At 39.8% G+C, this 72,089-nt stretch overlaps 1 protein-coding gene across 1 annotated transcript; it reads right to left on the reverse strand.

Moving 5' to 3' along the window:
• Window positions 1–33,298: 33,298 nt before the first annotated feature.
• Window positions 33,299–38,573, reverse strand: LOC121892218 (SLIT and NTRK-like protein 5). Its single transcript, XM_042405117.1, has 2 exons — window positions 38,479–38,573; window positions 33,299–36,702 (listed from the first exon to the last, which is right to left on the reverse strand). Exon 2 carries the CDS (start codon window positions 36,642–36,644, stop codon window positions 34,017–34,019), a length of 2,628 nt encoding a protein of 875 aa, XP_042261051.1. The 5' UTR covers window positions 36,645–36,702; window positions 38,479–38,573; the 3' UTR covers window positions 33,299–34,016.
• Window positions 38,574–72,089: the final 33,516 nt, after the last annotated feature.

The raw sequence follows: 72,089 nt of genomic DNA on the forward strand, positions 1-72,089 counted from the left end.
GACACATCAGCAGCGACTACAAATCACGTATTCAAACGCAAAGTGTGTGCGTGCATACCACACTCAGATGCACTCTCTCACACACACACACACACACTAACACACACACACACACATACACACAGACTTGCGTGGAAACACACACGTCGCAGAGTGGGAGCTAATTCTGCCATGCTGAATGACAACGACATGGCAACAGGATTGCGTCACAGGCTGATAGCTGGAAGACGGAGCAAAAGAGACGAGGAGGAGGAGGAGGAGGAGGAGGAGGAGGAGGAGGAGGAGGAGGAGAGGAATGAGAGTGAGAGTGCATGTTGGCAGGAGGGGTAAAAAATGATGGAGGTAAATATGATTGAGGTGAGGTCGAGGCCATAAGTTATGCATTCACGCCTGATGTTTTCTTCTTCTGTATTTATGAGACTCTGTCCACTCTAAAAGTCAAGGATCAAAAGGAGAGAATCAAAGGCCTTCAGTGAACGGGGGGCAGAGATCCAAGGATGTGTAACCCATGTGAGGCTCACTCTTCCTCCTTTCCCCCTCCCCCTCTATCCACTGTGGCTTGCCTTGTTATAATCTGTTTCTCTCTCTCTCTCTCCAACTTCCTGTCTCAGTTTTGTACTCCTCAGAATCCCATTGGTGTTACTGGATTTTATTTATTCTTGGAAAATTGGAAGACCTCATGTAGTTCCTACAGTTCATTAGTTTAATCACTGTAATGGGCAAGGTATATCAACCTAAACTCAGTATTTCTAGGAATTATGTTCATATGGGCATGTCTGACTTTCATACAGTAGCCACAGTTTGTATGCTGTCACAGATGTTTTTGTTGTTGTTTTGTTTTGTTTATGTACTATAAATTTGATGCAGCAAATGTAATTCGAAAGGAAAGTAGCGCCACGTGTGATGCCCCTCCCATTGTCTCAGAGGCTGCCTTCTGGCAATTGACTGAGAGTGGAGGGTCGTCAGTGTAATCTGGTTCACCTGGGTTTACCAGCCTATAAAAGCTGGTCCATGTGGTCACTGTCTCTCTCCCTTCTTCCTGCTGACACAAGTCACAAAATGTTAATGCTGAGTAGACCAGTAGAGTGTTCACTGACAGTGTATTTCTTTTGTTTTCCTACTCTTGCCACGTAATATTGACTTGTTTGTAACTAAAGCATGATAAGCACTCGGTTAAGAAAAGATTGTAGTCTTGGTTAAATATAGAAAAAAATCCCTTTATCACTTGTGATTACTTTATTAATACTAAACACTATGCTCTTCCCCTAACATGAACAATAATTTTAAAAATGCTGGCATTGAACATGAAATTATGTTTTTATATCAGGAAATCCCATCACACAGATGTCTTGATCTTCTCTGTAGTAAAGTACATTCATGCACATAAATTAAATGTTGACTTGCTGCTAATCTAATTCTAATTGAGAAGTTAAGAGTTCTGAGTGAAGATTCTGGTTATAGTGTTCAAGGTAATATTGCTGTTCTTATGTGCAAAAATGCTACTTTTTGTTTTTTTTATCACATCCATTTTTATCACATTTATCACTTCTGGGGAAAACTTTCAGTACTTTGGAAAGCTATTGCATTAAAAATATGATTAACTTAAAAAGGTTCATTCAACCTTGTGCTATGGTTTAGACAGTCAAGCTGTGTGTGTGTGTGTGTGTGTGTGTGTGTGTGTGTATATATGTATGTGTGTGTGTGTGTGTATATAATATATATATATATATATATATATATATATATATATATATATATATATATATACTCACCAATTCAATCAAACACTGCTGATTTATGTTATCAGACAAAATCCACTGTCCATCATGAACACATATATTCCTTTAATGACAAACACAGCCATAATGAAGCCAATTCTTGATGTCAGGCAGCAGACATGTCTTAGCAGTTTTGAACCACAGTGGCAATTGTTACTTCGGTCTCCTGAGGCCAGAAGTAAAAGCACCAACCATCTATTTCAAATGGTTAGAGGAGAATGAAAGAGGGAGGGAGAGAAAAGATCTATAAGACAATTAGAGGCTGGATTTCCACTTCAGTGGCAGCAGTATTTTTACGTGTGTGTGTGTGTGTGTGTGTGTGTGTGTTGTTGCCACTTGAGTATCAATGGTGGAGGAGGGAAAAAGATTCTAGTTAGCAATAGCAGGATAAGATCTGGTACAAGGGTGTATTTTACGTGCAACACCAGATACAGCTACAGTAGAAAAAGTGGATCTCAAAAGTAAAATCTAGCTTTATGGAGAGAACGGTTTGTCCTTGTAGAGGCATTTTACTGCCAATAGTTCAATCAGGAAAGACAAATGAATGAGGCAAAAAGAGTTGTTTATTATACAGATGATATTGATTTTTAAGTCTTGTCAAACGTCTATGGCGCTTAGACTTTACAGGGAGATTTTGTAATCGAGGGACATCAGTCCTGAGCTGCGGCAAGATAAATCCCCCTATGGAGTCCAGACACTGGTGATGGTGGCTGAAGACTTCCCTGACACTGATAAGGGTGATGAGGTTTATGAAGTGAAGTGATGCATTGATGAATCAGTGAAGACTGGGCAGTGACGAGGAGGTAGTGGGTTACATATGATGACAACATGAAAGCACTAAGGCACAGAAGGAGAAAACATATTTATAAAGACAGCCGCGAACTCATAGGCTGACAAAGAAGGTGTGTCACCGTGCTATTGGTTAGATGTGACCAGCTAATGTGACCAATAAATGAATAGACAGACAAAACACAGCCAGCAATGGCTAATGGTTAGAGTTAGACTAAGAGACCACAAGTAAAGCTGAGCACTTACAGTTATAATCATAGCTACGCCCGCCACAGAATGTTCTAGAACACTCTGTGACCCTTAGAATATACAACCTTGCAGTTAAATTGTACGACAGTTGGTTTTGCCGCCCCATCCATCAGCCAGGAACTAAAAGTTGAAGGTTGGATCTCTTCTTCTTCTTCTTCTCCTTCTTCTCCTTCTTCTTCTTCTTCTTCTCCTTCTCCTTCTCCTCATAACACTCCTGCATACACATACAGGGGTTATGCAAGTAAAAAGAAAAAGTTTCCACTGCACATGCCCATCTAAGTATAAACATGTGAATCATAAAGCAGTATATCATCAGAATAAAAGTTTCCCATTACAGCCACTAATAGTTAACGGTCACAATGACCTGAACAGTTAACAATTTGAATTAAGCCAGCATGACCTTATGCAATGTATGGGCCTTAGCCAGGAATGGCTAGTGTTCAGGAATGACTTAGTAGTAATTATTAGGCTTAGGCAGTAATACATATTGATGAATTGAATTCAGCAGTGATTGGACCTGCCAAAAGATCTGCCATGGTGACTTTATCGCATTTTACAGACGAAAGCACAGTCAACGCTGACTAAACAAGCTGCTGCTTGAAAGAGTAAGGAAATTTAAAGCTTGATGATAGACAGTGACGCGACCTATGAAATCAGGTTGTTAAATTCAACACCAGAACACACAGATACTCAATGGTTACACACTCACGTTTTCCAATGAGAGCGAAATGCTCTCACTGAAGACCCTGCTGGTCCCAACAGCAGCAGATGGCAGCAAGCACTGACTGAACAGAGCTTTAACATATAGCCTATGTTTGGATAAACATGCATGTGAGCACAGTAGCAAACTTAGCTCGGTGACAAAACGGTGATCCCTGCCATATCTCCTGAGGAGCTAACACTTTAAAGCCGATCCCGAACCACTATGATATGCAGCGAGTTGCTTTTAAAACACTCTTATGTGAGCAGCAAATGCAGCACGCAAGCATGTGAGCAGTAGGTATGCTGCACATGCATGATGACAGCGTGAAAGCACTAAGGCAGAGAGGGAGAAAACATATATATAAAAACAACAACTGCAAGCTGATAGGCTGACAATGAAGGAGTGTCACTGTGCTATTGGCTAGATGTGACCAGCTGATGTGAACTGCTGACGTCTCAATTGATGGCCCCAGACAGTGACAGCAAGGAAATGATCAGTGAGCATGTGTTAGGTGATGGGGATGACAGATGGTTTGAGAAATAAACATACAGACCAGGGGTCTCATTTATAATTGTTGCATAAGCACAAAACGGGGCCTAAAAGAGGAGTATGCCACTTCCCACGAAAAAGTTGTAATCTATAAAACAAACCTGACGGGAGAATGTGCGCACTTGTATGTAAACTCTGACGCATGCATACTAACATTTTGGAGACGGGGGAAATTGGCGACGCAGATGGTGAGATGTTGAATTGAGGCCAGATTGTATAATGATGCCTCTCGCACTTTTAATTTCACTTCATATCACATTTTAATTATAGATCCATGTTATCATAAACATTTAAGCCAGCAGTGTTATCTGTACTTGCACTTGTAGTTAACTATAACTATTCCATAACACCTTTCAATTTGGAAAGATATATAAGCCAACTCAAATCTTAAACCTGCAGTGCAGAACTTTTAAATATAAATGAATGTCAGTTACATTCAAGCTCTTGCCAAACGAGTTCACACAATGCTGACTAAGCCTATCACCGCCAGATAAATCTCTCTGTATTTCAGAGTATATGGAGTTTTTAAACCTCATGTCAGGGGCAACATTGCCGTGCTGGCTGTTTGGTCATTAATCATACGGCACTTCTAGACTTTCCAAATGTTATCGGACCGATTGGGTCAAATTCTGATAATGAAACGAATCATTTTGCAGGGGTTGTGTGACACTCAAAACAATTTATCCACCGTTTAACAACAGTAGGTTATGGCCAGTGGTGTACTGGCCATCGGGAATACTGTTTTGGGACAAATCCTGGTGGGCCGGTGGACCATCAAAAAATACGTTTTTCGGCTGGTGGACAGTCAAAACATTTTTACTGGCCCGCTCTGTGTGCCTGTGATTCGGGGTACCCATGAGAGTGTGCTGCATGTCTGTGTCAGGCAATCACAGCCGAGCGCCCCTCTTTACTCTCGCTGCCAGAGGGGGGAGACAAAAATCCCGCACTCCACCTTTAAATTAAAGTCTGCTCAACATTTCGTCAGCTCTGTCTCACCCGGAACGCAGAGGAGAGGGTCAGTTGTGGAGCAGCACAGCAGCTGCTGAAATGAATGATGCCAGGATGTGGCAGGTGGCAGGATTCTGGAAAGTCTGGCTTGCTGTTCCCTGATATTAAACATGAATATACTGATTCCTTTTCACCTCAACCACGTTAACTAATCGATGAAATTATCATCATTGGCTGTAGAAATCCAAGATGACATCAAATAACTCAACTTAAACAAGTGTAACAAGTGTAATATTTGCAGAACAGAGAGCTAAGTGATTTTTAATATCTTCTAATACTGTGCAAATGTCACCAAATACGATTTTAGTTTCCATATAGATTTTTTTTTTTGTGTAAAATCTCTGCAGTGAACACAACTGATACAGCAGACACCACAGTGGCTGCCACATGCACTCTGCCTCCTACAGTCATCTTACCGGCACATCTTCACCACCTGTACTGATACATGGACTGTGTAAATTAGAGAAACACCTGTATGCTGGATTTTTGAGTAAATATAAATGAATATGATGTTTATTGTATTTTAGATATTGAGTGTGTGGTGTAAAAATTACTTAAAAACTGGGTTGACTGGGAATTGGCCCACTGTAAGGTGTTCGCCAGGTTCTCCAGAGATGTCTGACTTTATGATCCACAGGAATGTTAACTGAAGTTGTATAAGGTTGTTTTGGGTTACAACAACCGAAAACAGGGAAATCAAACAGGAGAAGTCCGTTTACGCCTGTTGTGCTTCTTCTTCTGCAGCTGCCCATGCACAAATGAGCAAGAGGGCACGATACGCTGACTGCTGACACTGATTGGTCAGGCGCCTCAAGACAGAGAGACTGATTGGCCCAGCAAAAGAAACACATGCACATCAATATTCATGAATACTTTTGCATTGACCATTTATGCGGGCATGTAGAGGGCAGGATATGGTGGACTGTGATTTATAAAGGTAAACATGCTTGCATTCATGCATACGCAGGGTTTTATAAACTTGATTTCTTTGGTGCACTTTGATGGCCGTGCACTTTTAGTGTGGATCCTATGCACTGTTTTATAAATGAGACCCCAGAGCATGCAAAAGATAGTCTTCCTGACTGAACTTTTGCTAAAGCTCCATATATGCACTCATAGCTACACAGAACTGCATTGCAGCAAAATAAACTGGACTTGATTCACATGTTTGTTTGTTCTCTCTGTTCAGCTGTCATTTAAGAAAAAAAAAATGCAGCTCAGCTGTTCCTTCGAGAAATAATTCTTTTTGCTGGTCAAACAGCTCCCATAGCTTGTGTTTAATAAAAGAAAGCAAAACCATTCCTTTTGTTTGTTATTGTTAAATTAGCTTCTGCCTTGTCTCATTTTCTCAATGGGATCCCAAGATCTCAGTGTTGAAATCAAATGTACCTGTGAGGAAATTCTGGTGCAATGAAAGCTCCATCCAGCTTTGTTTCACGGTTAGAAAGAACGAGGTGACTTGCACCGTTGTGACACATGTCAAGCTAGGTTTTACTTGTTTTTTGTCAAAAAACACAGCAGTCTCCAGAACTTTGATTCACGTAGCCAGGACAAATTTCTCCTTTGTTCCACTTTGTTTCATGAATCTGCCAGCACAGATGGGTTTAGCTGGAGTCACTGTCAAGAGGGAATGGTGGATAGTTTAAAAAAAAACAAAAAAAAAAGTGTATTTGTGTGCAGACACTGATTGGCTCTGATGTAGGGAAGAAAAAAGTTGCGGGTACAGGGAAGCGATAGGGGGAAAAAAACCAATTGGAGTTGACAGTCCATCAGCTGTGCAGCGAAAGTATAAATCACTGTTCCCCCATGAAACATCCGTTGAGTCAGACTATCCAAAGTCACACTCTGTGTCATGCAGAGAGGAAGTATTACAGCTGGACGACAAATGTTCATTTCTCCTGCCAAAATGCAACATGGAGCAGTGGACAGTCGACAAGGAGAAGCCATAACTGAGCGCAGTGTTTTTCTTCCTCAAAAGTATGAAACAGCTCCGAAGACACTGCTGAGTAGCATTATTTTCCTTTGCTGGCGCCTTTCAAAATGTCACTTTCCATCTTCGTCACAGTGTGTGAGACAACCGGCAACGGGAATAGCCCACCTGTTTCATTCCAAACAGACAGCAAGATTAAAAGTCAGAGACCCTGCAAATTATTCAAAGTCTCAGGACAAGAAAACACACAAACACACACAAAAAAATGAACAAAAAACCCCCAAACAAATTCAAAAACCAAAAGCACAGCTAGCAAGACAAAGTGCTGCAATCATATTGTCTTTCTCACTTGTCTATTGTCTTCTGTGCACACGGGAGATTCGCTGAACTGCAAAGACAAACACACTTAGTTTGTCTCGCCGTCAGAGCCAAACGTCTAGCTCAGTTTCCCCCAAGGTGCGACATGTCACATGGAGCTTATGCTCATAACAAGGAAAATCAACAAACCAGAGAGCAGAATCAGAAAACACTTTATTCGCCTGGTGCAATAAATGAGCAGGTCTTTTTTTTTTTTTTTCTTTTTTTTTTTCTGGAGACATTGGAGCAGAGACAACCTCCATACTAATACACTACATACTGGCACATGGCGCAGAAACCACCGTACCTGGAGGACAGAGTAAACAGGCAGTACAAGAGAGAAGTTTACAATTGTGGCTTGTAGAAAAATAAATCACAAGACACACAACTTGAAAAATGTCTTATTTTTCTTTGCAATATCTAAAGCTAAACAGCTGGAAACAAGTCATTAAACATCCTATAGAGAAGCTGTGTGTCCATCAAAATCCTACTTTTTAATTGTCTTGAAATGTCCTTTAAAATCAACGTGTTTCAAGTCAATATTCAGCGGCTGGAAGGCAGGTGTTGCCCAGTTAGGTTTGTTGGCAGAGTGCAGTCAGGTTTGCAGATCACGTTGTTCAACTACAGTGCAGATCAATGGAATCAGCTGCTCCAGTGAGCAGATCTTTCCTTCAGACTGAGAGGCTTGTCATCAGAAACTGGGCTCTCATCAACATCCGAGAATCAATGTGTAAGACAAAAGCAGTGTCTTTAAACACTATTAACCTCTGCTTTCAATACAACAGTCAGGGATAGCGGACACAATATCGATCTTTAAAACAACTTAGCATTATAATTTGATATGTGTACCCAACCTTGATGCATTTTAAAAGACTGCATCAGTGTTCCTGGATGTTTTTGACCATTAAAATTGCATCTCTTATACTTTTTACAACCACTTCTGTTCATGCAGAGATGTGAAAAGTTTTCGAGATAGGTGTTACATCATGCTTGCTTTTATATGTCATCACATGGCTGTGCAGTTAAAACTAATTGTGACCCAAGGTGCCTACATGCTAGAATGCCATGGAAGATGGATGAATTCCCTGAAGCACATGCAATATGACGGCAGTGAAACATGTCACAATAACTGTCCATTTGAGCCCATTGTGATTTTTTTTTTTTTTTTTTTTTTCAATGAAAACCAATATGCAAGAAGACACTTTCTATATACCACTCCCGCTGGCACAATACTACTTCTTGCAACAAGAAAAAATAATGTTTTCCCTCTTATCTACTACTTGCAAAATATGTAAAACAGCATTGTGTGCGTATTAAGGAACTTATCATGGCACACAGCAACATGGTGCAGAGGATCAGGCGGCTGGTGCTCTGGCCATGAGAAGTACCACAAGCTGGGATGATAAAGCCTAAGCTGCTGGGAGCCACCAGTGCCTGTTCGTTTTTTGTTGGTTTCTGTTGCCGGAGCAGGATGAGGTTTGAAACCTTTCTTAAAGATAAACAAATAATCTCCTAATGCAAACAGAAAGAAGAGAGTAGTTAGCTGCAGCTACTGATTTTTGTCTGCAAAAATATTAAAGGATTAGTCTGTAGAGTGGAGAAAAATTATTAGAGAGAAACTCAGGTTGAGTTATTTAGTTATTGGTGGGTTTGGTGGGATTAAAATCATGCTTCTGCTTCCATTTTTATACAGGTCTAGTCAGAATCTGCTGCACTAGAAAGACACGCTAGAGGATATTGATATTTTCACTGTAAATAATGTGGCTTCATCTTTTAATTACTTTTTCCCCATGTTATATCCAGCAAACTTTTCTCATCTGAGCTATAAAAGCCGGAATATTTACGATTCTATAAAAACCTGTTACACCGTTTTTGCAGTTTTCTCTCCACAAAATGGAATTCATTAAGCCTCCCTTTAGCTCCTTCAAAGCTAATTCACATGTATGATTCCCTGTATGTCAACCTGAGTCGAGAGTAACACATTGTTTGCTGCTGCGAACTAGATTTTTCAGATTTTTCTTGCCAAGAGGGTGACAAGTCATGCTCTGTCCTGACTGACAACATGCAGGGAGATGAGCTGGAATAAATCAAATGCACACACGTTGTGTCACAGCCTGAGAGTCAAAGAGTGGCTCAGTTTCCCGCTGCCACAGTGCTATACGGTATGTTATCCTGCGCCTGCTCTGACAAGTAGGGACAGTGCGACCAGCAGCATGTCGAAAAGAGTCATATAAGGAACGCTGCTCTCCGGCGCTGAAACACAACATATTGTCATGTGTATCATGCTGCTGTGGCAGATCCTTTTGCTCAGAGTGCGTGAAGACAAAACCGAAGACAGGACAGCGGTCCGTAGATACTGCACATCTGACAGAGTCGAAGCGATTCTTAGAGATTTTTACCATGAGAGGCCCACAGGCAGAGCCACACATCAGTCTCTTTAAAGCGTTAACTGCCCTTACTTGTGTCACCTATATCACACTGAAGTGAGAAGAGATTGTATATCGAGGGGGCTGCCTGGGGGCATAACACAGAGGAGAGGAGGAAAGGCACACACAGAGAACTGTGGTGATACACCGCAGCTACTGTCACCTGGTCGTTGTGTAAATGTGGGAGGACTGTTTCTGTTGTTGTTGTTACTGTTGGGAAAAATCTGACAGTGATGGATGGGTGTGTTGAAACAGCGCTTTCAGACTTTCTGCCTTCAGCTCAAACAATCATTTATTCATGGATAGGTGTCTTTGCTAAATAATAGTTGGGAGTAAAAAAGGGGGTGGGGGGGTCTTTCACGCTCTGGAAACACGCCCCGCTTCCTTAGACCGAAATGAACGCTAGCTTGCAGGGGAACACTTTACGGTGCACAGTTGGGCTAACGTTATCTACTTTAGCTAAATCATCAAAACTCATTGATCTATTACTCAAGCTGGCCTTCCAATTTCTTCGTATTTCATCATATCAGGCACCAGTACCTTAAACAACATGTCCCCACCAATGTAGTGCTGTTTCTGACCTGATCACCAGGTAATTGGATCATTAACATCTATATACATTTTAAAGATTGAGCAACCAGAGGGACAAATCGGTACGTTTTCATTAAAAAAACAGATATATTAGATGTAATGTTATATATTATCCTCATACAGAAAATAAATTGGGATGCGAATTTGACAATAAATATTTGCAGCAATTTGAAAATTATTGTCTGTTTCAATTACTTCAAGGGACTATTTCACATTTTCTCCAATTTTTTCTCCTCACTCATTCAGCATGTAAAAACATTGTTTACTCCTTCCTAACCAGTGTCCTGTTGCAGCAGGAAACGCATCATCATTTGAAACAAATTAAAAAAATCATATTGAAACCAATCTACTCCTTTTTAAATAATCCATGTATTAATGGTAAAAACTGCTCAAAAACCAGAACTAGAAAGCCTGAAGCCAGGCTTTGCATACAACAAGAGGGGAAAAAAAGTCCACATCCACTGCATAACTTTTTATAAAGAGGAGGTTTTACACATGTGAATTTATGTATATAGGAGTTAGCCTGGGAAAAACATGAAAGAAATGGATCATACACGGCCAAAGAGGGATGCTGCATATCTTCTGGCTACTCATAAAACATGTGAGAAGCATATTGTGCACTTTACAGCGTATACTGTACAACATATATAATGTAATATAGAGGGAAGTATGCAAAATACAACGGACAGCAAGCAAGCCTTGCTGCTCTACGTGGGACTGTGGCATCCATCGCATGTGTGTCTATTCACTTTCACAAACATCAAGGGATTCACATGTCATATCTGTAGTTCATGGAAGAGTAAACAAATGCTGTTATGTTAGATTGAGCCTATGCTTGCATGGTCAAAGGAAAAAAAAAACAAAAAACACTGTATGTACAAATGTAAGACTGACTCGAAGAGTGGGTGTTAGCGTGATGAGCAACATGACAGGTACAGAGGTGGATACAAATGGTCAGATACATAGTCCGAAAAAGACACACACAGATACACACATACACACGGCACATGTCTCTTGGCAGCAGATCAAATGTGGGAGGGCTGTTATACCGCACGGAGTCGCAGAGGAAAAGAAAGCAGCAGAATCTCTTGACAGCAGAGGGAAGGCAGAAAACAAAGAGAGGGATGGAGCACTGGCGCAAAACAAGCGCTGCCAGGAACCAGCCGCTTCGAGGTTCGTGCCTTCAGATGGGGAAAAAACAGAAATCCGACTCAATACAGAGGGAATTATTTAAAGGATAATACAGATGGAGAGGGAGAAAGGAAGCTAAGAGGGGCAAGGGATAGCGGGGAAGCGAAAGATAGGAAGACATGAGGCGAAAAAGGGAGGGAGAAGTAGAAGTTTTTAAGACGTGGCAGAAGTAGTAGAAAAATAGGGGCAGGATGCAGAAAACAGGAGAAAGTGTACACGGAGCTCAAACAGAGAAGGGTATGCTTACTCCCCATGCTTGATAATTAGCAAGGTGGTGCCCTTAAGCAAGGCATTGAACCATCACCTGCTACTCTGCAGCTACTGTCTGTCTAGCAGCTCAAGGCTGTGATTGTGCTGGACAGCTCCCAGGTGAGCTGCTGCTTCCCCCTGCAGCAGCCTCTCCCCGAGGCCACGGCTGTAAATAACAATATATTCTTCTGCAGTATGCAACTCCACTTGCAATGGTACTTTATCAGTGTGTGTGTGTGTGTGTTTCTTGGACCCTTGCCTTGGATGAACTTTCCAAAAGGTATTTTGGAGGCATGGTTTTGTTTAGAAACTGTTGTTGCAAACTGGTTTGTCATGGTGAGGTGCTCAGGAGTGCAGGGATAGTTCAGCAAAAACATAAATGCAGGATAATAATACAAAGAACATCAGCAGTGATGCTTAACTAGCCAACTTAAAGCTGAGGTCCAAAGATAAGATTGAAGAAATGGTGGTTACATTTGGTATGTGTGCTCGTCCTTGATATTCAACAACATGTTTAGTTGGTTTTTAATTACAGCTTCGGTCTGATTCATTAATTTGGACTACATAACTCAGTAGAATGACAACATAACAAGATTTTATTGCCACAGTATAATCTGACTCACAGTTGATAAATGACAATACTGAGTAATTCTTCTCAAGGGCAACACACAACATCAAAACACCTGCAGGTATTGTTTTCTTATGAAAGCCCACACACTAACACACTAGTTTGTGATAAAGAAGACGTCATGTATCCTAGATTCTACAAATGTGTTTAAGTTGAATACTGGACTGCGATCGGATCCAAACTAGTTGTGATGTCATAAATCATGTTTATACATACATGCTTTTAACTCAGATTTTTGGTGAGCACAGAGAAACTTTCCCCTTCAGCAGATGAATGTGTAAACAGCTTTATAGTGTTGAACATGAAGCAAAAGACATTTTTGAGTGGAGGGGGACTTTAAAGTATGCTTTGGGGGTGAGTTTTTCCCTCCAAATTGAGTGTCTAAAGATAGATGATGGCTTATGCTACACAGTTAGTAAAGTCCTTTGAGGCAAATTTGTTATTTTGGACTACATAAATAAAATTGACTGTCCGGTTTGTGCTACTGGCACCATATGACTGCAGTCAGTGGAACCCTATTACTACATAAGAACGCTGCGAGTGCACAATTCTACAAGAGCTCAGATTTTCATTAATATCTGTGCATAGCAACTACAGTATGAAGTAAGTTAAGGGAAAGATTGTGGTTACGGTTTAAAAATATTTTAATTCCTCTTGGGTCTCAGTTTGTCATCAGGGAGCATATTATACCTGACATGAAAATTTAATTTGGATAAACAGATTGAATGTGCGGGGTACCATTCTTGGAAAGATTCTCTGCCTCCGCCCCAAATTCTTGGGTTATATTTTTTAAATAATATCTTTGCCAAGTACATCTTCAACAATCTTGTCTGGTAAGAAAAGGGTTAAAGTATGTTTGTGTGTGAGTGGGTGGGGAGGGGATAAAGACAGAAGATAATGGCACTGCAAGGTTGTGTGGGCATTGCATGTGCTTGGCTGTGTGTGGGTAAGGTGTTCTTTTGGATGAGGATGATGGTGTGTGTGTGTGTTTGCACAAAGTGTTGATGTTTGATGTTATTCTTAATTATAATCTGGAAAGTAACACCAAAGATTTTAGTGAGACAGCAAAAAGACAAAAACAATCTTCTTGTCCTTAAATAACTTTTGAGTATATGAACAAAATAGTCATAAAAATAAAATAGATACTATTTTTAGAGTGACACATATCTAAATGCCAGCTGTGTACATGTGTGTAAGTTATTTCAGTTGGACCAGATAGATGTGTTTAAATGATATATGTGACATTTCCCCAAGGAGACCTGTTTTAAAAGAGTAATCCATTTTTTTTGTCACAAACCACTGAGACCAAACACAATGAAAAGCACTCACTCATTGTCTTTCACCTTAATTAAGCCATCCATCACTGGCTGTCTGATGCGAGGGAATAGTCCGGGGCAGAGGCATGAGGAGACAGTGGGAGTAAACTCCCACCGAGCTCTCTAATATCGCCATCATTAAAAGTAAAACAAACCCTTGGAGATGCTGTTTTTCCGGTGAAATTCCTTAGGAGTATTTGTTGTCCTGCGCGCCGGGAGGTGTTCATAAGAATGACAAACCGTCCAGCAGAAATCTGAACCAACAAAGAGACAATCAAATGGATAGTAAGAGAAGAAATGACACTGGATTTGGCTGCCACGGTATTGGATTGTGGCATCATGCGTTTGCTCCAACCTGTTTCTCTCCCTGTCAATCAACTGGAAGGCTGCAGTCGAAGCTGCTTATGTATGTGTAAAGCCTCCTGTTGGGATGGGACGCACTGGGATGTCTCTTTGTGGACACAAATGGTGCCATGTCAAACACACGAGCGCACAAATAATCAAACATACAAAGACAGACGTTTGTAGAGAGGGACGTGTGTGTACACACAGTAACACACACGCAGTGCCTCAGCTTTGGAGTGAAACCTCAGGAGATTTCAGCCTGTTTTCCCAGGAGAGACTGTCTGTCACTGATCTGATCAAAGCAAACCAGAATAGATTTCGCTGAATTTAGGTCTCAAATTTTGTCAAATCACTATTTCCAAAAGCTGTTCATATCTCTCCTGCCCTATTGAAACTTGTCACTCGCTATTACTGAGCGATGAACCCAGACAAAACACAGCAGGTGCAAGCATAAAAGTAGGTTGGCACTAAAGGTGAAAGTGAGTGTGTGTGTGTGTGGGTGGGTGTATGTGTGTCGGTGTTGAGGAACCTTTTTTTAAAAACTTGTTGTGTCAAGGTCTGAGCATCATATCCAGCCATCCATCTCTTCACCTAACGTGTGTCACCTGTCAGGCTCCATCATCACTGCATTTATTATAGATCACTGCTGACTTGAGACAACATACAGTACATTTTGAAACAGACTCTGTATGGAGGTCATAAGTTTTGTGATGTTGAATGCTATTCTCAGTCTCTCTAGAGTATTCTCTGTCACTTTATATATTCTTATTTCACACAATCAGAAAATAACTCAAAATCATGTTAAATATGTCATGGATAATATGAGTCTACAGCCATGCTAGAGGCTCTGTGAGGTTGTGATTTGGCACAGCAGTGCTTTCAGCTAAATGCTAACCTAGCATGCAAACGTTTAACATGTTCACCACCTCGTTTAGCGAGCTAGCATGCTAGTAGTGGACAAATTCAAAATTTTACCTGATTATGGCAATAGGTGAAATGTTAATCATCAAACTTATTCCAATTTATCCTGAGTTGGGACATGAATGCCTGAACCAAATTTTATGGCAATGCATCTCCTGTAATACTTGTTGTGACAGTTCCCTCAAAACCACTAATGTCAACCTCATGGTGTTGCTAGAAGAAAAGTCAGGGGTTCACCGAAGTCAGCTTGATTCATTCTCTGGAGACCATGAATGTAAAAATAAAAAATAAAAAAGTGGTGGAGCAAATTACTGACATTGCCATTCCAAGAGAAAACTTCATATTACTCATTATAAATCTATGCTTTCAATGTGTGACCATCGATTCATGACGCTGTATTGGTACCACTTTTTAATAATTTATAATGGGCTTTGTAACATAAGCTTTATGTTAATAAATGCTTTATTGACTAATAAGCAATGAAACATTTTTTTTTATTGGCTTGAGTGAAAACCCAGCTGTATAACCTTTTATCAACTTTATGACTTACTAACATTTATTATTGGATTTAATTACATATTATAAAGTAAGTCAGCGTGAAGGGTCAAGGGTTTCTTATTTATAATGTCATCAAGTCTGCCATTTTAAATGTCAGTAAATTACTTTATAAAGAGTCTTGGATTTCCTAAATTCAGATAACCCATTGAATCTGCATTTATACATGTTGTTAAGTAACTGGAATATGTTAATAAATGCATTTAAATGTTAATTAACTGATTATATTCTAAATGGTAAATGGTTGGAAGCTATGCAGGATATACACCAACCAATATATATATATATATGTTCACAACCTGGCAACTCAATTTCGCCCTCATTAATGATCTATAAGCATTAGTGAATGAATTATTGACGCCCCTAGTTACAGCCTAGTTAAACCTTGCAGAAACTATGCTGTAATAGACCATAGTACCATGGAGTTTGTTCATTTACTTTTCTTTATCCTAAGAGACCTAAAAATCCATCAAGAATAACAATAACCCTGTTTTGCTGCCATGCTAAATGTTCTATAGTACCCTGGCTTTTTGATTTCCCTACAGAGTTGTGCTTCATTGGAGTGCATCGCTATATGGGTGTTGAGCCATATACACACCTATGACCGTATTAACCTAGCTGAATGTTCACTAGCCACCAGAGTGAGATTATACCACCCTTTCACTTTTCAAGCTCAGCATTTATGGGATGATCTGGAACTGCAAACCCATGTGCGCACTGATCCACGGACAATATGGGAGGAAGAGAGGAGGTAGATTTAAGGGGTAAAGGTCACTCGTTATCAATTTGTTATCCTGTAAGTAACATCACTGGAGTGTGTTCATGCACATAGCAGCATGTCTTTCTCTGTCTTCCTGCCTGTGTCTCCCCCTTATACACTCATACCAGAAGATAGGTAGGTGTTCATAAGTGAGAAAGTTCAGGAAACTCACTGAAATCTTTGTGTATTAAGGGGTTTTGAGAGCTGAATTACATTAATTACATTAAGTGTGATGAGAGATTTGTGTCTTTGCACAAGCCTCTGAGAGGGATTCAGTCAGGGGAGTCACTTTTGGAGCATGTAGGGCTTCAATTTGTTAATGCAAACCACAGTAACTAAGACCAGCTGACTAAAGACTGATATTCCTGTTTCATCTGGTATACTGGGACACATACACGTTCTATCCCTTGACTGTCTTTTTTAAAACTTTTTGTTCTGTGCACTCATTGTAGATGTTGGTACTTCTACTAGTTAATCACTAGCATTACACCACAGAAAGGTAGAAACTCATAGCAATCAGTGCAATTGTATAAAGCAATGCCACCCATGCCCCTGTGGAACTTTTAAAATCAAATTGAATAGTTTAGAGCAAAGCTGAGCTGCAACAAAGAAGCTAACTCATCATGTGTTTGGTGAAATAACACGGCTCAGTGGAGAACTGACCAAGATGGGCTTTGAATTTGAATTTATTTATAAGCAGTTTCTTTAGTGTGATCCTTTTCAAAAAACTGTGTGTGGTCTGTGAAATCACTGCTGGAACTGAAGCCATGATCTTGCAGGTTTTTAGATATTCTAACCGTAAGCCTGAACTGCAGTCGGCATTGTAACACTGGGTGAGTGAGCCTTTAAGAACCAGCATAAAATGCCTTCTAAAGTGAGACTTGACTCCTGATTTAACTCTAAAGACCAACAGGGCTGTCAGGTGATTTGAGATTAGAGATTTCAAAAATGAAGACTGTATTTCAGAAATTCAGACAAAAGATTAGTCTTGAATAGAGTAACACTGCCTATCAGGAGATAATCTTATTCCTATTGTGTTAGTGAATATCATTTCCTCTTGTTTACTATCAAGTGTCCTCGATATTAACGCAAATACTCGAAGCAGGGTCAAGCTATCCTTAAGATATTCCTGGAGCATATACAATTACTATGCATTTACCACTTCACTGGTTCAGTGCTCTGAAGCTACCACTTGTTTTGATCAGTATTCAGCTTGTTTGTTAGCAGATCTGAATATGGGGCCATCGCCTAGTGTTGCCCAAGTAAATTACCTCAACACCATGGATTCAAACAGACTCAATTTAAAGGATTTGCATGAAATTACTCCACTGACGGGTGCAGGATTGTCTCTGACAATAGAAGCTATTCGACCAATGCTTCTAAGAAGATATTTGATAATCTGGCACCGGTTATCTTTGCAGGAGACATCACCAAGGAAATATACGAGTGAGTGGGAATGAGTGAACTGTTCCATTGTCTCCCACTGAGCTGAGGCCAAAGCTTTACTGGAAGCTATATTCAGAGATACAGCAAAGTGAGAAGATGAATTTTTCAAAACACGTGTTAGGATGATTAACCCTTACACTGCTTTCTTTCTGTCTTTTCATTTGTTCTTACCAAAAAAACAAGTGGGTGTCTTTGAGATGGACTTCTGAAAGACACTGCATAGTGGAGGTTCAGTAGTACTAGGGCACATCTGCGTGCCAGTATCGCAGCATTTTCTGGTGAGTTGCCATGCCATTTCGATGATCATGCTTGACTTGGTGTAAATAGACAAAGAAAGTTGCCTTTACGTGTTTTGCCTGTAGCCACTTCCCCCAACAGGCTGTCACAGGAGTAATGGTCTGTTATGTAAAAGAGGTGACACGAGGTCCCAAGATATACCTGCAGAGGTAACGTTGGCAGGGGAACTGGAGGGCCGGGTCTCGAGTCCTTTGACATTCCTGTCATCTCAAATGAAAATCTCTGTTGAATCACTTGGACTCTGTGATTCTGCCCATGTAGCCTGATGCCAACCGGGTGGTGGACGCAATGAGCGCTGAGTTGAGTGACACCTACTGTGATTAAATGTGGCTCAGTCACATTTGCATATGTTAATAGAAGGTACGATAGACATACATTCTGCCAAATATCTCTCCGTATAGTGTCCTGATTTGACCAAAAAGAGAACATGGGTATAGTAGCCTTGAGGGCATTTTGTTATTGCACTGTCATTGTTACATTTTCAGTTTTACATGACAAAATGGGGTGTACTGATTATTATGAAACATATTTTTGTCATTTTGATGTATCTCCAGAGTTAGTTGCAACACTCTATAATCACCATATAAAATGATTTATCTAGACATAGGCGTAATACCTGCCACTGGCGAAACTCCATCAGTTCTGCAAGTGCACTACCTTCAGCAGTTAAAATCACAACAGTAATTATGCCAGCGTCTACATCCCTCCCCTATCTATTTTCCTTCATTCTCAAGAGATACAGCTCATCATTTCCCCCTGTGGATTAAATCTATCTTCTCTCAAGTAGAAAAAGTAAAACAGGCAGAATCTTCTTTGAATGGAAGTTTTAATCCGCCACTCTATGGGTGCTATTTGTTCTTTTAGGCCAGCAGTTCACATAAATAAACCGCCTCAATAATTCAGGAAGTTCCACACAAAGACGATGGAGTTTATATGATTTGGATCTTGCGCAACATGCTCTTAGGATGTGGCGGCAGCCATCTTAATGAGTTTGCAGCTTATCATCACTCACAAGAGAAAGCAAATCAATCACTTCCCCTGCATAGTGATGGGAGGGGGGGGGGGGGGGGGGAATGGAGCAAGGAGAGAAGAGACAGAGAGAAGTAGAGATGTGACAAGAGAGAAAGCTCGTCAGTCCGCGGGCGTTGTTTACCACAACAGTAGTCTGCCAAGGATTTTCCTGAGGGACACTTGTTTTAATAAAAACGGGCCCCATATTAAATTCTAATCCATTAGCGTGGCTGGCGAGCTCTGGTGATGCTTTATCAAACCATTGGAATAGATGAATGTTCCTTCATTATCACAGCTGGACCGTTTCAATAAACAGGGTCCGATCCCTTCTCATGCCAGGGTTACGTTGGAATTCACAGCACATCTTTCTGTGAATAATGCAGCTGTTTGTTATGATAGCCCCTGCCAATTTATTGCTAAAAAGGTTGTGTCAAGGACATTTTGACCATATGTGCCTTTATAGCTATGAGGTTATTGGACATCCTGAATCAATCATGTCTTTGTCTTTCCTCAATGGCTGTGCATTATATTCCATCTGGTTTTATTTTTAGCATGATCTAAATATATTTGAGAATTATCAGAAAGCTCACGTCATGATGGATGTGACAGCTGCAGGCTCTCTTTTCATTAATTGCAGGTCAGAACCCCTATTTTGAGACGCAGATTTGATAACTGAAAGCCCTGGCTGCTCATTAGTCACCAGATTTGCCGGTTTGTATTTGCACATCACTATCTGGATAGGATAGTGTATTGCATATGTAAGGAGTAAATGGTGCTAGCGGCTGAGTAGGCAGAGCAGTGATGGCCAAAGTGCTTTCTCCTTCCCTCTGGGCAGATGACCATCAGAAGTGTTTTTGTTAGAGTTAGCCCTCAGTGTGATGAGCAGGGATGAAGAGCAGGACATCGATAACGGGAACTGGCGGTGGAGTGGATAATTAGCCTTAAAAAGGAACAAAGGATCAATAACCCCCTTTGCCAAGAGTTTGTTCATGGGGAAAACAGGTTCAGGCATCCAGTGCAGGACCATCCACTTGTACAGGTGACAGCAGGGAGACTCATTTATTAGGTTGGATAGATTGAAAATACTGTAATGGAGGACTTTTTTCCATTTTAGGCTAATGCAGTGTTGCTCCATCCCCAAGAAAAGTCACTTTGGGAATCATTTAGCACAAATGAAGCGTAGCTGTGATTAAACTTTTCTATAATGAATAATAAATATAATTTGTATAATAAATCATACACTGAATGTGTAAAATGTTAAAACTATATATATATATATATATATATATATATATATATATATCACAAAGAAACATAGGTCCTTTGTTTTGGTTTTACAGTTAATCATTCTGTACTTCCTCTTCTCCAACCTGACATAAACATGTTTTGCAGTTTTGTTTCTATTTGCGTGGAGTGCCAGGCATTGACTCAGTCACACAGGCTGCCATACATTTATGTCAGAGGCATTGCAGTTATTTTTGGATACAGTATGTATGTGAATGACACCATACTTGACATGATCTAAATTGCCCTGACAAGGTAAAGCTCAGCCATCTGGTGCTATAACCAGGTTAAAACAACTGCCATGAATGATTTAGATGCTCTTTTACCCATGTCTGACTATCCCACTGTAACTAATTTATTTACACAATGAAAATGATTCTTCTTTTGAGGGTTAAGAGGGTTGTTTTAAGTGTAATTTGGTACAGACATGAAAAACTAGATATCTTTAAAAAAACAAAAAAACAAAAAAAACCAAACAAACTTAAATTGTAAAAAAAATTGAACAATTACATATATATAATATATATATGAACACTGGTCTATGGTGGGCTCCAAAGGGTTGGAAAACCCCAAAATGACCTAGCTAATCTGTTTCTTTTTTATTAATATTTTTGTGACAAAAGTATTTTAGCATGTCAAATTCCAAGTTTTTTCTCAAAAACATTGTTTTTGACATTTTCCATTGATTTTTTTACCCCAATATTTATCTCTTTTATCCTTTTTTTTTTTTTTTTATTAAGAAAATGACATTTTTGTTTCATTACCCCAAATTTCTATAAGTGGGTGAAAAATTACAGTTTTTATCGACCTTTCTTCCTTATTATATCCGTCAGATATTTACAGTATTGCATAGTATACAGTATATACATAGCACAGTATACATAGTAAACCAAACCTCAGGTGCCCTTAGCATCACCACTCAGCTAACTTATTTAACAGCAAGATAATTTCACATTTAATTATTAATTAGATTATAAATTATTATAAAACTCTCTTACAATACTATTTCCTAGTTTGTTAATTTGATGATAAGTTGAACTTAAATAAACCTATTCATCGATTGATAGATGGTAATGCTCCTAATTTTACAATCATATATTGGACTGACAAAAGGCACAACCCAGACACAGGAGAGAAGTGATGAGGGTAAATTACAATAATGTCACATTAGGTAATGGTGACCATAAAGCAAACAATTGTGTAAAATGCAATGTAACATTTTGCATAGACAGAAGAATCAGAACCAGAATCACAGACAGAAACAGATGTGTCAGATATGTCTTAGTGTTTTCTTTTCAAATGTGTTTAAAATGACAAATAAACATCACAAATACTCAATACTTATTGTGTAGAATTCTAAAACTTATAAAGAGAGTGCATTTATCATCAACAATTACTGATTCTAATATGGGTAATTTTTGACCAAGTTATGGAAGAGTGTAGGTTCCAATGGCCTACGGTATGTATCTAAGGGTTAAGCAGCTGTAAACCCCAGAAAGCATGTTGCAAGACTTAAGTGTGCCATGACAATCAACTTGCAGTTTCAGAACTTTTTTCCACATAAATTGGATTCACATTCACACAAACATGTGGTAACAGCCAGCACTTGTAATTTTCAGAATTGCAGCAGCCTCACATAGATATCACTATTACAGTACTTCAACCCTGTTGAAAACCTTATTCTGTATATTGCGGTGTCAATTTTAGATAATGTATCCGGAGTCAAAGCATTTTTGGGCATGAGTGCAGCAAGGGCAGAGGTATAGCAAACAGGCCGATGATCAGGATGCAGTTATACATTCATTGGCTCTGGCATGAAAATTCTTGGCAGTGGATGTGAACAACAACTGCTGTTGTGATGCCCGTGAGCAAGACAGTTCCCAGTGCTGCCAGTGTGGTTGCACTGGGAAGCTCCTGTAGGATTGCAAAGCAGGATCTAACTCTAGAATCTAACACATTTTCTGTGGGGAAATCTGTGGAAAAAAAAGAGGTTAAACTCCGAACAAAGTGGATCTTAGTTTATAACAGTAACACATAACCTGAGTTCCCAACCAAATAGTCATGCCTGGGAATAAGCTCAAAAACACAACAGCAAAGGTCATGAATAAAGAGGAGTGTTGATGATCAGCTTCTTTAAACACCACAAACATGTGAATGCCTCTTTTCAGCCGTGTCCCCCTTCAGTTATTCCTGATGAATCTCTCAGCCAACAGTCCAGACACCGAATATCCTTTTTGCTGCTTCAAATGAAAAAGTCTTTTTCATCATCAACATTCTCTCCTGGAGATACAGAGTGATGAGTTTCATTGATGAGCCGATGCTTTTAAACAACTTGAAAGAATAATAATAATTCGAAAAAAAAAAAAGAGCTACGTATTGAGACCTGAAATCAAAAACTAGGACTTGGAGATAACATTCCAGTTATCGTGGGTCTTGTGTTTATAATAGCCTTCCTGGCTTTAATTATTACAACATAAGTAATCTCAAAGGCACAAATTGATTATTGGAATTTTCACATTAAGTTGGAACCTACAGGGACCCCAATTTCCACAGCATTTGAACATTATCCTCTTTTGAAATCAAGTTTTCATTTAAAAGCTATTAGCAGGTTTTTGAAACACACGAATGGATGTTTAAGGCACAGTAGTATGTAATTATCTTGATATGAATTATTAATTTCATTACACTGTGACTGAATAAATGCAATCGCTCCAGTTAAGCACTTTGATATTAACAGTGAAAACATTCAATTTTGTTACAGTGAAAGGAAGACGGTGCTCATGTTTGGCCTCTGTATTGTTTCAAAAACATCTATTATTTATGAGATTTATTTATTTATTTACATTTTTCATTGAAATATCAAGTCATGTTCATAATGTGCAACCATGTAATTTGCAATGTTGCAGGCAATGAATTATATTTTTTTGCTGATAGTTTCAAATGTTAAAATTCCCCTATTTAGCATTTACAAGCAACACACAAACATTCATAATGGTTTATAACACACTATAATGTAGTTATAAGCAGATATAAGGACATATTAAAGTGTTTATTGATGTACAGTATTTCATAGCAATTTGACTCATAGCAATGAAGACATTCACATATAGGTGTGTTACAGGTGTCGACAAATACATTAATAAACTCTTATATCTGCTTACAACCACATTATAGTGTGTTATTAAACAATTTATGGACTGTTTATATACTGTTCATACATGCTAAATAGGGGCACTTTAAGTTAAGTGTCACTCAAATGATTTTATACACTTGCACCATTTGACTTTTGTCCTTTTTCTTTTCTTTTTTTTTTTGCTCAAGTACACTTTGACTGAAATATTGCTATGGCTCCATTTTAAATTGGATCCTTTACAGAGCACAAAGGTCGTAGGCTCTAATCATCACATTAGAAACTGGCCAACTGTAAACCGGCCAATTGTGGAGCCATTAGCAGTTAACATCCAGTCAGCAGAAAGGAGAAGAGTAATTTGGGTATACTTTAGTTACAAATATACATTAATTTCATGAAGCATTTTTTTCTGTTTCTCTATAAATGATCTCTGCAGCTTCTACTCCTGCTAATTTATGCAATCAAATACAGTATTAAACCTAAAGATTTTGTCCTTTAATGTGGGATCCACATGGTGGTCCTTATCTCTGATCTAGAAGTCAGATTCTCAGCCTTTAACATTTCCAAGCAGCAAAGGCAGCATAAAAATGAGAATGTCAGCCTCAAGTGCAAGAATGGACAGACCTTATTTACCACTGGCCAATCAAATCCTCCCTTTATTTCCTTCAGAGGATTTTTTTATGAGGAAAAAGTCCCTGCTAAGGTTATATCTACAGAAGAGGAAATTGTTTGCGCCCATGGAATACATTTTTTACCACAGGTCACTGTGTAAACCAATTTATATCGATTTTTGAGTCATTTTTTGTTGCAAAGTGTCATGCACAAAAAAATGACAGAGAGTTTACAGTGCCCTTCAAAATGTCTGATAAAATGAAACTGTAGTTCCTCGCTGAGTGGAGTCACGTTGCTGTTTCCAGTTGGTTAGATTGATTCCTCCCTGCTAATGGTTTAATTTTGGCATAATTCAATAACCACATTCTCCCAAGGTACCTTACACATTTATATAGAGTCTATAATAATGTCTTGACAGTTAGATGAGTTGGGAAATCTCTGGTGGTTTAATTTGGTGCTAATTCCTCCTGTTAACACACTTTAACATGCCAAATGAGATCTAAAACACTGCACTGACTTACTGTTTGCATCGCTCCTTGCTTTGTACCAGGTGGGTAAAGATGGAAGCCACCTGGGGGCTACAGAATAAAAAAGGTTAATAAAAAGTTGTCGGTTTGAAATCTTTAGATTGGTTGGTTAATTGCTCTGATTTGTGACGCAGTGCAGAAAATTGATTATACCAGGTTGTGCTCAGGTAAGAGAGTGTGAAAGGGAAGCAGGGGAGTGCGTAAAATAATGTGCCTGGTGATAAAAGCCAGCAAATGACTATGCTTGAATACATTATCAGGCTGCACAGTTTTTTTTTTTGAAAAACAAGCATCCTTCTACCCACTTTCACAGAAAATGAAAGAAAGCAAACCAAGTTTAAATGCAATCCTGGACTGGTGCAGGTCAAACTAAAAGACCGTCAGTGTTTTTTGTAGCAGTTTAAATTCATATTACATAAAAAAAACTGTAAAGTAAAGCTACATGAAATGAAGGTTTCAACAGTTCACAGTCAAAAAGGGAAGAAAAAGATTCTCTTCAGTGTGTGGATCAATGCCAGTGATGACACACAGTGGAGAAATTACAACACATCCTCATAATGAAACGACCACATAGGTCGATTGTACCTGTAATCCAAATGTTCAAGGAGGCATGTGCAAATTGCAAAAAGGACAATATTTCATTCAGTGTGGGAGACAAACATCATAACTAGCAGGGTTAGCTGTCTGTCTCACTGTCCTGCTTTGTGAATTAATAACGCCTGCATATTACATCATTTCTCATTATCTGCGTGTTTTCAAATCTCACCATTCAGCCCTTGAGGATTTTATTACGCTACTCCAACTCTTTGTTCTTCATAACGTCCATGTAGCCTACACACACACTCACACACACACACACACGCAGGTACAGCACAAGTAGCTGACGTCAATGCTGCTGTAAGAGCTCTGAGAGCCCCTCCACAGGAGCCATTTTTTAACAAGCGCACCCACACTCTGCCAACTTCAGCCTTGCTATTGTCCAAACACAAGCAAACTGTCACTCAATACGCTCGGGGAGGAGGACACAGTTGGAAAACAATGGTTTCCCCATCATGACAAGTCCATTTTAGATAGTTAAACCCACCACCGAACTTGATCCTTTTACCAAGTCCATATCTCATGAGCTGAAATCAAATAACACTGTTGGATTTTGGAATTGTCTTTTTTTTTTTTTTTTTCTTCTTCTCTTGTCAGAACGATTCAGTGCTATTTTCAATAGCCACATTAGTATGTCTCTCTCTCACGAGTGAGAAAATGAGTTTTTCTACCTCCCACCATTTCATTATCTGAGCGATCTCCCAGTGCGCAGTCTAATTCCTTCAGCAAGGCCCCGGTTTCTGCAGACTCCTCACCGCACTTTGAAAGCCACAGAGATAGAAACAAAATGGGGACAGAAGAGAAAGAGAGCAAGAGATATACAGAGAGAGAGAGAGAGAGAGAGAGAAGAAAGGAAGGCAGCTAACGAGTGGAATTTTACAGTAAACCTGTTAAAGTATATGTACGGGCGTATGGGTTCACTGTAGAGATGGAGCCACAAAGATGCACACAAGCCACCCACGTACAAGCCTTATCTAGCTCTTACAAACCACCACTCTTAGAAACATACACACACCTCTAGGGAGACAGTGAGACCAATTTTACCAATAACAATAGAGTGTCTAATTGCGAGCCAAACTCATACTAAGTAAACACATTTTCTTTCTGTAGAGGATTGAGTGAACCTAGAGGGCAAATAATAAGCTATACAATGCGTTAAATGCTATTGGACAGCATGAAGTCTTTCACAGAGCCAGTGGTAAACAAGTCAACGTGATGCAGTACGCTTGCTTGAGAAAGGCATGAAAGGAGCTTCAAAGAAAGTGATGAGCTACCGGGCATACGGATTCGAAAGAAATTACACCAGACACAGAATGCATCAGAAATGGCTGCGATTTTAACGTTTCACTTTGATTTCTGTAACTAGACACCTTTTACAGTGAGTGAACATATTCGTCGGATTTGTGAGGTAACTGAAAGCCTGCATTACAAGCTGGGAGCATGGAGTTTGAAAGAAAAGGTAGAGAGGGTCTAAATTGTAAGATGCTGTTAAGCTGCATTATGGGAATTGTAGGATCCAGTTGTTTTGGTGATTGACTCATACTAGGAACTCGAATTCGGCCTCAATTTTGACCATTATTTGTTAAAATCTCTCACAACTCCCCCAGCATGATGGATATGCTCCACCAAAATGATAGAATGGCGCTTTAATATCATCTCAAGCATCCTCCAAACTAGAATGATATCTTTACTAAATCCTGACAGTGACATTCCCTGGCTCAACCTTGTTCTACAGCTGTCACATGCACTTCCACAACATTTCCTCACAGTAATCTGTAAAGCATGTACTCCTGCATTTTTCATGTGTTATCAACCACTGATTTACTTATTTTCGCTGTGCAATCTGGTGACGCATGAGGCATGGAGAGGACAGGGCAGGTTTCCAAGCACACACACACACAGACATACATAGAAGCACTGTGGTGGACGGGCTCTAGTTAAATGACTTGACACTCTGAAGGAAGCCATACATCAACCTGTTGTTTTTTTGGCCGGGCATCACCAGGCTCGGCTGGAGAGTCAGTAGTGCTATGGTTGCCATTTATCAAATGACAGGGTTACTGCAGCTCCGGATCAACGGGTGCAGCCGCCATAAACAAACAAACAAAACGGGAAGCCTGATGAATACAACCAGGCTGCCCAGTGGGAGCAGAGAGGGAGAACAGGGTAGAGGAAGGGGGAAAAAAAACAAAGCGTGCAGCGGACAAAAATCCTGGAAAAAAAAAAAAAAAAAAAAAGACCAAATAAAACATGAAACAACATACTGTAGCATCTCCCTATCTCTCGTCCTCCATGCACGCACAGGCACTGACATAAAGATACCCCTTTTAAAGCTTTGATCACATACACTATATCTCCTGGTGGGAATCCAACAAAACACATGTCAGCTTATCTCTTGAATTTTTATGGAAACAGTGCAACGGTCTGTATGTATAGAGTATTGTACATATGACACCCATAGCTAAAAATATAATTGGTATCCATTTTGTATTCAGGGTTTCCATATTAACTTCATTATCTACCATTCAAGTTGGACTGAGAGAGGGAAGAAAAATCTCCCCAATGCTCTCGGCAGGATAACAGGTACTTGAAATTTCCATTATTTCCATCTCTGGCAGTAAATTAAAGATTAAATCAGCTTCTTCTCTCACACACCTATAGTTACATTCACTATATGTCGTTAATACAATATTTAAATAAAAGCAGGGGAAAAAAATTCAGGCATAGAAAGAGCGCAGTATGACTGCTTTTGGGTCAAATGATGGAAGATTAAAATTCTAAGCACATATCAACACATCAGAACTACTTTTCAACATCATCCTTTTGATAATCTGGTGATTATCTTATGTTACTGTTTTCCTCCAAGGGAAGAAAATGCATATTTTGTTCACAAAAACAACCTGAAACAAATGAAAAACATGGAGAATATAATGAAAATCTTGCTTTTTCTGACACCAGATTAGTTATTTTTAGGACTCCAAGCGCATAATGAGAAAAATAACACACACAAAAACTAATCTTTCTCCCAATATCCAGATGGAAAAAAAAGAACCAACAAATCAATTCAAAATCATATTTAGTTGTCACATTCTGTCAACATGTGTGTCACAAGAGTGACAAATGTCTGCAGACCAATTAAATACACAGAATTAAAGCCAGCGAGTAGGCATGTTTGCTCAGCAGATGGCATTAAGAGACTAGATCCACACTGCGCTTTCAGATGCAATGGATTATTCCTTGAAGTTAATTCAACACAGGCTGGACAGTGGGAGTGTTAACTGAGAGGCTGATTAAACGAGAAAGTTGTTGACAGCAAACAGTAAAGTTGGGGAACTAATGATGGGACACATTACTTTTGCAGCAGCTAATAACCGCTAAGATGATAATTACAATCATTCTTGGATTAATAAAAGATAAACATGTTTTTTTTTTTTCTTGCTCCCGTTTGAAAATACCTTCATTATACTCTACATAAACCTATATTGCTTTCTATTTATGTGAGCATGTGCTTGACTTTACACAGATTTTACTACGATTGAGTCCTTGACTGTCCCTTTAAATGTTAACAGGTTTGCCATGACATTTCATGTTAAAAACACTTCATACATAATGCATCTAGACCAATAAACAATCCAGTGCCCTCACATAATCACGATGCACACTTTGTATTTACACAAGACCACAGTAGCAAACACATCACCCGTTGCTGAGTGTTATATAGAAACTGAAAGCATTAAAAAGGAAAGAAAACTGATCAGTAATTACGGCGACGTGATGCAGGAGGGGAGGTACTGGAGAGGTGGCGGTGCTGCCGGTGGTGGGGGTAAAAAATCGGTTGAGTGCTGATGAACATTTGAGCATTTCTACATGCCTGAAGGAATTCCATTAACCACTCTGATTAAAGTAATCATTGTAGCCATCGGTGCCTGTCAGATGCCATCCCTGCCCTCTCAATTACCCAGATCTCCTTGAACTCAATTGCTCACATCATCATGGAGACTGGGTGGCAGGCAGGCAGCGAGGCTGCGCCGAGGATGAGGCATCTCCAGCGGGGGGTAGGTGAGGCAACGCCGAAGCATATGGAATGTGTCCACCCCCTCTATCTGTCTCAGTATATAAAGGGCGGCACATATTAGCCTAATTATCATTTACACATATGGTTGCTGTGTTGGGTTGTACAATATAAAGGTGGGCAATAAAACAAAAACAACAACAACTCCAGTGTACCAGATGGTTGAGGTTTGTCACATCAGATAAGTTCACATAGTGTCAATTAAGATGTCAATCACACAAAGCTATATGCAAAATTTATATCTAGAGCTGCAACTATTTTTTTTGGATTAATCGATTAATCATTCTGGGGTTTTGGGTTTTAATTTTTTTTGTTTTGTTTTGTTTTGTCCAATCTGTCCAAACCCAAAAATATTCAGTTTACATTATATAAGATGAAGAAAAGCAGTAAATCCTTACTTGCAAATTACAAATGCAAATGTTTGCCACTTTTGCTTGAAAAAAGGACTTAAATGAATTGGTTATAAAAATAGTTGCAGAATAATTTTGTGTTGATTGACTAGTCTATTAATTGTTTCAGCTCTATTGACATTCAAACACTATATCGTAATGTTAAAGCAGTCCTTTACTCTGTAAATAATGTGAATTTTTTAAACATTTCCTACATCATTATGGCATCAATCTGATTTAAAAAATGTACAATTCACAAAAAAAAAAGAAGAAAAAATGAAAATAAATAAATGAATAAACAGTAATGCATGTGTACCACATCCTTGCTACAGTATTTCTTTTTGCTTGTTTGTTTTTTTCACACAACAGTACAAAACATTTAGTTAAATCATCCATAAGACCAAAACCTGATCAGTCACGTCATTTGTTGGGTAAAGTGCACCACCAAAGCACAGTGTAATCTGAAAGAATAGAAGCCTTGAGGTGGCTCTTTAATTTTTCTTTTCTTAATTTTGAGGCTTTTACTTGTAGAAGGGCCCTATGCCAAAATCTAGTTCTGATGGTTTCTGGTGCCTTGGGAGGAAATATAATAAGACACAGAGAGTAGGAGGAACAGGGGGGGAAAAAAAGGGGCCCCACAACTCAATTTTGCCACGGGGCTTGTTAGCAGAATAATCCGGCCCTACGCATTGTGTGGCATCAAGCTGATTTTATTTACCATAAACACACAATTCTGCCAACACTATCTGGTATGTGAAGCAATGCAATTTTTAGCAAACGTCTGCTAAATCAAATCCAGAAAAATGTTTAATTAGCCTGGTGTTTTCATTACACTGTTAGAAAATAAGTGCCTGTAAGTTAACTCAGTGTACTGAAAATAGCCAAGTGATGAGCCAACATTTCATGCAGCTTGGATGGGTTTCATGCGCTGTACCATTCCACATTGATTAACTCTCAAATGGTGTGAAAGCAGAAAGTGTAAGAGAATATTGGAGCGCATGCTGTCCATCAATGTCTTCACCCACCGCTTCATCTGAAAGAAGTTGGGATATGTGTTGTGCTTTCTGAACTCGGAGTCCGAGAACAAACTTAGACACTTCCTTCTGAACTTTCCTGGCGTGCGTGCCGCACATACAGCAAAGAGTGAGACTTCTGTGACAGCTACATCTGCACCTACATCACGCTTTGCTTTGCATCACCACCACCATCAGATTCTGTACGATAGGTTTAGCCATAAATCATGGGGGCTCTTGTGGAGCACGAGGTAACACACGCCAAGATATTTCAGCTTTTCTAAATACAGATGTTGACCACTACAGAAGTCTTGCTGTTTGCTTTTTTTGGGAGGTTATTTATTCTTAAACAATTTGAACTGCATTTCATATCATCACAACTTAACTGATAGAGTGAACAGAGGAGAACTGTAGTCACACAAAGCTTACAGAAGGCTATAAATGAAATAATCCAGAAAGGCATCATAAACTCTTTGCCCTTCCTTGATGCTTCCATTTGTGTTAAGGCCTAAAGAACCCATTGGCTGATTAAAAGCATTATTTCAACTGGCAAGGCCCCCCCCCCCCCCCCCCCCCCCCCCCTCCTCCCTCCGTCTCTTTCTCTACAACACAAACACACCCACTGTAGCCTCCTGATGTGCTGCTTCATGCACCCATCACTCTGGGACAGGGTGCTGGGTCATAACTGTGATAAACCTCCACATTGGGAGTTTAGGTGGGAGGGATATACACATTCACACACATATACAGTAATGATGAGCCCATTTGGAATACATGATTCAGTGATTATGTAACTGTACTTAAGCATTTTTTTCTCTCTCTCTCTAGAGGTCTGTGAATTCTGCCAGATCATCCTGAAAAATATAATATTCTAGAAAATTAAAAAAAAACAAAAAAAAAAAACAAGTGATTGCCATCTGGGCCACATTCTAAACATTTTGTGTTAGATGGTTTAGGATGCTTCCTGTCTGTGTTAAATGGCACCTAAATAAATGATGATGGAGGATTTCTTTCCATGTTGGCATCAGAAAAAAAAAAAAAAAATCCAATGTCAGAAACTGTCAACACTATGCTGTCCCATAGGCCACCAATGCTGGGCAACTGCGCACACTTCTTGGCTATGATTCACATCCCCTGCTACATGTATGACACATCCACAGTTACACTCAGTTCCAGGACTCCTCATCTCCCAAATGGTGCCTTCTGTTCTCATTCTGGGCTTCTATGAAAAGATCCAACAAAAGGCGAACCCTGAGCAGGCCTTTTTTTTTTTTTTTTTTGTCATTGAGAAAGGGCAGTTAAAATTAAGTGAAAATAACTGAAAATATAGCAGATCTTTGCTGACAGAGGAATACCTGTAGTAGTTTGTATTGCGGTAGTGATTATAAATTAACAATAAGTAATTCCTTTTGAAAGAAGAAATGGGGACAGATTAGGGTGTCTGACGTGGCCAGTGTATTTTTTTGCGTCCTCTCCAGAGAGATCGCCGCCTGTTCAGTTAGGGAACATTGAATTCCTAAATGGTGATGCTCACTGCACACTGAAAATGGTGGCACAGTGCATCCTTTGCATTTTTATAGACCTACTTTGCATATTGGATTTAAGTGGGTCAAGTGAAGAGTAACTTAACAAAAATCAAAACAAGCGCTTAAAAGATTCAAAAACCAAACAGCATTTTCAACATGTTTTCTTGATCTATTTTTTTTTCAAAGTGAAGAAATATATATGTACAAACTAATTAAAAAGATGGAGTTGAAGTGGTTCAGATGTTAAACCCTTAATCCAGCAGCTGTACTTCTTAATCAGTGTCAAAGTTTACACCCATTGGCTTTGTCAAATGCTAAAAAAGTGTTTAATTTCAAATGAACTCCAATGATGCTTCTATAAATTACCAACTCATCGCTTGCCAGGCGGCAATGTGGATTCTGTTGTCATGGCATAATTGCAAAGGGACAGCCTCAGATAATGCTCATTGATTGAAACACATTGATTCCAATCCTCACTGAGACACTAGCTGCCCCTCTGAGCGAAGCATATATACTGTATCTTTATCTGCTTTGATTGAGTCCACAACATACTTGAGATCAATTGTTTTCAGCCAATGGATTGTCATTTGATTTCAAATAAAATAACTTCAGGCCCTGGAGCTTTCTTTTCAAACTCTCCAATTCCATTATGATTCATAATTTCATTCTCCGTCAAAATGTAAAACTCTGAAATTGGACCAAAATGCCCAAATGGTCTCTTTCATATCATCACCAACAGCCTTAGGTTTCTCATAAGCACATTATATGAACCTGACATCATGTTTATTTGATGACAATAACATAGTTTGGTCAATATAGTGCAATAAGTGCAAAGCAATCAAAACAAATCAAATTGATAAGGGATAGAGAATCTGCGAATGCTTGTATAAAAATAGGTGTTACATTGATTAAAATATCAGTATTACACAACATAATTAATACTTCAAATATCATTTATGAATTTTGTTTTGATAACATATCAATTCTACATATTAAGAATGAATACCCATATTCATTTTTAATATAATAATCTCCTTTATGAGAGCTCATGAAGGCTAACTCGCCTTCCAATTCCAAAAAGTGCAGAAAGCATACAAAGACACTTTTTTTTTTTCATCTTCTTTAAATGACGCAGTCTTTTTTGAACATTGGGGGTGTGCCACTTTCAAAAAAAGCCACTTTTACAATGCAGAGCTACAGTAAATGAAACTACAAACATAAGCCTTTCCAGAGGATCATGGAGTATGATGACACAGGTAATATTGATGTAGAATCAAAAGTTTTGAAAAGACATGGCAGATTATATCAATAAATACTTACTTACAGACTACAGCAGAAAATAGTCCTGCACAGTTTTGATGATCTGCTGTACAGTGTTTTTGTCCAGGAGTGATTTTATAAACATTTTTTTTCTTTTCTGATTCACAATATACCTTATGTATGGTTATATTCCTGAAAATGAAGTTGGGTAAGATTTACCTGTACACTTACATTTTGTGTGTTATTCGATCGTCACCATAGAAAAATAGATTTTGCATCATCAGTTAAGTAGAGCAATTTTGTTCATCCATGTTTGTGTCAGAAAAGCTGTATCCATTCCTGTAATGTCATGTTTCAGAAATAAGAATAAGATTGTTCGGCACACCCCGTTTTAACTCCTTCGCGTTTTGCTTGTTTGTGTTGTGCCAAGGCACCCTATAAACTGAGCCAATGTTTCAAGGAGGGTCAAGAGAGAAGATGCTTCATTACATTAATGATTTCTGTTGCTCAAAACTGGCTAAAGGTGGTCTGTTTCTCAAGAACTTCGAGGTAATCGGGCTCAGACTGCAGTTTAGCTTTTAACTCCAAATACTCATTTCTGTTGGGCTCAACATAAACAGTACTGGGTGCTGTGCCATAGAGCACTGTTTCTCTTATCCTCTCCGGGTGCAAGAACTGACGTCTGACATCAAAATTTGGGTTGTACGTGTACGACACAGGCCCTGTGTACTTGTACTCTAAATTGGCACCTGCAGGGATGGATGGGATGGACTGATGGGGAGACTGCTTATCGGGGTCAAGGATGCCTCTGAAGAAATGGTCTGCATCCTGGACAGGGGAGGGGTTTTCACGCGGCTCGATGGTGCTAACACTGTACGTAGGGCTCCTCATCGTACTGCTATCCCTCTCCTCATCCGGGGTACTCCTGTATGTGACCTTGAGCTCGTGGAGGTCACGGTAATCCTCTACTGTGTTTCCTTCCCTTGACCTGTAAATGGGGTTTTTGCACATATGGCCCATGGGATGTGGAATATACTCGTAGACGTGGCCAGCGGGGGCCTTAACTTTAGGGCCAGAGCGGTTGCTGTAGAGGCTGTACTGCAAATTAAAAGAGCTGACGTCTGAATTGTTGGTGCTAGTGCGGTCACTCTGTGACTTTTTGCGCTTTTTCATCACTACAACAAACAGCCCTGCGGCCACAAAGACAGACATGATGAAAACAAGCAGGAGGCTGAGGATGAGGACAGAGAGGGGGACAGTGCTGCTGGACTTGTTGAAGTTCTGTGGAGCGTCCGTGGTGACGATCCGGTCATCCATGGGCTCATCGGTAGGGGGAGTTGGTGAGACATAGGCTTCAGAGTAGTCTGGGCAGAGCTGCTCCGACTGGATCGAGCGCAGGTCCAATCCTGTGTGGCGTTTGGGCGTCTCACACACAACCTCGTTAACCACAGTGCCTGCGCTGAGCTGCTCAAGCCATATCTTCATCCCCACTATGTCACAGGAGCAGTCCCAGGGGTTTTCAAACAGATCTATCTGCACCAGCAGCTTTAACTGATCTAAAACACCACTCACAGGCAGCTTTTGGAAATGGTTGTTGCGCAGATTAAGCCTAGACAAGGAGAGGCTGGAAAAGATGCCCACAGGTAAGGTTTTCAGGAGGTTATTGTTGAGGAAAAGCAGCTGGAGATTAGGAAGGTAGCGGAAAGTGCCCGCATCAATCTCCTTAATTTTGTTGTACTCTAAATAAAGATACTGCAAGTTCTGCAAACCAAAAAACATTTCTCCTGTAAGCCTGTCCATGAGATTACCATTTAAATACAGCCTACGCAGGTTGGTTAAATCCCCAAAAGCTCGGTCATGGATCAGAGTTATCCTGTTGTTTCCCAGGTGAAGCAAATCCAATCCAGTGGCATCGACAAAATCTGATCTCCGTACCACAGGGATGTAATTTCCAGTGAGATACATTTTTTTAGGATTGTATGGCTTGGGTTTTAGATCAGAAATGCTTTCAATCTTTCTCTCTTGGCAGTTGACATTTAGCCCAATTTCAGATATCTGCAGATTACACGTGCAGGCAGTGGGGCAGTCCAAAGGCACAGGAGATTTGGTCTGAAAAGCAATGATGGGGCCGTAGTTGTAAGGGTTACCACCTGGTATTCGTGAAGTAGGCTTTACCCTAGTTCTGTTAAATTGCCGTGTGCCCTTGGTAGGCCTAGAAGAGGACCTAAAAACAGCTGAGGAGGTGGCAGAGGCTGTGACAGCAGCAGGAGTGGTTTGGTAATATCCATTGGTGCTGCTAGGGGGTGCAGGCCTCACCGTGTCTTCCGGGGGTCTTCTTGGGCAGAGTTCCTGCTTTGACACCTCATCCAGGTCCCTACCATGGAGCCTGAACGGCGTCTCGCACACCACTTCTCCCACCAGAGCTGTATAGGCTATACTCTCCAGCCAAGCCTTCAGAGCAATGAGCTCGCAGGAGCAATTCCACGGATTCTCCTCCAGTTGTAATTCCACAACTTTATCCATGTGCTCCAGGAGGCCGATGTAGGGGAACATTTTTAACCGGTTCCCCCTCAGGTCCAAGTGCGTAAGGGGAACATTCCGGAAGATATTCGGAGGCAGGACTGAGAGAAGGTTGTCGTTCAAAATCATCACTGTCAGTTGGTGTAGTTTGCTCAAGGCATTGGACTCTATATTGGTGATGTAATTATAATCAATCTGTAGGTATTCCAAACTCTCCAGTCCTGCAAAGGTGTCATCCCTCAGAACTTCAATCTTGTTGTTATTGAGGTGCAACCTTTTTAATCCCTGGAGTCCATTGAAGGCACCTGACTCTATCTCAGAGATATCATTGTTCCCCAAGTGCAGGATGGTCACCCCGGTGTAATTGATGAAATCATTGACTGACAGCTTCTTCAGGAGGTTCCCTGTCAGCAGGAGGTGGTACATGGAGAAATGGACTGGGCTGATCTCTGTCAGTCTGATGATTCCCCGGTTCTCACAGCTCACTGTCAGGATCCCTTCCTTCTCCTCGCATGTACACAGGTTTCGACAGATTTCCCCATAATTGTCATACATCTCGACCAGCCTCAGAGATGATGCAATCAGAAAGATTATTTTTAGGATCCAGATATGCATTTTTCCTGGGAGAGGATGCCCCAGCTCACTCAAGTGTGGTACCAGTATGAGGTGTCATCTAAGGAGGAAAAGAAAAGGACGGGTTCTGTTTTATACACCATGGAAAATACAAATGTGTTCAACATTTACAAAATGCATATAGTAACAGACAAAATCGGCTAAAACCCAATGAACAAATATTAGACATTCATAACAAACACACACAGGCTGAGACAAGTAGGCCTATAAATGTTTGTTCATTATGCAGATGTGTTATGTCGGCATCATTTTGGTTTTGAGGCTGTCAGGAGACAAGTGACCCAGATGAATCTTTAATAAATGCATACTTTAACGATGATATATAATCAAGTTGATAACACAACTACCCGCGGTGGATGGCCACTGCGCATTTTGGATAGTTCGCCTGAATTCCAATCCATTTTGGCAGCAAAAAAAAAAAAAAAAAAAAAAAAAAAACCGCTTCGCCATTCACCGTGTGCAGACTGATAGATCTGGTCATTTACTAATTCAATCCCTTGAGAATTTCAACAAAAAAAAGGTTCCTTGACAGAATATCTCAAGCCAATCAATCGCTTCGAGTGATGGATGATGTGGCATCTTGATTATTATTTTAACGATTTAATCTTTCCCCCCAAACTAACATTGAAATCTCGAAGATGCAACTCCTATCTCCTAAACAGGAAGATTTCTCACTCACCCCGCATACCCGACGACTTGGTAACAGTGGGGAAACTGTCGGATCCCTCTTCACCACCGTTCAAACAACATGAGGACGGTATTCGCCTGATATGATTGAAACGATCCTGGGTTGAAATATTTAAAAAGATATATATATATATGCCGGCTCTCATAAACGAATCGGCTCAATGTTCATCTTAAAATCCGGCCTGCTATAGAAATTGTGAATATCAGCCTACAAGGCGACAGTCGCAGCCCTTCTTCTGCCCACGGGCGAAAAAAAGAAATGAGAGGAGTTGATCAAAGGCAAATAAGCAAGCGTCGCTGATCTCATAGCGCATCTCTGATCGAAATAGCATTTTGACGGGGAGTAAATAATTCTATAATCAAGTATTCTGTATGGCATCTGCTATATAGAAGGTTACAGATAGTCTCTCTCCCTCCCTCCCTCCCTCTCTGCTTCTCTCTCTCTGCCACAGACGCGTAAGCGGGCGTGCACACACACGCACACACACACATACAGACACACACACACACGCACGCACACACACACACACACACACACACACACACACACACACACACACACACACACACACACACACACATACACACACACACACACACACACACACACGTTTGGTGCGCTCCTTAAAAGAACACAAAAGCCTACACATCAGCTCAGTAAATCTCCCCAAATATGCGCATAACATAGAGGAACATGCTTCCAGTATATGGGTTCTGTAACTGATTCGTACACCCACTTTCGTCTCATTTTTTGTCCTTATATTTGAGTTTATTATCATAACCTCAAGAAAATCCCATCGCCTGTGGATATAATATTGATAACTTGAAAGCCAGTGCGTCTATCTTCGCCGGGTTTCCGTGTGCAGAGGCAGCGGGCTATTATTTGGAACGAATAAAACTGTGATGATATATGTGGGCATAAAATCCGGGCTCTATGTTTGTTATTGCCATAGCAGCCGCAGACACCTTGCTTAACAGCATCTTAAATCCGGATCAACTTCAGCAATGCAAGTGGAGCTAGAAACAGAGATTTCAGCACCACGGACAGATCCCCTAAATGTTAAAGCATATGCGCCTCAGCTCAGCTCAGACAAGCAGTAGAGAGAAAAAGAAACCATCGTCCTCTTACCGTGCTGATCCCGGTAAACGCCAAAGCATCCCGAAAAATCACGGCTGTGCCCCTTCTTTTCTCTCCAACCTCAGTGAAAACATGGATTTCGTCACCGTCCGCCCTTCTGTCGGCTGTAAAAAATAAATAAATAAATAAAATCCTTAAAGTCAAGTCTCCTCGGTGTTTAGCTCCATAAACCAGGCATCCAGGAGCACATATACAGTCTCATTCACGCCAATAACGTGACAGCCAGCGCGGCAAAACGGGCTCCTGTGTTCTTCCAGCAGCAACTGAAATTAGCAGTGTCATCTCGGAAAAAGAGCCAAAACCAAAGTTCGAACATGGTAAAGAAAAGGAGGCGAATAAAAACGCGGTAATCCGACATCAGAGAAGACTTGCCGCATGCATTTTAACTGTGACTTTCATGCATGCGCACTGACGAAGCGGAGGAGAGAAGCACGAATCCCCTTGTCTGCTGCCAGTGGTGCGGCTTGTATCAGTTTATGTATAGATCTGCCCAAGGTCTCTTTATTTCAATTGCCAGACCGTCCAAATCGACCGGAGATCAGTGGATATGTTCCTCCAGCTTTCGCCTTGGATGCAAGAATCCGATACCCATTCTCCAGTCCTGCATTGGTTATAAGATATCCTATGTGTATAAACAAGCTTTATCTTCCCAGCAACGTTTCAACTAGTGGAACTTGATCTTGGTTGGTGCAAACCAGCGCATCCCCTACAGCGATGGACGTATTATGAAACAATTACCATAGTATGACAGCTGAAATCACTCGTAAAAATGCATAAATCCCCCAATCTCAGAACTGTCACAGCGAGGAAATGAAAAGCAATTTAATGCGTGCAATACTCTTTAAGGGGGTATGGTAATGTGGAGTAGGAGGAGGTGGGGTGAGGACGAGGAGTGATGGGGAAAAAGGGAAGAGGGAAGCTGGAAGAAGACCCGTAGAGGGCAGCACAATGATGAAAAAAGCATCTTGGCAGGCTTGCATTTTCAGGCTGCACTTTGTAAGTCAGAGTGTGTTTTAATTCAACGCAGACAACCATTTGAGTTGTCACTCAAAGCTTTATCTGTTTTCCACCAAACAGGGCATCTTATTTCCATGCTTTTGAAAGTCAAGACTGGACATGTGGAGCTTTCCTTTTATTATTGTAATTCCATAACACTTTGCATTTGTCTGAACAACAAGCTTTTGATTTTCCTAGACAGAAGTGGTAAGCAGATGTAGCTTGGCCTGAAACTCATCTTGGATTCATCATGTCGCTTCATTATTCAGCCTGGAAGGATATTCCTTGAGACAGCCTTCAAATGATTGCAAAATACTAGGCACTGCTGGAATACATTTACTTATTAGCAGCACATTGTTCACAACCCCCCTCTCAGTGAGATGATGCTTGGTTGTATACTTGCTTCAACAACGTGATTTGCTCAAACAAAAGATGGCAAGTTGAATCATTTTATTTTCCATTCCCCCTATAAACTCATCACGAAGATAACCTTTAACCTATTGTTAACTTAGTAGATTGGGTATTAAAGTTGTGTGCATGCATCAGACAAATAAGGTCAACCAAAGAATCATTTGTACACCTCATATCTCTTTATGGACGCTTCCAAATACATGGATTAAGCCTATAGTCCCAGAAAACACAAATTTACAAGAGATCTGCATTGAAAGAAATGAATTTACTGTAGGATTAGGCTTAATCCAGTTTTGAACCAAATACTCCAGCCTACTAATGCTGCCATGTTGCTGTAAGCGCTCTGTATTTTTACCAAATCATGGCTTATTTGCCCCTTGTTGAAAGAGCAAATCAAGTCAAAGCCACAGCTGCCCTCTTACCCTCTTGCTGTGGGACAAGAAACTTTAGAAGCACTTAACTAAAGCCTGAACAGAAAATCGAATTAAATCTAGCATATGGTGGGCCGCCATGTCCAAAGAGATTTCCCACTTAGTCAGTATTGTGTGGTAATAAGTCAACTCTTATGCGCTCTATAGCATGCGGGGAACGACAATAAGCGGATGTGGCATCCATGCCGCCTCTCCGAAATTAGCCATGGAGATGCATTGAATTATCTTAAAGTCTCTGGCTCTGTAATCGTATTAACAGTAGTCTATCCTGTGGGGATGGACAAATCGGTATCAATGGAATCCCAGCTGGGATACAGCTATGAAGAAACTTGCACTAATGCAGCAGGGTTTTTGCTCCCTCCCTCTGGAAAGGACTGTGGCTACTTCCCCTGAGAGGCATCATGGCATCAAAGAGAGGAGAGGAGCTGTCCTAAATCATTTTTTTTGGCTTAAATGACTTTGTGTACTGCTGATGGGAGAGGTACATACCCTTGATAAAGTAGTGCCTGAATGATGATGGCGGTGTGTGTGTATGTGTGTGTGTACAAGTTTTGTAGGTGTAACTTTGTTGTAGCAAAGTTCGTCACACTGATGTGTGTCTAGAGAAGTTTCCATGCGTATCCACATACTTGTATGCACGCACAAATGGACGTCGGGTTGTGTTTATGTGCATGAACATGAATCTTTGCTTCACAAAGGCTAATGGGTTCATACAAACATGAATGCCATTAACATAGATCAGCTGCATAAAACACATCATATTATAGTCAGGTCTGGGACAAATGATTAAGTCATTAAACACAGATCAAAGTTCAGGCTATGGTGGACATTTTAAACATGTTATGAAAGGTTTTTTTATTATTGTTTTTATTCAGATAAGCTCATCATCATTAGCATAACAGCTATTAAGTAATGCAAAGAATACTGTACCTAAGCACGGGTCAAATAGTTGAAATCCATTCAATTTGAATGAATTATTCTAGCTTTATTTTATGTTTAATTTGGCATTCGTTTGCTGACATATTGGCATGCTTTGGCACTGTTGGCACGGCAACCGCTGGTGTGACTCTGCCAAACAAGCACTATGAATCAGAACAAAGGTTTAGTCCAGGTACTGCAATTAGAGTGAACTCCATCTTCACATTATATGCTTTCAAGGAATCAAGAATGAACCTTTTTTATTTTTTTCCTCATTTAACACCTTAAAGAATAATTTGCTTTGAAAGATTTGAAAAGTAAATTAGAGTAGAATAGTACACAATGATCATGAACTTTCATGAGCACATAACCACTAAAATCTTAATATACTGATGTGAAATGAGTCGCACTGACATTATTTTCATGAAATCAAAGAAAAAGCCTTCTGGAAGACAGGCTATGTGCCAAAAGCAGTGGGCAGGGGAAATAATGAAATGTGCCCAAAAGAAAACATCTCAGTGTGGATATACAACACTGCACCATTGGTTATTTTTGTAATTTATTTGACAATGGTATATTTAGAACAAATCTTCCAGGAATTTACACTTAATTTTAAAGTTCTGCTTGATAACTAGAGTGCAGTGTGGGGATTAGTGTGCTGACTACATACAAGTGGATAAATGTACACCCTTTTGATATGATTTCTTCTCCTTGAACTGAGTTTTATACATGTAGTACACAAGATAAGCCTGGCAAAACCATGATAATCTTATCAGGTTTGGAACATGATTTTCAATGATGTTATCCAGTTGTAGGTAGTGTCATTATGTAACCATATATTACACATATGTATATATATGTTGACAGCAATAAAGTAAGGCTAAAATAAAGGCCTTAGCAACAATTAAACTCACTTATTTTTAAATCTTACAATTTGGACTTATCATCCTGATATTACCTTGCACAAGGTGTGTAGGAAATGTTGGTCTGCTGTAATAGAAGGAAAATTCTTTTGTCAGCAGAGCCTGACATGCATTGTGCTATGATTAACTTGTGAGGTCTCATCTGGCTTGTGTGTCCAGAGGCCAATTGGTGCTGCTAGCAATTTCCGTCATAACCCATAGGTCTACAACAGGTCTGCGGGGCCAGGATCCATTCAAAATGCTGATAATATGGAATTAGAAAACCATTTTAGTTTGACAGTGCAATCCAACTGGCACATCTTCTGCGTTGATAACAAGATGCAATGAAGAATTACGGAACATTTCCCTGGGAGAAATTGTTTTTTATAAACAATGACTAAACCCTGAAAGCCCTATTTGGCCCTGTAATGGAATGAAAGCTAATGAAACAACCAAAGGATGGATAGGATGGGGGAGTGAAAGCGTTCTATTGCTCTGTGCTGGTGTCACTCCAGCAATCATTCCACAAATTGATTCGGTCCTTGCAGTGCCGCATTTAATGCACGTGTCATAAAAGCAAATATAACACATGTATTGGCTGTATTTCAATTTTGATGGCTATATTTAACATATACAAATTAAGCTTAGCGTAAGTTCAAGCAAAGAGACTATCTATGTACTCCCCTCTCTCTCTCTACCCCACTTCTCCTGCTTTTGTATCAACTGATTAGGGGCATTAACTCTTTTAGTTAATCCAATTAGATTCCACCATGATCTCTATCAGCCAATCATATGTTAGCTGTCAAACTTTAAATTTGTTTGTCTCTCTATTGCTGTCAACTATCATTTCAGTGTGAATCGTCATGAATGGCACACACTCGTTTCACCTCTTTCTGAATCCTGTTAGTGACTCCTCCGATGGAGGATCCAGGCCCCAGCATCGACTTGTGCCTGAGATAGAATCCACTTCTTTTGGCGGCCGGTGCAGGAGCTCTCACCTAGTGCTATGAGGGGACTCCTCCACACATGACTCAGATCTCCTCTTGTCTCGGCTTCAAGACTGTGGCATTACTCCAGCCCTGGGTCTCCCCCTTTCCCAGCTTCGCAAGTTGGCAGAACAAGCAATCAGCTGTAATTTGGCAAAGATTACGCTTCTTTCTGAGCAAGGCTCATCTGCTCCGCTTGGCCCCCCATCCGCACCCACTTCCAGGTGCAAAAGGACCAGGAAACGAGGCCCTCCTCAAGCTCCTCAGCCTAAGAAAAGGAACACCTCTTCTCTCTCTCACTCTCCACCAACACCTCTCCTGCTATTCTAGGCCAGTCCACCGCTAGTCTCTGGCTAACTCCATGCAAAACATCAACGCAAGCCTTCAATCTCTGGAAAAATTTTTGAGCCACCGCCTCATCTTCAGTGACCACCCTCAACATCCTCCCAGCCTGAAGCCACTCAACACTCTCTGGCACATCCCAGCCCCTTCCCTAGGTAGGGAATACATCCCACAAGCAGCTAATGTTTCTCCTTGTTTTTAACAGGGACCTATCTATTGGTCAGTTTCTCGTAGCCCTCAGTGTCTATCGGGACGTAATCTCTTCCATCTTCTCCAAGAGAAGGCAAGAATTTGACTCTTATCTGGCTCTAATTGGTGACCTTAATCTCAATTATGGGAGAACATGTTCTATCAATACCACAAGGCATTCTCAAGAAAAGCTGCTCTTTACATTTCCCAATCAAACACTTGAACTGGGCTGTTCTGGACACTGAATTATTAGTGATGATTGCTTGAGGTGCTCAAACTATTTCCTGTATTTCATGTATCTTGCCCATTTGCAACAATTTCAATGAAAATGTTTGTTCATTTCCCAACTGCTAATTTCTTAACATTTGCAGCTATTGAATAGATGCCCACCCTCGGTCAGTCTGCCCCCGGCACCTCAGCCGGGTCCCTTCACAGCAGGAGAACTGACCCAGTTCAAAGACATCATGAACAATCATCCCTCCACTCAAATAAATGTTCAATCTCTAGCAGCAGAACTGTCTTCTTATCCAGATTCAGTGTTTGTAGATCATCTTCTCACTGGTCTTTCTCAGGGGTTTCGGGTCAGGGTTCTCTCACCTCCTATAGTTACTTACGTGGCTAAAAATCTTCAGTCTGCAGTTAAAAGGCCAAAAATAGTTTCTCAGTTGCTAGTGAAAGAACTTCATAAAAGGTATGTCATTGGCCCATTTAAGTCCTCTCCATTTTTTGTGTTTCGCACAAGCCCAATAGGTGTAGCCACAAGGAAATATTCAGGGAAGAAAAGATTAATTTTCGATCTGTCCACTTCTCACTCCGGCCCCTTTCCAAGCGTTAAAAGCCTCATCCACCAGAACCCTTCTCTCTTCATTATGCCACTGTCGACAACGCCATTAAATTAATAAAGTTAACTGGACAAGGTGCTTGGCTTTCCAAAGCAGACATTACTGATGCTTTCAAAATCATTCCCATTCACTCCTCTCAGTGGCATCTTTTCGGCATCAGGTGAGAGCAAAAATATTACTTTGCCGTGCACCTGACTTTTGGGTGCATGAGCAGCCCAAGTATATTTAACTAAGTTTCCGTGGCTCTTTGCTGGATTCTATAAACAGAGTCAGGATTCCCTCCATTCTTCATCTCCTGGACGATTTTCTCCTGATTGATCCCCCACATGACAGCTCAGGCTCATCTCTGTCCAAACTGAAACATTGTTTTCAGGCCCTTGGCGTCCCCCTGTCAGAGCAAAAAACAATCAGTCCAGATACGTGCCTGGAGTTCCTCAACATCACTCTAGATTCCATTGAAATGAAAGCATCCCTCCCGCTTGATGAATTACAACGCATCCATGAGATCACTAAATCCTTCTGTGCTGAGAACATCCCAAACAACCGCTGCTTTCCTTCCTTGGTCATCTAAATTTCGCCAAGCATGTCATCCCTCAGGGGCGCTCTTTCATATCCCGTTTATTGGACTTGGCCTCTTCTGTGCTCAATCTACATGATTTCATCTCTCTAGATGAAGGGTGCCACTCTGACATGTGCATCTGGTCTCATCTGCTCAGTCATTGGAATGGCATTGCTGTCTTTTATGATGAGCTGATGCATTCCTCTGATTCACTAAAGTTTTTCACAAATGCCATCCCATCCGTGGGTTTTGGGGGTTTTTATCAAGGGCAGTGGTTTGCTAGCCTCTGGCCTCCCTCTTTCTCCCATTTTAATCTGTCTTCAGCGCTGTAAGAGATTTACCCCATTGCTGTTGCATGCCATGTCTGGGGCCAGCATTGGAAACACAAATGCATCTCAGTGCTATGTGACAACCAAGCAGTTGTCGACATCATCAATAGAGGGTTCTCCTCTTCCAAAGATATCATGCCTTTCATGAGAAGCATCACGTGTTTATCTATCACCCACAACTTCATCATTACAGCCCATCATGTGCCCGGTCATTACAACACACTAGCTGATTCACTCTCCTGTTTCAATTTACATTGTGAGCATTTGTCCAGAAACCAACCTAGTGCCCTCTCAAGCTCCTCCTCTTCAAAATCTATCACTGTCCCAAGCCCCATGCATAGATATTTAGAGTCAGCTAAGGTTTACATGAGGAAATGTTTAGCAGCTTCCACTTTAAAAACCCATGATTTCACTTGGAGCACGTTCACAATGTTTTGTATCTCTATTTGTATGCCACTTAAACCTGTTTCCATAAATACTGTTTGTGATTTCATTTGCTACCACATGGATGTTCGCCATTTTAAACCTCAGTACATCCGTGGGTTGGTTGCTGGGATTCAATTCAATATTAGATGACCCCTCCTTTCCTAGCTTATTTTCAACCCAACTATAAAATACTGTTAAAAAGGCATCTCTAAAGTTTCTCCTCTTCTTCCCAACCATAGACAGCCTATCACTTTCTCGTTTGCATAGGATGCTGTCAATACTCAGGAATGGTGTTTTTTCTCCATATTGATGCCTTGCTTGATGCCATATTTTTATTGGCTTTTTATGCATTTCTGTGGTGAGTTTACAACATCTTTTCAGTCATTTGACCCTGATAGAGATATTTCCTTAGTCACTTCAGTTTATGGCCTAAGCACCCTAAATATGGAGGTGCTTGCTCCCCCCCTTGCCCTTTCAAATCTATGATAAAATACTTACAAATTAGACCTAACAATAGCCCTCTCTCTCCATTATTCCTCACCCCAGGAAACCTTCCCTTATCTAAATCATGGTTTAACCATCATTTAAGGCAAGTCCTCATCAAAAGTCAATTATCCCACCAGCATTATTCAGGGCATTCTTTTAGGATAGGCTACTTCTGCTGCCAACCAAGGTATTTTGTCTGCCTCCCTGCAACAACTGGGATGGTGGTCATCTTCTGCATACACCTCCTACATTTGCTCAGATGTCAGCACTGTTCTTACAAATCAAATATCTCTGAAGCCTTAATCCTGTTAAATCATGCATATAACTGGTGGTGGTGTTCCGGTTTCACACAGCTACATTGTTTGTCACATTGATGATTGATCATGGCTGTCTTTAGCAAGTACTTCTTGTACTTCTTCTTTGCTGCACTTCTTTAACATCATAGACTTTCAAATTCTCATCATACGTGCTTGTGTAAAAAGAGTCTTTGGGACTCTCATCACTCAGCTCTCAGTCTGTCGTGACCTCATGCATCAGCTCATGGCCCTTCGTGACCTCTTCAAAAAAAAATTATATCTTAATATATCTTTTTTGCTATGCATTTCTCTGTCTAATTTTCCATTTGCTTATTACTACTACTACTACTAGAAATCTGTTGTGGCCTGGTAAGGCAAGGATCAAGATACATTGCATTGGATTGCATGTTCCTCTGAGTTCTCTTTCCTTTCTTTTCTTTTCTTTGGGGGATATCCTAATCTACTCCCAGCTTCTCTTCCCCCTTTATAAATAAGATGACATCACAATGGGGTCTAATCACCAAAGACTTTTTTTTTCACATTTCATCATTATCATTATCACTTTAAAAAATGAAGTCTCTCCTGATTGAAATAAATACCAACACTAATGATCTATGCCTTTCTCATAGAATGCCTCTCTGCCTGCTGGTAAATAATAGTGACTCAGCCAATAGCACTTCTTGAACACGTTCAGAATAGATAAATGCCTCATAGTGTTTGGTATAAATAGATGTGGAACAGTGGAGATATTATTATCATTAACATTCAACATGACTGAACAAATTATGAGGAGATTCTTAGAAGAGAATCTAAGGCTACCAGATGTATCTGGTGGATGCAGCCCCTAATGCTTATGATTTCATGTTTAGGTCTGTTGCTGGGGCAACTGCAGCACATGGAGGGATGTGAAAGAGTCAGGCTCACACAGGAGATGAGAGAGAGAGAGAGACTCCGGGTCTGTGCTGTTTGGCCAGAAGCACATAGGGGCCGACACGGCACAGGCTTGAGAAATCCAGTTCTTCAGTTCAGTTCAGTTCAGTAGAAAAGACAGCCATGCAGGCTCCTGTAGTTCAGGCAGGATAAGAGAGCACAGGAGAAGAGAGTGGATAGGTGATGTCCAAACCAGTTTTAGTTTTACATTGATGCAATATGTAATTTATGTTGGAATATTTAATAAATATTCCAACATAATATTTATTGGCCATGTCTTTCTTTTTTACTGTACTGTATAAATTTGAGAGTAGTTTTGCCAAAACTGTCATGATTTATGCATCAGACATGACATGTCTGTCATAATGGAACTACAAGTTATCTTGATGTGAATTATTTCTGCCATAATATATGTCAGAGTGGTTTGTGTGTGTGTTTTATCAGATGTTGTCCTCCTCTTTCACACAGTAGGGTGTTCTTAATGCATATGAGAGATGAAGGGGTCAGAGATCTGGTTTTATGAGAGAAGCAAGACGAAGCTGACCATGTACACTTTCCAAGAACATGGTTTCAGGCAGCCTTCTGAGTCCATACAGGGAGTTACATAAACACTTACCAGATCCAGACAGAATAAAACTATATTTATCAGCCTAACCTATCTAACCTTTGCTCAATTACCAAAAAAAAAGTTGTTTAACTGATTTGATAACTGATATTAAAATGCCATACATATTGATATAATCCTCATATACATTTATTATTTTTCATCGAAATTTTATGACCACCTCAAACTTTTAATATCCTGAAATAAAGAAATTCAAAAGCTATCAATAGTCAAAATATCAAGTCCAAAACATACAAACGTGAAGAAAAAAAAGCAAGTTTCTAATACAAGACACAGAGCTTAATGTGTTTGTTGAGATTTTGAGAGCCCCTTCATCCCACTTGTTACCTGAAGTTTTGTGTCTGTTCACAATAATTAAATACCACTGAGGTTCTGTTCTTGTATCTGGAATATTTGAAGTGGAGTTGTTCAGCATAAAACCTATCATTGAACATTTATTCTGTCAACATAATATTTTTACATAGCAAAATATGACTGATAAAAACCTTTCAGTTCTTCGCAATCAAACAGAATATGAAGATTTACATTGAAACATGATGTTAAACCTATGAGAGGATAGCCAGGCCTTTCCTATCATGCAATGACATTTTGTAGTCCTTGGAGAACAACTTGCAATGGCTCTCAAAACTGCAGCTTACTTAATGTTACAAAGTTATATTCACATTGTGTGTTGATCTCATCTCATCTCAAATGAGCCTACTATCGTTAATTAATGATAGCGTTTCATGAAAACTTTAAATTGTTATAAAATACATGTCCAGTTATAGGAAGGTAAATATGCTTACAAGTTTGTATGTTTTTATTTAGCTTTCTGCATGAACCCCCATCATGACACTTGATATCTGCAGTGTTCACTTTTGCTGTGGTGCTACCTGTCGGTGGCACTAATCAAAAGCACCGGAGCTACAGCCTGTGCATTCATCACAGCTCCGGATGATGTAGAGCTCTGGTGTGAGCTCCCACCAAAGAGCGGGAGCACAGCTGCTCTGACAGACGTGATTGATGGTCAAAGCAGGACGAGGGGTTGCAAAGGGAGCCCTTCCCTTTGTTTTCCCTGCGACTTGGCTCGAGCGAGCGCGAGCGAGGTAATTTAAAAATGTTGAATCGGTAACATGCAAACTTAACCAGGGGCTTTAATGAAACGAGCTGCTGACAATGCGATAAGTGCATCCTCACTGTCAGGGAGTGGATGGGATTGACTTATTAGCTCCCTGCGCCGTGGAACAAAAGCAGTGAACCATAACCAAGTCAAGTCCATTCATTTGACTGTAGTCAGCCAGCATGAAGGCTTTTAAGGTTATGAGTGCATTTTAGGGCTTGATGCACATGCAACAAAGTATGCCTTTGCAAGTTTAACCCACCAATCTATTCTGTCAAGAAATCAGTCATATGCAAACTAAATCCATGTCTGTGCTTTTAAGATGTTTGGCTCATCATTTACCAGGAACATGGTCATTATAAAAGGGCTTGGATCTCCAGTCTAGCATTTACGCTATGAACACTTTAAAGCACTGATTGCATAGCGGTTTTCTGTCTAAAAAAACTACTTAGGTCATTTGTAAGTTGTTGCAATGACAAACAAAGCAAGAGGGAACATCCTGCCACCACAGCAAGGTAAATAGACAGGATATGGATGAAATTCGAATCACAGTAAAGCCAGGAAATCATGCCATGCAGTGAGAATGTGCCCTCTAAAGCTGGGTAAGCAACCCAGCAATGAAATTCTAATGTGGGCAGGATATTTTTTCAGATTGTGGCAAGATAGGGTTTCAAATCATAAATGTACACAAACTCCAAAAGGGCTGGGAATCATATTTGTTTTTATATTCTGCTGTAAAGGTGATGGAAAACCAGTTTCCAACACATCCACATATCTGTGTTATTTAAATGCGTCTAGCTGTCCTGTTTAAAGCAATCCAGACACATCTTATATCCGTGTAGGGACATTGTGTAAGGTTGTAAACAGGGTCATAGAAGAGGCTGCTTTCATCCAAGGCAATACATTGTCTGGAAGCAAATTCTACAAAGGTCTTGCACACCACAATGCTTTACAGACAGACACATCGGACCCAAATCAAGAATTCTTGCACACTATTTTCTGGGAGGTCCATGAAGGCTGGAGAGAAATCTCTGCAAAACCACAGCTTGTTATTTTTGTACGGATTAAAGAAATGCAACACAACATGTTAATTAGTGAGCTTTAAAAGTGCTGGTAGCTATCAAGCTAGCTGTTTCCCCCGTTTGCATTCTTTATGCTAAGCTAAGCTAACCACCTGCTTACGCTAGCTTCATACCTAGCATGCAGCCAAAATATTGTAACTATTCCTTTAAACCAGGAAGGAGTTACAGAACATAACAAATATATTATATAATAACACAATTAAAACCACAAGAGGATGAATTCGAATAGTTGGGAAGCTTCATGATGTATCCATTCTCAGCAAATCCCTGTCAATAAACCTGACAGAAGAGCATAACAAACACATTATTAGATACATGAAAAGTCCCCCAGTCAAGTCACAAGTGTAAAAGCTCCATACTTTTGGTTTGTGCACACTATTCTGAAGAGCTTCCACGAAATCCAAAATAAGCACCACTAACTGCCGCTTCATGGAAACCCTTCAGGGCATAAACAACAACAGGTGAAAGAAGTGGATGCAAGGTCACATGTGGATCTATACAAGCTGGCAGGCTCGTTTTTTTAAAATTCCCATTTAACTAAACATGCAGTGACTGGGACTATTTTCTGCAGATAAGCTTTGTTTGCACTAGTTTTCCTTGCACATTTTACAACTGACCTCTATTATGCATAAATATTAGGCTTGTTTTTACATTTCAAAGCTGATTTATATACAGGATGTTATTCATGTACAGGAAGTAATAGATACAGTTTGTCATGCTGCTTCATGGGGGGCAAAGTTCAGTGATGTATATTGTGTGCTGTTCAATGCCTAAATAAGATTTTACTTTTTTTCTGGTTCTGGCTTATCATTTTGATTGCACTTTCTTCCATTTCAAATTAAAAATCACTGCTGGATTTTAATCTTTGAGCGAACAAGCATGGGGAAGAGGGGGTGAGGCTTGCCAAGCCAATTAGGCAGGCAATAATGGATTTGCAAGTCACCAGAGGACCCATTTGCCCTCTATTTAAATAGTCAAGATAATTACAGTATATTCAAAAAATACGAATGAGAATATCAGTATGTACAAATCAATTCAGCTAGCTGCTTTTCTTTTATAATTCCCTCCCTATCAGAAATCAGACAAAGTGACAGAGACGTTTTTCGGTTTACAGCGCTCTCTGCTTCAACATGCCAGCACCCTTCAGACTTTTTTCTTCCAATGGGGAGACAGCAGAGAGGAAACCGCTGGCTTCAACACTCAAAAACAATATTTCCTAACAATTAACAATGTTTAGATGCTCCAGCATTCAATGTAACAGCTTGACTTTGACAACAAAAGCAAAATTATTTGCTGAATCCGAAGGAAGCTTCAGGTGCCAGAACCCTTTTCCCCCATGCGTTGATGATTAAACAGCTTGATATTCCATCAAACGGCATCTACCTTCAGGTTTGATCTTTCGAGCCACATCAGTGCTTTTGTGTGCAAGATCCTTCCCTTACCTTCTTTTTTTTTTTTTTTCACTTATTATTTTTTTATTCACCCTTGTGCTGCTTTAACAGACACAGTGTGAAGTACTGGAGGCTTCACTGCAGCTAGTGAAGGTTGAAAGATTGTGAAGCGGCTGGGCAGGGCCTGACAGTCTGGGCACTGGATCAGTCAGTGGATTTGGGGGCTGGTGGCTGATGGCTAAAGCTATCCCCTAGGTGCACTGACAGAGCAACTTGCTTCATACTGGAACCAAGCTTGTGTGTGTGTGTGTGTGTGTATGTGTATCTGGAATCAGGAGCCCCTGGTGGACTCCCTGATGGCCTAGATGGAGAGCCCAGACAAGCCGAAGACTCCTATGGCCTAGAAAAATAGATTTTACACAGTCAGTGCTATCGTGATAAGATTACATCCATAAGGCATCATATTAATATGTTACTTTATACATCATTATAAGCAATTTAAACATCTTTAACTAACAGTTTTATATAACTTTGGTATTGTGACATATAATCATTTCAAACAAATTATAAATACAATGCTTATTACAAATTCAATACAAAATCCACTTTTCTGAGTTAGTAACTTATGTTTACAGTCATTTTATTATACAGTGAAATCAACTCTTCTCTTTGTCTTTGTCCAGAGACAATTGAATAATTCAGTCCTCCAGACCATGCTTCTGAAACTTTTTTTTTTTTTTTTTGTCATGGTGCCTGTAGAAGCAAAAAATAATAATAATAATCCTTCCTTCACATTAGCCGCAGGAATAAACAACACTGGGGAAACTAGTAACAAAACAGTCCAAGTTGAATTTCATTGGAATAACTTTATACAAAACACAAACTGCATTTTTATTTTTGTGTGTTTCTCATGAGTTCCTGCAAAATGAAAAATGCATGTTAAACTTTGCCAAACTTTAACATGCATTTCTTACACAGAAGATACACCTTTCTCCTGCTGTATTGTCAGTAAACCTTTTCCTCCCTGTCAAGAATCTGTCCATCTTATACATCATTTTGCTTCCTAAATACAATTTATTTACCTGTATCTTGATAGCCTTGCTAGCATCACAGCACACTTGTTTGGTTATTGTTTCTTCATGAGTCAGATCCGTTCAACTTTATATGCACTCTATATTTTTCCCCCCCAGACTCGTTCATCACCCCTCTAATGGCTCTAAGCTCTTGGCAACCCTCCCAAATATAACTGAGATCTACTTTTTAGACTTTTGGTATTCAATGTTTAATGTACATGAGTGCATTAATTGGTGTTCTGATTTACAACTCTTCAATAATTGAGCTTTTTAATTATTTATTTATTTATTTTACTTTCTGGAACATTTTTAATGGTGCAAAGACTTTCTGGAGTCACCATGAGGTTGCTGGGCAACCAGCAGAGACCCCATCAGCTAAGAAATAGCTCCAGCACTTAAACAAACAATTGTTTTTTGATTTTTGTACAGATTTTACAAAAGTATATAACTTGTAAATTAGTGAGTGAAACAGAAGCTAGTAGCAGATTTTTTTTTTAAATTATTGGACAGAGCCATGCTAGCTGTTACCCCCTGTTCTATATGCTAAGCTGTGCTAAGCTTCATATTTAGCATGAAAGTGGTGTCGGTCTTATTATTTTCAATACCATAACCCTAACCATAACCCTAACCCTAACCCTAACCCTAACAGAACAAGAAAATCTGTTCTGGTCAAGTCTTTATGCTTTTAAATAATGCTTTTTATTCAATTAACAAATAGATACTCAATAAACAGCATGAAACAGACTGATGTTCTGTCACCTGGAACTGGATTCCTGGGAAATATCAATTCATATTCCTGTGAATCTTTCCATTTCTGTTAAGCAAATGAAAAGCATAAAAAAAATCACCACAGACTCAACACATTTGTTTGTCTCTTACTGAGAGTAATGTATATATACATAAATGTGTATTTTAGGTGTTGGAATGTGGTCATTTTTAGAGTTTTGTTCTTTTTTCTGCTCCGTATACATAAGAATTCTTGTTACTAGAGCCACAGACAGTTTATTTGATAAAAATGATGAATAATTAATACTGCTCTGTCAAAATATACAACAGTGTTTCCCCCATATATACTTCAGCAAACAATGACTTATATTTAGACAAATGTTTTTAATGGCAACATGAGTGGCAGTGGTGGCTGGAGAAAGACTTGTGTTTTTTTTTTTTTTTGTCATGCTTGTTCCCTCCCAAGTGATTGTGAGGTCGCCATCAACCTATTTTTTTCCCCGAGAGAGCCCATTAGCATAAAATTACTCTTTCCTTTCCTTTCATGCCTCCACAGTCTCACTGCTCAAGAGTGACTCGTCACAAAAAAAAAAGTAAAGCGCCTCATAAGTCAACGTCAACTCCAGTCATTCCGCATAAGATCTAAGGCGAGATTATGGTGAATGTTGAGTGTTTGAATGCCATGTTATTTGACATGTGGAGGGAAAACAGAGTAAATGTGTGTATGTGAGAGAGAGAGAAATAAGGGAGGAGATGGGGGAGACCCCTTCAATACTTCCAAACAATGCTGACAAAAAAATGTGAATTATTAATAGCACTGAGACTGCAGGAGCCTTATTTGACGCAAATGGAAATGTGTCACAAAGGAAGCTTTTTTTTTATGTGTGTGTGTGTGTGTGTAGGGGGGTGTAAAATATTAATAGTTTCACAGTCACCCAAAAGACAATGGCATATTATTGGGCAAATAAAAACAAAGTGCTGGTGCTGTCATGTAAGAGCATATAATATTAGTCCAGTGAAGCAAAAAGTGTCATAAAATACATTAAAATCAACTGAGTGGAGAATCAAGACACAGCGATTCTGCACCATTACTTAAACAATGTTGCCAAAAGTATGTGGACACCTCTGTCCATAAACCATTGTGTTCTTTTGGTCTTGAGACTTCCAATTTTGTGGAAACATCATTGCCCGACCTCACTAACGCTCTTGTGGCTGAACGGAAGCAAATCCCTGCAGCCAGGTTCTGATATCTTACAGAAGTAGCAGTTATAGCAACATATTAATGTCCATAATGCTGGAATGACATAATAAACAATTACATATGGGTGTAATATTTGTTCAAGTGAGTTTACGGTTGAGCTCATGTAGTTGGAATAGTCTTTTTTGGATCCAAATGGATATCTTGAGCTCAGAATGCATTAGATTTGAAGGAATTGTTTTCTACCTTTAACTTTAATGAGATTAAATGTATTTCATTCCAAATCCATGAGATCAAAATCGCAAAAAACAGATCTCTGGGATGAATCTAACACAGAGCAAACGCAAATTGTCTCCAGTCTTTCATAAACATTTTAATTTCAAGTGACTATAACAGTGCTGATAATGTGTCTGTCTAATGGTTTACAAACTGCACAACTCATCAAAGAACAACCCCCCTCCAGGGCCAAATTTGATAAATCCAGAAGTATCTCTCTCATTATTAATTTGGGATCTTGCAAAATCCATTCTTACATTAGTGAGTTCCTCTGTTTGTGCTCCCTCACTTTGCCTCTCTTGCTTCGCTTTCTCTCTGAGAAAGCAACAATAAAATGAATGATTGAATGCACAGTATATGTCCATTGGGGAGAGTGTCATCTTGGACACACTATAGACAAAGTATGTAGCTTTCAGTCCCCGTTGACAGGACACAATCAGGCCAGAGCAGCTGTTTATTCTGGAAGCTAGGTGGAGGACGGGGCTGTCATGATGTTCCAAGACCAGTAGCTGGTTTGACTATTTGCTGTCACACACAATGTGTGTTCAGACAAAGAGACAGAAAAATACAATGACCCCTGGATTGCTGTTTGGCAGCAAAAAGGATCATGCAAATTGCACTTCTAAGCAGAGAGTATGGTCGGAGTCGCTAGGGGTTTTGTAGTGACCACCAGTTGGACTCTGGAAGCTTTGGTAGGCCAGCATGCAAAAGACCAAAAACCAAAAGGAAGGGATGGGAAGTCTGGGTTCAGCCCTGTTCCTGTTATTCTGCACCACCCATCACAGTTACATGTAATGAGTGGTGCCCTACATAGACCACATAGACTACATAGAGAGCAATGCCCATTGGTAGGCATGTCTCTTAATTACCAGGCCCATCTATCCCCTTTTAAGACAGGTGTGACTGCATGACAGACTGTAGGAGCTTCTTTCCTGGCGGTACTTGGATCATTCTTACACTAATCAAATGTTCATGAGGTGTGTTGCTGTGTAGAGCCAGTCTATGCTATTTGCTCTTAGCTTAGTGCCGCGATAGGAGGCCAGCCACTGCCAAAATCTAGGCCAAAATCTAGCTGAGCTACAAGAAGGCTCTAGTGCCAGTCTGCTGTTCTGCATATGCAGTCGTGATTCTTGGGGATCTGCTATTTTGCTATAGTGCCTCTCTTAATGTTCAACTGTATGAAAACTCAACTTTTACTGCTTATGATAATACCTTGTGTTTATCCGTCAAGTCAAGTCCATTTTATATATACAGCACCAAATCATAACCAAAGTTATCTCAGGGCACTTTTCATATGAAGCAATAGCCTGGCTAGTTGTAATTGTGTCAACTATCCTGTGATCATTCTGTATTATGATAAAACTGTTATTATGAGGTAGTCATCATATTCACCAAAGCTTTTGTACAACTTTGCCGTGTTATAGTGTCTCGGGAACTTGTGTTGTTAACCTAGCGGGATAGTACCTCCCTGCAGCAAGCCCCTAGGAAAAGGAGCAGATTTATTTAAGTTAGCAGATTTAAGTTATTTTCCAGTTTAAAGAAAATTATAGCTTTTTAATATTTTATTATAATAAAGATGCCCTTAAATTGTTTCACATTTTGGTATTTGATATTTGGTCATTTAAATAAATTACATTACATACATTCTTGTGAACTGAATGCATGTCTCCTGCTCTTTTGACTTGTGACTCATAGAAATTTAGAGTTGAAGCTAGTGTACCACTATAATGGGTCACACTTAAGTACCACTTTTTAGGCCTTGTAAGTTTCTACAACTCTTGCCAAACTCTGTGTATAATCTAGAAGACATTTGACAGCATTTGCAGCACAGTCTGAGGTGCAGACCTGTAGCAGCACTTGTCAGTCACCTATGATACAACCTACTGGAACAAAGCATGTCCCCAGTTAATGTTTAGTGGTCCACATTGAGTGCAGTGACATTTATGGGCTCTTTGAAGGACTAACTCTTCCCCTTATTCCTAAAAGCTACTGTGACAGTAAAACCACTACAATGAAGCACCAATCACCATGTCGCTTGTTACCTTAGGGAGCAGGTAGGAACATTTCTATGTTAACAGAAAAGACTGGAAACTATATATATACACTAAGTGCTGATCTTTTAACATTTGAATTTCATCTTTCTCTTAACCACCTAAAGTTAATTATGCGTTTACAGTCATGAGTGGATACTGTAGGACAAACAAATGATATTACCATGGCATTTTTGCTGTAATTCATTTTAAATTGCATAAAAAAGCACAAGTTACAATGTTAAAAAAGTGGTTTAGATAGTATGTAGATGATGTGACTATGTACTACTAAAGTTTTCACTTAAATACATTCTTACAGCAGTAATTCAAGCCTTGCTTGAGACAAAATCCGCCGCAGTAACAGTTCTTTTACTTGAGTAGGATGTGTTAGTCGCAGTCCGAGGAGAAGTGATGCGCTGCAGGGCGCAGTGACTGTGAGTAGAGTGCATGTCCCTCCACCTCCACCGCTATCTGTTCCTGTAGTTTGAACTACGACTAGTGACCCCCACCCTTCCATTCTCAAGCTTCATTTTTACAACCATCCCTGCAGGCCAGCACTGTTATCCGCCTGACTTATAACGTTTAGGAGAGAGCACCACCAATAAAAAAAAAGCTAAATTAATTGCTCCTCAGCTATTTTAACCTCTTAATTGAAATTTAAGAAATACATCTGTTGCCTGGTTTGGACACACTGACAGTCTCTATCACTGCCGCTTTGTTTCCGAACCTTTCCTCTGGAAATAAAGAGGGGTTAAAGAGAGAGTAAAAAGATGGAGAGAGAAGGTGTTTCTTCCTACCAGAGGTAATTACATATTGATCCAAGTCACAGAAGATCTAAACTGTGACACTGCGTTCAGTTTTATCTTAAAGGGAACTTGTCTGTGTTTTTCTTTCTTTGTCCCCTTAAAGTCTACTGTGACTGAGAGTGAGGAGAAATGATATTCAGCTAATTACATTTTCATGGAGCCATCCCTCCTCCCTTGTCTCCCACTTTCAGGTCTCTGTTGTTATGGGCTTTACAATTACTTGATAATTAAATGGTGGAGGTCTTTCTACTCCACTGTTTGCAAAGTCCCTTATTCGTTCTATGAGGGAGACTTTTTAAATTACCCAGTCACTCCCTTTCCCCACCTCTCGATCCTCACTCTCTCTCTGTCTTTTAGACTTCAGACGCTGTCTGTCCAGTGATCCAGAACAGCCTTCAGTGTCCCCCTGCTGATGAATTAAAAGTGTTCCTTTGGCATTCGAGGCCTTGGTGGAAGATTCAAAGGAAGGAAGCAAATAAAAAAAATCTTTTCTTTAAGAAAGTGAGAGAGAAAGAATTGCTCCATAGAGTGCACTTGTCAAGCTAAACTGAGATTCTTTTTTTTTTTTTTGCTTCAGCATTTTTCAGGGATGGACGATATTAACATCTTAACGGCAATGGCATCTCAAGGCCACCAGCATTTATGGGGAAAAAATGAACTTTTAAAGCTTAAATGGGACAAGAAAAGAAATAAATAGCATTAAGAATAATAAGCATTCATGTCATGAATAAAGCTGTGGCTTTATGTTTTGTTCCAGACTGCTGACAGTTTTTATTCATTCATATCAGCTGAAGAGGAAAGAGACAAAATGAAAGGATACTCTTTTTTTTTTTTTTTAAATTCAGATATTCTTTCTTTTTAGTCTCGCCAACAAAGCACGCCCTGCTCGACCCTTGGTTATTGTAAAATTTCAATTCTGTGTTTTATCTCACACACTTATTTTGCATCACTCTCCAGGGTCTGGCTCACAGTCGGTTCACATGTCTGACTCACTCAGAGTTTTCCATTGAGTCGGCTGAGGTGTTGCATCACAAAGCCGGGACGTGTGGATAAGTAGCTGTTTTCAGCTCTGGGATAGATCAATCTCTCCAGTTCAATTCTGTTATATTATTCATTCATCTATGTTTACATGTCGTCTTGATAAATTCAGCATAATCTATGTACATTTCACAGTTGTGTTATACTCACCACTCTGCTGCTTTGAGTTTCTCTTTTTAATAAAAATTCCGCTTCCATTCATTTCCCATCACTTCCACTTTGCCGGTTTTTCCCTGTTAAACTAACATCAATGACATCCAACACTTCCTCTCATTTAAAGCTTTCAGTGGCTGAAAGGACTCGATCCATCCTTTCTGCAGCAATTATTTGCCATTATTTTGATACCAGCTTAAACTTGAGAGTTTACATAACTGTGTATATTCGTCTTCTCACTGTTGATTAATCACAACGTATGTCTGCTGTTTCGCAGCTTTCTGAATAACTGCTGATGCAATAATTGGGCAAACGCTGTCATGATTTGCCTAGGTACCTAGGCAAGACATAGACATATGCCAAATATTTAACTAGTTCTCTGATCAAGAATCACCTCAACCTCTGTTGACCTGATTCTTTTTAAATTTAATAAAATAAATGAAAGCAACTTCAATCTCCTGGTGTCATTTTTAGCTATGTCAGTTTTGCCAGGTCTGAAAACCAGGTCTGAGATTATGGCCACTATGGAAACCCTTTGGAAGCTACAGTATATGATACTGGGCTTCAGTCTGAATTCTCAACTGGTTAAGCTCTATTTCATTGAAATGTACATATCATATTTCCTTATCTTTCCATTGCCCTAGCCAAGCCCTAAGCCTTCTTTCCATCTCTCTTTTACACACTCCATCTCAATCTTTTTCTCTCTTGCTTGAACCCCGTCACCCTTCATTCTAAAAAGAGGGATTGAATATCTTTGTGAAATAGTCTTATATGATTTTACCTTCACTTTTCTGTGCCGTACCTCGTCTATCATTTCCAGGACTCCAGGGCCAAAATGAGCAATATTCACTTATATTAAAATCATTGAAACTCTGCATAATTTTCCCAAAATTTGACTTTTTTTGTATCACAGAGGACTGAAATGGCAGCAACAGCCAATCTTCTGACATAGATTGCGAGAAGGTATTTTGTTATAAGATTTCAAGACATCATTCACTGATTGGTTGATGTTAATTCCAGGAAAAATTTTCCAAAAGTGTTCAGCACATAAGATAATTAGTCTTATCTGTTCTGTTCTGGCTCATAGAAAATTGACTGAAATGATTTCTTACACTCTGTTCTACCATCATTGAAAAGGTTCTAAGTGTGAGATTTTTAAGGTATTTTAGCCTCTCACATAAAAGTTACATACATTGACAAATCCACAGTTTTTCGTGACTTTGTCTTTAGACATATTTAGCAGACTGTGAAAAGGCAGACTCTATTAAATTGAAGGTTTGAATCAGAATTTGCATAGTTGTTGCTATTTTACAGATAGGAAAACTTAAGTATTTTAAGCTTTGGTTCAGATATGGCTCTAGATTTGAGAGATTTGCTTGTCTGTGTTCTAGATTACATTGCATAATCATTTAATTGGCAATGCAACAGTAAAGGTATTTTTCAAGGCATTACCGACTTTTCAATCTCATATTTGGCTTGTTCTGTATTTGTCAACAGCGTATTTGAGCATCACAACCTTTTATTAAAGGCCCTGAGATGCTCAAGAGTTGAAGAGGTCTTCACTCTAATTTCATACAAAGACCAGATGGAGCATTCTTGGCCAGGGCCAATGCAAGATAATGAAAAGCACTTTTCATTATTTGAAAGAGAAAAATAATCTCTCCAAGAAGCAAAACCAAGATACAAAAAGCAGGAGTGGTTGTGCTCTGAGGGAAATGAGTGGCATAAACAATGCATACACTCTTGATCATCTGTTAATCTTAATAGAGAATAGCAACCATTAAAAATGAACAAAGACCTGCAATGTCAGGTGTTCATTTGACTCATCCCCAATGGTATTGTATAGTAAATTACCCAAGTACTCACCCAAGTGCAATAGTTACATCACAGGGGTAAATGTATTGAGAAGACATTTTATTCTTTTTTTTTCTACTTCTCTGACATATACATGAATAACCTCACAGTCCCACAGTAATTGCTAGATTTGATATAAATGTCATTTCAACCTCTGAGGTGTCGGGAACCTGCAGAGGTACTCTGTGTGCCTCGGAAAAGCAACACAGGAAGAAGAGCGTCTTCCTTGGAGTCTGAATTATGGCACAATTGAGCAACTGCTCAGAAGTGCTATAATTTAGCCTTTGAGGACAAAGACGACACCTCTGAAGTTAACATGACATTTTTATCAAAAGCAGCAATTTTCACAGGTTTTCTGGGGCGTTAAGATACATCAACAACCTACAGTGATGATGAATGCGCATTAAAGAACAAGTAACTCATAGATGATTAAGTTTTCCAGCGTCAAAAACATGTGTATTCTCTTGTTAAGCACACTGTAAATCGATGCTCCAGTCAAGTAAAAAGGGCTGAACATTTTCAAATGCTTTGATACCTTAAGCTAGATGTTGGCCCATGATTTTGCTGCATACTCAGCAGGCCCTTCATCCGCTCTGCACAGATATCAGATGAATAAGAAAAGAGTCAAGTAAGCCGTCTTAGAGCCAGAATGGCCCATTGGGTGGAAGGAGAGGCTATCTATTGTTACTGTTTCTTGAGCCAGTTTGGCATACTGGAGAGAGCCTGCAGTGCTGGAAAAGATCTGAGTGAGAAGTTATAGAACCACTGACAGATTCACAACATAATGGGAAAGGCTAACACTATGTCACCAACTCTCCCAAAGCCATGAAAAGGTTAAGTGCATTTCAGAGATTATGTGCCATTTAGGAAAGCTGAGGAGGGCTGGTCCTAAATTTGCCTTTGCCAGGCAGATCAGTGCAGAGCCAGAGGAAGGAAATCTATGCCCAGTGGCGTCAAGCAGTGATCTGCACTCGCTGGCCAAACGTTGCTTCACCTCACCTTGATGAATGAGAATAAAAGTTCTGCTTAATACATTGAAATATGTTATATCATTACAGAGCCATTCTATAGATTAAAAGTAAGGAGTAAAACAAGATGTGCAGCATACAAAATAAAAGACTGGGGCTCTACTTTTTATGCAAATATAATTAATCAGTATAATATGCTTCTTGCAGGTTGCAGCAGACTATAAGTGAGTAAAACGATTGTGTGCAGCTGCTGCTTATTAGTTCTGTGTATTTTTTTTTTTTTAAAGGGATTAAATTCTCTAAGGTAACCTTCTGTATGTCAGAAAACTCAAGGTCACTGTGTTCATGTTTTCTACCAACAGGACAGACGTCATGATCTTAAACTGCTGGGACATTTTTTTTTTATTTTGCATGGTGGAAAACATTATACATTCACTTCCATCTATCTCTGTAACAGAGTGTTTATATTTGACTCTATTTATAGCGTCTTGATCCAAATATGGGCTTTCCATATGGGAAACATACTAAGCCAATGAGGATTCAGCCTTAAGAGATTTCAGCCAGTCTTCTCATCCTGCTACAAGCTCCCACCCCGAGCTCCCGTGTTAAGCTGCATCATAACACATTTAAACGCAGGTTCCCAATGTGGGAATCCAGACTGCATGCAGTCAGCCAGAGGGGAATACCCTTCCAGTCAAATGAGACATGTATGTTTACAAACCTTCTGGAAAGGCCACCCTGGTGCACACAGATAAGAAAAAAAATGAAGAAATTATGTGAAGTAATTGGCATGAGACGTACTAATCCTTCCCAAATGCTATATGCAACGCTATAAAATTCTACCAATATCCTGTCAAGATCCTCAAATGCAGTTAATTATGCCCACTGTAAAACATTGATTCACTTTAAATCCTTCATATTCTCAGTACAACTCTCACAAGCTGACCAGAAAGCAAAAGATATTACTCTGCAAGTCTTGCATACAGCCTAAATCTGTCAAGAAAGGTTTGATAAGGGCCTCCTTGTATTTTGTCTTCTTTTTTTTTTTTCTTGTCTTTCTCCCCACAAGCCCTCATCTGTGGAGGGCTCTAAAATAAGAAATCCCTTTCCGCAGATATAATTAATCACTCTGGGAGAACAGGGCGTGTAATTATTTAGGTTACCACAGAACTCTCTAAACCTCCTCCACCCCCACCCTCCCTTCACTCTACATCGAAGTGAGGCTTTTAGGAGACACATAACCGAACCAAACACAGCAACTAACGACTAAAGTATTTTCCTGAGCCCTGTTTAGTTTCAGGGACAAATGCATGGCCACAATGCATAACAAATTTTAAACAACTTAAACATGAGTATGTACACACTGACACAGGAGGGGATAAAAGCTGAGACCTCAGAAATATTTGATTTGTGTTATTTCCTGCCCAATAATACAATAATAGAGTGGAAAGAGAAAGAAATGAGGCTTTCAAAGAAGATTCATGTAACAGTCATAGTGACGGTAATAATGACGAAGGTAGTAGTTGATGTGTGGTGCTGAATATAACAAGTAGCTGTCCAGAGATGCTTTTTCTCTTTCACACTGTTGGAAAAAAAAGTCCTGGCAAACAGCAGCAGAATATTTGTTGAGCATGAGTGAGATAGTGAAAGAGGAAGGTGAGATCGCCTTGCCTCTTCTTTCCTCCCCAGCCTCTCTCGCAGGCAATTATACACCCTCCCCCTTGCTGATAAAGAGTTCAGCATCAGTTCACCAAAAGATTAATACGGCACGATGAACACACCCTTTGGAATGGTCCTGGCTGATTCAGAATGAGCCCGATTAGAGGGGACCTCAGCTAAAATCTCCCCGTAGACGAGTCCAGCAGCCCATAGAAAGTTGCTATTGTGCAGCGTCAGCGGGTTTGCATCAAGCAGCCAGGAAAGGGAGAGGCAGGCCAGTAATGTGAACGCTGCCAATTGGATAACACTGGTGTCCAAATGAGAGATGGCAGCACTTGTCAGGAAGATGATTGAGCCATGCTTTCCAAAGGGAGGGGAGATAGATAGTGTACTTTCTGCATGGTATGATGCCCCAAGCAGGGAGCATTACAGAATCTGAGATACAGCAAGTGTCCAAACCAGATCTTAGCATAAATCTTGCTAATTCTCTTGATGAGATGTGTTATTAAGGAGCTGTCGTGTTGCTACTCTCTTTCTAAGCTAAGATAATCTTTATTCTCATTGATGTGAGGACCTCAGCAGGCTGACTGCTAAATTTAATGTGGGCAACGGTTAGGAGGTTAGTGCTGCAGGGTTTGACGTTCACTACAGAAAAAAAAAAAACAATACCACATTCATGTCTATGAAAGTACAATAATGAGATGGAGCAGAAGTGGCTACATCTGTAAAAAGCTCTCCCAGCTTCTTGTTGTAAACTGTACGTGGTGACAAATTGTCCATCCCACTGCAGTAAATCCAGGATTATTGGTGAGAAGGTCAAAATGAAAGAAGCCCAAGCTGTTTATTGAGTGACAGTGACTCTAGTGGTGGAGGGATTCTCTGAATTTCAATCAAATCAGCTGTGTTCACAGCAGGGAGCGTTGGAAAATACAAGATAAAATGAATGAACATTTGTATACACAGGCTGCAAGCCAATCTTATCAGTATGTGGATGGTTTTAATAAATGCTGTGTACATTAGGGTATGTTCCTTTGTTGTTATCATGTCTGTGTTTTATGAAAACATATAGATGCAAGCCCATGCAGCCCCCTCTCCCTCAGCCCATCTTTGTCTTTCATTTCTCTCCCACACACTGTCTCTGCTACAGCTCCGACTCTGAAGTGACTAATACTTTAAAAGTTCCTGTAGCCAGGGGAAAGACTGTCAAGCAAAATTATATGCTGGAAAGATCTTTCATCATTGTGAATGTTGCCTTCCCTAAGCAAATGACACAACTTTGAAACTGAAAGTATACTGAAACATTAAGGACAGAATAAAAACAGTAATAGTGTGGAGGTTTATGTAAATGACAACAAAACTATGTGGTGACTCTGAAGTTAGTTTCTATTCATTCTCAAACCTTTCAAAATTTAACAAAAAATATGATGGGGCAAGACTACTCAGCCTGCAGAACTTACATCTGGCAGGTGCCAATTATGTTTTTTGACCTTTAATTTCTCAAGGGATGCATGCTCCTTTTCTGCACCACTACTGTATGTCCACAATTTTTACACAAATCCAAACCTGGGAGCTGCTCAGTCATAATGAGTATCTATCTACTTTTAGCCAATGAGGACTTTCACAGAGGCAAAGAGGGGCTAACAGCCTTGCTGACGTGCACCTTATCATACTTTTTTTTGTATCCAAATCTTTTCATCGACTTAAGTGATTAGCACCAGCAACATTGAAGCAATGAGCTCCTCTATTCTGCTGATTGTGCACCTGATAATTGTCCCATTAAAACTTTCAGGGCAGCAATACCTCATAGTCAGAGCTTGAGCAAGGTCTTGAGGTGTTACTGTTGTGGGTCTGTAAAGGCTATTTAGGGCTTTTTCAAACCTGTGTCGTTAGTCCAGTTGAATCAGACTCTGGCTTATTTTTCCCCTTGGTGGTGTGATTCATTTGAGCAGATCTGAACACAGATTTTGAACTGAAGTGCGTTGGTACCAAGACCCTTTGAGGAAGTGGTCTTGGGCCGATTCCAAACAAATTCTGGAGTGGTTTGTCTGTGGGGCGAACATGATCCAACCTCAATGCGACCCAACTACTTGGCATACTATGCCAGTTTCAGCTAAATGGCCCCGTAGCCAGGTGCGCTTTGCATACTGGTAGATATGACCTTCAGTACCTTCTTCCAAAACAAACAATGAGCAGAGTGAATGTTCTTGTGTTGGTTGCTTTTAGTTATGCATTTTGGTTTGCTTGGATCCTATTCTGTGTGAAGAGAACATGAACTTACTAGACTACAAAGGTCTAAATCACATTGTGTTGACATAGTTATGACATTCATATTCCCTATATTGAACACTGAACCAGTTTGCAATGTTAAATAGAATCCTCTGACACTCTTAGAAATTGGTTAAATGTCGCAAAACGAGTTTTTTGTAGAAGTATCTTCATTGCCTCTGAATAATACATTTAGTTAAAAATGTTGCTTGAAAGTTTCTTGTAGAGAGTTAAATCCTCATCTCAATTTTAAGGACTTTTTTTTTGCTGAGGGGCAACAATGATATTGTACTCTGTCTGTTGGTTTTAATTTAAAATCTGCCTGTAAATGTCACTATCATGCATTATTATGATTACTCTAATCAATAGTAATTACTGTGGGATATATTTAATTTGTAATACTCGTATTATGCTCTACCTCTGAATTGAAAAGGTAAGGTGCTACAGCAACATATGTGAACTTGTATGGGATGTTCAAAAAATTCACCCTCAGCAGGTATTGAAGTCTGACATCTAATGGTAATAATGCAGGGCTCTTGCCAAGTGACTCACACTGAGCAACAGAGGGTGATGTAGTGGCCTTCATATCAGTGATAATTAAGATAAATTTAACTTTGGCAAGGGCAAGGGACAGCACATTAGCCAAAAACTTTCTATAGAAAATATCTATTTTGTTCCCCTTTGTGTTAAAGGAAAATTTCCCAAAACATATTCCCATGCCACTGTCGCAGTTCTGTCAGTTCTGTCATTGCGCAAGTAGGAAAAACATCCAATCCATGATCAAATCTGGAATTTGATTTACGTCCTGCTGATCTTATCTTAGAGGTTGGAAGAATGCAAGTCTGTCATCAAGGCAGTTTGATAGACCAAGCTTACTAACACAATCAATACATTTCATCAAGTCGGCGCCATGTATTGGCCTTCCTGGTCATATAAGCCAAACAGGGCACAGTGAGGCAAGATGTTAGTTTAGCTAAAGGAGAAGAGGAGTCCGAAGAAAAGAATGGAAGAAAAAGAAGGTGAGTAAGAGAGTCTAATGATACAAGGGTAAAGAGTATAGAAAGACAGTGAGAGAAAGAGAAGAAGGGGGGCCACCCTTGACCAAGGGTGAATACATGAGAGAACAAACTGGAATAAAGGAGGTGTCATCTTACTGAGTGAGAGAAAAATAAGAGATGGAGGATCTGAGGATAAGGACAAAGAACAATATGTTCTACGCTCTATTTTCTTTCATGGGATCTTGAGTGTGGGAAAGGTTAAACAAATGCAGTGCCATATAAGGAGGCAAATGTTCATTCAATACCCCACCAATGTTATTTTTAAGGTCTTGGCCTCGGTATCTGTGGATTATTTTACAGGTGAGCAAGCAGAGGTTGGAAAATGAGATTTAAGGTCATCAGAAAGAGTGCACACTCATTCTTGCAATGAACTCTCACTGCAGAAAATGAAACAAGATTGTTGATAGATCTCCCGGGAGAGAGGCACGGTACGAATATAATGTTACAATTACAGATATGGAATGAAGAGAGGTTAGAGAAACTAATCTATAAAGATCAGTATTGCTGTTTCATTTCATTGACTTTTCTTGTTTCATTGACTTTGACTCAACTCTTTAAAAAAACTTCCATAACCTCTAGTCTTAAAATAGGAATGGCTTCTCACGGAGTTCAAGGCAACCCGAACCTGCAATGGAAAGGACAACTTATGGAGACTGACTCCACTGTCTGCCATGGAGACTTCAAAAAGACTTCTCCCAGTGGAAACTCCTGCTGGTTGCTATTATCAACTTTTGGCAAGTCAGGTTTTTAATTATGAAATAATTTCAAAGGGCTTAAGACATCTAGTCAAAGCAGTTGGGATTTGTCTTTTTTTTTTAATTTTTAATGACATTTTCCTTTCTTTAAAGTTTATCCCCAACTGACTATTAGATTAGAACCTGTATAGTTCTCTTTTGTCAGGCATGTGAATTGCTGGCCGGATGTGGTGGTCTAATCAAAAGCGTTGGGCAGGCTGTGTGCTTTTTGGGCAGCCTCAGCCACTGTAACTGACAGGGTACCAAAGACTCTTTGGCAGGTCCACTCACCCATTCACAGCAGTACTCAGACAGTCGACAGCCTGGGAAACAAAATTGCTGTATTGCCTTCTGATGATAAGAACCAAATCACATCAGACGGCAAGAAAGGCTGATTGTGCTTTTTTCTTTTTTTTTTTTCCTCCACTTGCGATAATTTTCTTCCTGTACATGTTCTTTGTTGTATCACATTCTGTAAGTATTCTAAGGAGTAAAGGCAGACAGGAAAGTAGTACAGTGATAGAAGTTATTTTTTACAGGGAAAGGAAAGTTCAGGAAGGACACTTTGTGTCCTCTCCTGATTTCACGCTTCTACACCCTCTGCCACTCTATTTTCTCAAAAAAAAAAAAAAATCATTAATAGACTATTAGAAAATGTTCTCACAATCTTTTAATTAAGAGGTCAATTCATCCTCAAAATAGATATAGAGAAAAAATAAAACTTTAAAAGCAATAAAAATCTCGTGGCAGAAAAAAAGCAAAGATGTGTTGGATACAGTGTTAGAAAATTGATTTATCCTATGTCTCAATGGGTTTTCATTGAATTGCTCTACGTAGAAAGAAGAGAGAGAAAAACAGAGAGAGAGAGAGGGCGAGCATTATTAGAGAGGGGCTTCTGCTGAGATTTATCTCACCCCTCTATAACACTGCCTCTGAGTTTTCTCTGTACACATAGTGAGAGTTTGCTCGTTCATGGAATCTCTCCCTCATTCCCCCCCTTAATGCTCCTGCTCTTTCCGATTATAGCATCTACATTCTAACAGAATACTAATCGAGCAAGTAAATGGTAACACGTTACTCGGAGTGAAGTTCAAGACCTCCGCTAATTTGGTTTAGCATCCAAGTGGAACAGAGTTTAATAGGTCTCAAGTACAAGAGCTCATATGCAGAATTAAAACAGACACACTGGTTATGGACCCGATGTATGCATGTATGTCAGGGCATGAGATATGTAGGCAACATTTTTTTCTGAAAGCCTATGAGGTCACAAGATCCTATCTTCACCTTTGCATTGAAATACCAAAATGCTGAAAGTTAAATAATTACAAATAGCAGCTGAATGCATATATTAAAGATTGTGTCCCTGGTTTTAAAGCTGTTTAGTGAACTGTATTAGTCTCATGAATATCCCACGGGCTCTGCCTATTAAGGTCTACCCTAATATGGCACCCACATTTTTTTCCCTCCCAAGATTATGATTGATGATTTTATGATGACTTAATTACCACAAGACATAATGACCAGCACCATGATGGCATAGAGCTCACAGGATCATGCCTATCCATTAAAATTTACACCAGTAAAAGAACAATTTTATTGCGGATGGCCTCCAACCATTGTTAGATTTTGTCCCTTTGCCCCATGCGGCAAAAAAATTGGGGAGCCCTGCCAGCGAACAGTGCTTTATAAATGCTGGATTCAGGTTTTTTTTTTAGACACCTCCTAAAACACTCTAGGCTGACACATTTATGCACTCAGTTCATTGAAAGACTGGGTCCAAACTCTATTAGCATTTGGCTTGTAGGTGGTGTTCATTTTATTTCTCACTTTGCAACATTCTAAAGCTTAGATACCCAATCAGAGTGCACAATCCACATAGCATTTACTTCTTCCTCATGGTGTTGTTTGGTGCTGCTAAACTGTGATTCATTGTTTTTGCCAGCACATTTAAAAGGTCTCCAGCAATCTGTGAAGTAATCCCGAATGGTTAATTTACAACTGTAGGGTTATTCTTGGATACTATTTGACATTTGAATCTTATATTCATCACCTAGACATCACCCCAATATGATGAGATTTCCTTCACCATGAAATAATGGATGATGAAGACTTGAAAAGGACATTCCCCCTGCAAGGGACATTCTCTCCCTTTCATATGTAACCCCCTCTGGGTGTAGTCGCCAAAGGTTGGCCCTGCAGATATCAAAATGCCACCGACAGCACTTCGGTAAACGTCATTTTTTGGAATGCCAGTGGAGGGTTTTTAATTATGAATTGACCTGTGGAAATCTCAGGATCTGAGATCTAATACTGTCATAGAGAATAATGCTCGCCTTTAGCAATAAAAAGAAGCAGGAAGGCATTCTCTTATGCCTAGAGAGGGCTCTGGGACAATTGCAACAACCCTAAATCAGCTGCCAAAACATGCACAAACTGCAAAAGACAGAAGTTGGGAATACAGTAGGTGTCTAAATACATCAGAAAGATTTTTTTTAGCTTTTCATCACATTAATAATGAAACCCTACATGGTTTAGCTTCAATCCTTTATGTATGGGTCCCTGTCCTTGATTGCTTTTGCAAAATAGCAGTCTGTGGAGACACATTGGAGACAGTGACTTGTGAGAAGATGTGTGAGGTTTATATAATGATACATTTTGTGTTGATTTGACTGAGTCAGACGAGTCAAAGCACACTGACCAGAAAACTGTAGAGGGAGGCCAAGTCAGCAGCAGAACCACAGGCTGTTAGTCAGTTAGAATGAGTGGACCAGGAGGACGTAAACGCACGGGTTTATCACCACCTTCATGCTAGCAACACTGTTAGCCAGAATCATGTCGACTGCCTTGGTAGCAGTAGTTTTGCCATGGGAAAAACGAGAGAGAGCCTCTGGGACTGAACACTGGTAGCCAACAGAAAACCATCCAGGCTGCTTTGAGGTTCACAGTGGACTACTTCCTGAAACTTTCTACAACCTCTAGTGAGAAAGTGTTTCTGTAATATAATACCGTGTTTAGCATTGTAATAAATGTTAGTGGATGTTAGTGGATAGTGGATGATAAGTGACTTGTGTTCCCCTAGCTTCAATATTTTTCTCCTTATCAGTCTTTTTGAAAAACTTAAAAGTGGTACTCCATCCAAGTGTATCCTTTTGGTATCAAAGCCTCTGTCACGTACCGCAGTGGTACCAAATTTTCATGGTGGTATCAATGTCTGTAATCCTCACTGACGATGTAGCTGTTTTTTTTTTTCAATTTTGTTGTTCATTTTTTTTTTTTTTTTTTTTTACAAATTTTATCATGTTCTCTTTTAAGTACATCATTTAAAGATCAAGTGCTAGCTCATCATATACTAAAATGTAAAAAGTCAGTGAAAATATGAAATAATACCAGTGTGATGTTCCATCTTTTCAGAAATGCTGAAGAAAGTTAGTCCTGTATTATAAAACACTCTGGGTTCAAGGCTAGTGGAATAGCAGCTAGCTCAAAGGTTGGGTAAATTTAGCTCACTTTTGAATGTGAAAAGTCATTATGGCATGTGATAGCAAATACTGGATATTTTAATATTTGCTAAAATATCCAGATATTTTAGAAACCGTCGAGACAAGTAAGCGGAAAAGATAATGAGCATTTTAGCTTTCATAGTAAATACAGCTAAATGACGTGAAATGCTTTTTAAAAGACCGTATTCATTTCCAGTTTAGAAAAAAAAGTGTTTAATTGCTCTATTTATCCTTTCCAAAACACCTCCTATCAGCTGTCGACAGAGACACCTTGCTTTTACCAAAAGAAATCCTGGTTGTTTCAGCTTTGATTTGTAGAGAGGCTTTAAACTGCCAGAGATTTGAAAAGCTCACAGGTGTGTTTGTGTTGTGTTTAAGGCTCAGTTCTCACTCGAGCAAAAGGAGACAAAGCCAGTGGTTCCTGGCACACACACACCTTCCCACTTAGCGTTCCCTCCAAGGCTTTGCTGGTTAGCACATTCAGGCCGCACTGTTCACTACCTGTATTGGCCTCGCTGTGTGAGTGAGAACAATAGCTGTCTGGAAATAGTGTCTCCCTGTTGCGTCATGTCCTTGGCTTCATGCTGACAGCAACAATATCCATGACGTCTTTGCATGGCTGCAGGTAGCAGTAGTGTTAATGGCTGGGCTGGAGCAACTGGTCTCTCACTGGTTGATTGGATGCATTATCCACACTTGCCCTTTACAGTGATCGGCTTAACACTAGGCATGAATGGGAACCATTTTTGGTTATTATTGGCTTTAAAGATCTTGAAAATGTTGCTGTTTTCCTTGTTTGAACCATGGTGGCTCACGGTGTAAACATGACTACCAGAACAATAGCAGGGATAATGAGAGGCGTTTATGGCACATCAAGAACTGTGGCTCTAAAGCTTTCATGTAAAAGTCTGTCTTCATAGTTATAAATAATATACTTCATTTTATTTTGCTTTACTCCATTTAGGATGTGGAGTTTATTTGTTAATAAATCACTCAGTAAAGAGCAAAGTAACTGAACAAGGTT

This window comes from Thunnus maccoyii, chromosome 24 (assembly GCF_910596095.1).
Source record: "Thunnus maccoyii chromosome 24, fThuMac1.1, whole genome shotgun sequence".
Lineage (NCBI taxonomy): Eukaryota > Metazoa > Chordata > Actinopteri > Scombriformes > Scombridae > Thunnus > Thunnus maccoyii.

Excerpts from the sequence above, each read along its gene's own strand:
- LOC121892218 (XM_042405117.1), bottom strand. The coding sequence starts at position 36,644 with ATGCATATCTGGATCCTAAAAATAATCTTTCTGATTGCATCATCTCTG.